The following is a 68,511-nucleotide window of genomic DNA, read 5'->3' on the forward strand; positions in this document are numbered from 1 at the left end:
GTTTTATTTATGCAGGAATTTGTAGATTTATATATACATTTATTTATTTGCATATTTATTTATTTATATATTTTATTTATGCAGGAATTTGTAGATTTATATATACATTTATTTATTTGCATATTTATTTATTTATATATTTTATTTATGCAGGAATTTGTAGATTTATATATACATTCATTTATTTGCGTATTTATTGTTTTATTTATGCAGGAATTTGTAGATTTATATATACATTTATTTATTTGCGTATTTATTTATTCATTGTTTTATTTATGAAGGAATTTGTAGATTTATATAAACATTTATTTATTTGCGTATTTATTCATTTATATATTTTATTTATGCAGGAATTTGTGGATTTATATATACATTTATTTATTTATTTGGGTATTTATTTATTCATTCATTCATTTTCTTTTCGGCTTAGTCCCTTTATTAATCCAAGGTCGCCACAGCGGAATGAACCGTTAACTCATCCAGCACATGTTTTACGCAGCAGATGCCCTTCCAGCCGCAACCAATCTCTGGGAAAGTATTTATTTATTTATTGTTTTATTTATGCAGGAATTTCTAGATTTAAATAAACATTTATTTATTCATTTATTTGTGTATTTATTTATTTATATATTTTATTTATTCAGAAATTTGTAGATTTATATATACATTTATTTATTTATTTGCATATTTATTTATTTATATATTTTATTTATGCAGGAATTTGTGTATTAATTCATTCATTTATTTATTTATTTGCATATTTACTTATTTATTGTTTTTGCAGGTATCGTCCTCCATATAAGCCCCGTGTTGAGTTCTGTTCTTATATTTCAAAGCAGTACAAAATATGTTTAAAAAATCCCCCACATTTTGCTTTTAAATTCATAAAATAAAAATATATTTTTTGAAATTTTAGATATAGATTTTATGTGATTTTGGTATACTATTTTTGTTCTTGTCCAAAGTGAGCTAATTCATTCATTCATTCATTCATTTTCTTTTCTGCTAAGTCCCTTAATTAATCAGGGGTCGCCATAGTGGAATGAACCGCCAACTTATCCAGCATATGTTTTACGCAGCGTATGACCTTCCAGCTGCAACCCAGTACTGGGAAACATCCATACACACTCATTCACACACATAAACTACGGCCAAGCTTACCCAATTCACCTATACCGCATGTCTTTGGACTTGTGGGGGAACCATAGTGAACTAATAATTAAATAATGAATTATTTTATTATTTTAGCCTAGCTTTACCTCCACAACATGTGAACTAATAGCACAAAAAACAATTGAATTCTGCTTTTCAATACATACATACATACATACATACATACATACATACATACATACATACATACATACATACATACATACATACATACATACATACATACATACACGCCCATGTAAATGCAAATAGGTTGGAATCAATGACTGTAAAGGTTGAAATCTATGGTTGAAGAATTCATAGAAAGAATTCTATGAACTCCATTTCCCATACGCCCTTGCGACATAGGGTTGTGGAGGCACACAGTTAAACGCGTTCACTTCATGATTTAGAAAAATAGATTATTTTTTATGTGTGTTATAAAACACGTCGTATTTGTCAATGAATGAAGGAATACGTTCATTTCTTTTTAATATTGTCGGTCAAAGGTCACGCTGTCCCGTCAGACTCGCGCCAATTCTGTAGTTCCGGTTGAAGCGCGCTGCACACACACGTTCAGGTTCGTCCAACTTGTTGTTTTTGTTTACACACTTTTGCGATTAAGCACATTGTTCTAGAATGTATTTGTGTACATTTTAAGTTAGCTTATAAGAGTTAAACTGCATGCACTCTCCACTTATTGGTCGTACTTTATTTGTATTATTTGTGTATAACGTTAAATTATCTCTGAATAATCAGATTATATACTGTTAACAGTCATCTATGCTGTTCTGTTCGACGCATTTCAGATTGCGTTTTAAATGAGCGATATCATTTATTGTGGGGTTTAAATGCTTAGAGAGTTTTCTTTGTCAAACACTACGTTATTTCACTCAGTATAACGTGAGTATTTATAGAAGTTCAAGAAAATAAATAAAGTAAATGCGAAACGTAACGAGATGTCCGCGGGGTCTTAAAAAGTATTTAAAGTTGATGAATCATTTTAGAGAAATTTAAGGCCCTTAAAAGTCTTAAATGCTATTTTCCAAGATATTTAATTTTATATATTGATTACGCAATGTATGAATGTAAACATTAAAGTTTAAAGGCTAAAGTTTGCCTGAATTAAGTCTGCGAATATCAGAAAGCTGTGCAGTTTATGCAATCAATGAAATCCTACAGGTTTGCTGCTTTGTTTACTGCAGTAACTGAGGCATCACCATTATTTCCTAGAGGTAAAGTTGGTTTTATATTCGCACATTCGTTCATTTAGAAATCCCTATATTGTTTACCATGTTACTTTGAATATTCGATCGGAATTAACATTCAAGTATGACTTAAAAACAACATCAACACTGTCTAATTGACTGTGAACAATGCTGTACTTTGATAGTCATTTGCTGCTAATATGATTTCCCTATTTAGAATTTGCTAAAATACTTTTCTGTAGTTATATTATTAAGGAGAATGTCTGAATATCCGAATATAAAACCAACTTTACCTCTATCATTATTTCTGCAGTTCAGGCGCCAACCTGCTGAATTAGCTAGATTTCATAGATTTTTATTAATTATATGAATATTGTTTTAGTTTTGGATTAGTTTCCTATATTATTATTTAGTAAATAACCTGTAAGTTAAAATCTCGGCAGTGTTTCCAGTTGAAAAGTGGTTCTAAGGTCTTAAAATGTATGGAAAGAGTCTTAAAGGTTATTGAGTTTCACTCTGTTTCCTGTATATACTCTGCATAAGTTTAACGAATGGTTAGCTTTAAGTATATTTTAGCGCTTTTTTCATACTTTATATAAATTTTTTATTATTGATTTTCTTTCTTTCCTTTAAATATTATTTATATAGTACTCTATAAATACAACAAAGGTAATTAAAGTGCTTTACATCATGAGCATTCATTTAATTCTTTCGGCTTAGTCCCTTTATTAATCAAGGGTCGCCACAGCGGAATGAACCGCTAACTTATCCAGCATATGTTTTACACTGCGGATGCCCTTCCAGCTGCAACCCTGTACTGGAAACCACCCACACACTCATACACTACGGCCAATTTAGTTTATTCAATTCACCTATAGCGCATGTCTTTGGACTGTGGGGGAAACCGGAGCACCCGGTGGAATCCCACGCCAACGTGGGGAGAACATGCAAACTCCACACAGAAATGGCAACTGATCCAGCCAGGACTCAAACCAGCGACCTTCTTGCTGTGAGACGACAGTGCTAACCACTGAGCCACAGTGTCACGCCAAGATGAGCATAAAAACATACAACACATGCTAAGAATAAATGTTAGTATAGAGTTAAAAGTAATGCAAACCCAAATGAGGAATTTGTTTTCGTGACAGAGCCTCTACAGTGCAACAGAATGACAGAGACGGGACAAAAAACTTAACAAATGAAGAGTTTAGATGCAAAAACCTCTAAATGCCGTCTGAAATTTTCCAAAATGAGCATTTTTTTAAGGCTCCTGTGTGTAGGTTCAGTATTATCTTTTTTATGGCAAAGAATTACGTCCTTTTCCTGGTCTTTAAAGTGAAATATATTAACATAAACAAAGTAGGCTAAGAAAAATGTTCATTTTTGATGGAAATTTCAGATGGCACTTAAAGGTTTTTCCATCTGAACTCTTCAAATATATTTTAAAAATACAAGTATACAAATATACAAACTGACAGATGTATGTACAGATATATTACCATATACAATGTTATACGTGCAGCTGTTATGTGGAAATTGTCATGGAAAATATGTTGTTAAATAAGTGTATATGTGTAAAAAAAAAAAATAGTGATGTTTTTTTCACAATTACTATCATAAAGTGTTCATGAGATGGATTGCCTGAGGAAAGAAGCTTTTTCTGTCTTCTGAAAAAAAAAAAATATATATATATATATACATACTGATCAAATATATATTAATATCCACTGTATTTTCAGTGATGGATCTGAGTGATTTTGAGGCGGATAACTCTGTCAGCTGCCGCTTGTCATCGTCTATCCCAGACGTGTGTAAGACTGAGGACTGCTGCCTGGGCATTGATGAGGCGGGCAGGGGACCCGTATTAGGTGAGAATCATCTTCACTGGAACAAAAGGTCATATTTGATTGAAACTGGAGTGTACATTAAATATGCTACTATATTCCAGGACCCATGGTGTACGGCATATGCTTCTGCCCTGTATCCCGAAAAGAAGACCTGAAGAATTTAAAAGTGGCAGGTTAGTTTGAACTATTCATCGCATGTTTTGTTACAGGGCGGCATAGTGGCTCAGTGGTTAGCACTGTCGCCTCACAGCAAGAAGGTCGCTGGTTCCAGTCCTGGCTGGGCCAGTTGGCATTTCTGTGTGGAGTTTGCATGTTCTCCCCCTGTTTTCTCCCCGTATTCCCCCACAATCCAAAGACGTGTGCTATAGGTGAATTGGGTAAACAAAATTGGCCTTAGTGTATCAGTGTGTGTGAATAAGTGTGTATGGGTGTTTCCTAGTACTGGGTTGCAGCTGGAAGGGCATCCGCTGTGTGAAACATATGCCGGAATAGTTGGCGGTTCATTCCGCTGTGAAGACCCCTGCTGAATAAAGGGACTAAGCCAAAGGAAAATGAATGAATGAACGTTTTGTTACAGAGCATCCTAATGAGGAGTTCAGATTGTGTGTGAAGCTTCAGTATATTTGTTGTATGTTTAGACTCAAAGACGCTGACGGAGGCAGAGCGAGAGAACCTGTTTGCGAAGCTCGATGAGGCCAAAAGTTTCGTAGGCTGGGCCCTTCAGATCCTCTCGCCCAACACGATTTCCACCAGCATGCTGCAAAGGTACCAGCATGCTAGATTTCAGTTCATACACACACAAAGCCCTGATTGTGATGTTATTTCAGACCAAATCAGCCCAAAACAAACTAATTTCTTGTATCCAAAACTGCTTGTTGAAACAAAGTTTCCAGTAAACTTTTGCCTTGGTTGGTAAAAACCTTGAAACCACCATTGGTCTTCAAACTATTATTAGTAAACAGGGTTTTCAGTCCACTTGAAATCAAAATTTACTTTATTTTGCTACCTCACATTGTTGTCCATATGAACCGGAAGCTGCGATTGTTTTTTTTCCCCCATATTATGACGCAGTTCCTAGTGAAACAGAGTATTAAATGAGATGACAGTGGGTGTGGCTTGTTTTTTTCTATTGCGAGCTGATTGATGTAGTAAAGTAGGCATTTCATTCATTTCAAAAATTAAATGACGCAGGGAAAGGATTGACCACATGAAGAAAGGGAGGTGTTGAAAGGTATGGAAAGCCCAGACAGCAGCTAAAATCTCTCAGTAGTTATTCAGCAACAATTATCAGTGTAAATTAATATTCGCTGCTTCAGTCCAACATCTACATTAGCAGGATGATGAAGATGAAACAAGGTTGGACATTTCAACAAGACAGTGATCCAAAACACAGCCAAGGAAACTCTCAAATGCTTTCAGAGAAAGAAAGTCAAGCCGTGGAATGGCCCAGCCAATCACCTGACCTGAATCCAATAGAAAATACAAAATAAAGCTCAGATTTGATAGACGAGACCCACAGAACATCAAGATTTTGACACTCTGTTGAAGTCTGTGAAAAACTCAAACCTAAGCAATGCATGTGACCTCATTCTCCATATGAGAAGCGTCACCATCATTAAAAAAGCCTTTTATATAAAGTATTAAATACATTTCAATAGTTCAGCACTTTCTCTTTGTGTCATTCTATTGTTATTACACACAACCTAAAAATATTAGTCCCAGCAAAAAACATGACGCGTTCAATACTTATTTTTCGCGCTGTATAGAATAAAAAAAAACTTTGCTGTGAGTATATCTGACATCAAGGTTTTTAGTCAGAAGAATAATTTCAACCTGTTATTATTATTTTTTTCAGAGCAAAATACAATCTGAATGCTCTGTCACACGATGCAGCGATTGGCCTGGTGCAGTTTGCTCTGGATTCTGGCGTACAGCTCAAAGAGGTGATTGAGACAAAGCAAACCTGCATGATAAATGGCAGAATTGGTGATCGACCCATAATAACGAGTCTCTGTTTTTTCCTCTCAGGTGTTTGTGGACACTGTGGGACCAGCAGAGAAGTATCAGGACAAGCTGTCGCAGCGGTTCCCCGGGGTGGAGGTCACAGTCCGTCCCAAAGCTGATTCCCTATTCCCAATCGTCAGTGCTGCCAGCATCTGTGCCAAGGTAATCTGCCGGAGAAAAGGGGAATGTTAGTTATTAGGGAAAAAATATCTCAAAGACAACAACAGACAACCTATGCACTGATACACTCAACCGTGTAGTGTAGAGTTTATTGTCGTCACAAATGACTGAAATCTGTTTTCTTTCTAGGTGGCCAGAGACCATGCTGTCAAATCCTGGAGGTTTGCTGAAGATTTGGGTGACGTGGACACAGATTATGGCTCTGGGTATCCTAATGGTCTGTAGATGCTATATCATTCCTTCCGTTTGCAAAACAAATATACATTTTTCAATTAGTGGTTCATTAATAATCAGTTTGTCTAAAAACAAACTGCTGATATAAAAACGCTGAGACTGGAAAAGACCTTTCTGCTACTAAAACAGTCATATGATGATTTCTACATTCTGAAATAACTTTCTATTTGAATATATTTGACATTTTTATCCAGAATTTTCAGCATTCAAATATGACGATTTTCCTTTTGAGAAAAACATATACTTCTACAAAGTCATATTTTTTAATGCTATCAGACAAAAAAGAAATCAACATAAATATAACCCTTAAAAAATGGTAGCTTGTTGCATCTCTAAGGCTGGTGTGCTGGGTTGCATTCACTACGTAAAACATTTTCTGAAATAGTTGGCGGTTCATTCCGCTGTGGTGACGTCTGAAATAAAGACTAAGCCAAAGCAAAATGAATGAACGTTTTGTAGCAAGTCTTAAGATACTGTATTATATATGTATCATTTATTGACGATGCGGTCTTTTTTTATTGTTATAAACCTCTTTACAATAGAAAAGTGTTATTTATAAAATGTTTAAATGTTTTTTTTTTTTCATGAAATGGCAAGGGCAGTGGTTCTCAACTGGTTTGGCCATGGGACCCAAATTTTTACATGGTCATCAAGCCGTGACCCAAATTTTCAGGAACTATAACATAATTTTAGGAATTATTATAATTAATTTGTATTTATTTGTTAACATACACAAGTAGTGACAGATAAATCATAAGAAAATCACCAAGACTTATAGATGAACAGTATTTTACTGCTATCATTTAATGTTATAAAATGTATGCACTTTTGTGATGCCCTCAGCTCTTGGAGTTGCCTCTGAAAATAGTCCACAGGTTTGTCCTTGCAACTGGGATGTTTGGTTTCTAAATGTAATTTAGAAGGTGTTATGCTCTCTACATGCCTTACTATACATGACACACTGAGGTTTTCAGCCTTTTTTGTCGTCAATATATGTAAATCCATACTTTACATATTCAGGGTCGTACTTGTGCTTCTACATGTTTGTTGCTATAATTAAATGAATCTTCACATGTCAAATGGTACGGTTGTCACACGCTCATTTCAAAATAAAAGTCTAGTATAAGCAAAATAAGTTTAAAAATTTACTTTTGTTGGTTTTTTGACCACACACTCCGCGGCCCACTGAAAATGTTGTGGGTCGCGACCCACCAGTTGAGAAGCACTGAGCTAGGGAAACTGATACAGCAATAAACTGAAAACTGTCTCTCTCTCTCTCTCTCTCTCTTCGAATTAGTGTTGTAATACACTCACCGGCCACTTTATTAGGTACACCTTACTAGTACTGGGTTGGACCCCTTTTTGCCCTCAGAACTGCCTTAATCCTTCATGGCATAGATTCCACATAGGTACTGGAAATGTTCCTCAGAGATTTTGGTCCATATTGACATGATAGCATCACCCAGTTGCTGCAGATTTGTCGGCTGCACATCTATAATGCCAATCTCTCGTTCCTCCACATACCCAAGGTGCTCTATTGGATTGAGTTCTGGTGACTGTGGAGGCCATTTAAGTACAGTGAACTTATTGTCATGTTCAAAAAAACAGTCTGAGTCTGAGATGATTTGGCTTTATGACATGGCGTGTTATCCTGCTTGAAGTAGCCATCAGAAGATGGGTACACTGGTCATAAAGGGATGGACATGGTCAGCAACAATACTCAGGTAGGCTGTGGCATTGATACGATGCTCAATTTGTACGAATGGGCCCAAAGTGTGCCAAGAAAACATCCCCCACACCATTACACCACCACCAGCAGCCTGAACAATTGATACAAGGCAGGATGGATCCATGCTTTCGTGTTGTTGATGCCAAATTCTGACCCTACCATCCGAATGTCGCAGCAGAAATAGAGACTCATCAGACCAGGCAACGTTTTTCCAACCTTCTATTCTCCAGTTTTGGTAAGCCTGTGCGCATTCTGATGCTCGGTCTGAACTGCAGCAGATCATCTTGACCATGTCTACATGCCCAAATGCTTTGAGTTGCTGCCATGTGATTGGCTGATTAGAAATTTGCGTTAATAAGCAGTTAGACAAGTGTACCTAATAAAGTGGCCGGTGAGTGTAGTTGAGCTGCAAATAAAATGAATGAACGAAGAAACAAATTAACAAATGAATGAATAAATAAACGAATGAATAAGGTATTGTTTTTTATGTTTAGACCCCAAAACCAAGAGCTGGCTGCTGAAGTATCTGGACCCAGTGTTTGGTTATCCTCAGTTTGTGCGCTTCAGCTGGAGCACCGCGCAGACGCTGCTGGACAGTAAAGCTGTTACCGTTCACTGGTGAGTCTGACAGCAGAGGGCGCTGCAGTCACACACACAGGTTTTTAGCCCACATAGTATGTAATATGATGCTATACAAACAATAATATTACGTTTATTTCTGCTCCAACATTATGGTAATTGTGGGTTTCTGTTTTGGTAATATTAAATGTGTTTGTCTGTGTGTAGGGATGATGATGAAGAGGATGGAGAAAAAGCTGCAGCTCGCCAGAACAACGCCTCTATGTTGTCCTATTTTAGTCGCAATAAACCCTCTGAGCTCACACACACACGAGACGCACACCGCTTCTTCACTGAGCGCAAACTGCAGAGCATAAACACACTCTGAACACGAATACACTCCATCAGGGGGAGAAATACACAAGTCAGACTCATCCAACACTGCAGATGATGAACTGTGCATGACGATGTATTTTATTTTCATATTATTTGATGCCATTCAATAATTTTTTGGATGTAAAGTAAATAAAGGTGTGTTATTTTCATGTGGTTGGTCTTTTTGAAAGTGTCTCATCTTTTTTTATGGGAGGAAGAACAGGATTTGATAGTGTCTCGTTCTGAATATTAGTCATTTATTATTTTATTAATTATCTTATTTTGTACTTATGTCTGTCTGACTGAAAGCTGCAGTGCAACCATCTATAACACATTTATCTTAATGTATTTGTACATACATTATAGCCATATAAGCGTATTAGTATTTTAGAGCTTAAAAAAATATCAGATTATGGACAGATGGGGTAAATAAAATATGACAGTTTGACTAGAAAATAAGTTTGAGGCTAACGTTGGAACAATTCTTATTTATTTGCTTGTCACATTATAGTATAGAAGAGGGTTTTTTGCCTTTCTGAAATTTTCAGACGTAATTAGGAAGTTACAGTTTTGTAAATCTGGTCAACTGTTTATGCATCGTCAATAAAACTTCATATATATATATATATATATATATATATATATATATATATATATATATATATATATATATATATATATATATATATATATACACACACACAATATATTTAATTGTACAATATACAGTTAAGAATTTGCTTAAGTAGATTCAATCCAATCCAATACACTGCACTTCTGTGGTTTTACAGTTATTTGTAATCTGTTTTCTTTCTAGGTGGTCAGAGACCATGCTGTCAAATCCTGGAAGTTTGCTGAAGGTTTGGGTGACGTGGACACAGATTATAGCTAATGGTCTGTAGATGCCTCATGATTTCTTCCATTTGCAAAACTAATATATATATTTATCAATTAGTGGTAAATCCATAATCATTTTGCCTAAAAACAAACTGCTGATATTGAGATGCTGAGAATACCTTTCTGCTAGTTACACCATCATATGATGATTTAATATTTTCTGGAAGAAGTCAATTAAGGTTACATTTATTTAACCAGTTAGAGCGGACATAATCTGAAATAAAACTTTCTATTTGAATATATTTAACAAATATTCGATTCAGATTTTTCAGCATCATTACTCCTGTCTTTGGTGTCAGATGATTCTTCAGAAATCATTCAAATATGATGATTTTCTTTTTGGCACTTTTGCAATGCCATTTTTTTATGTTATCAGACCAAAAAAATCCTCCGGAGAGTCGTTCAAATAAATATTTTTAAATGTGAATCCTTTAAATATTGTCTTTTTTTTATTTTTTATTAAAAGCAAGTCTTAAAGTACTGTATTATATATGTATTATTGTTGTTGATGTCTTTATTGTTATAAACATATTTATAATAGAAAAGTGTTGTTTATGAAATGTTTAAGTCAGTTTTTTTAACATGTAATTAAGAAGTTACATTTTTTGTAAATGTGGTAAACTGTTTATACATCGTCAATAAAACTGGCAATAATCGATAAAAACTGGGATAAATCAATGTGAGGGGGCTGTTATAATTACTGTTGCCAACTAATTTTCAGAGGAAGTTAGTTGCTAAAGGCAGATTTTTTTTTTTATTACGCAAATTCAGACAAAACAAAAAATATACATATATATTTATATCCAAGACCATTATAATAAATAAAAAAACACATAAATAATACTTAAAAAAACATTTAAGAAACAGAAATAAATGCAATTAATTATAACATAGTAATGAAAACAATAGGACACAGTCACCGATTACAGTGGAGGATCAGTCCCAGAAAAAAAATCCTCCATGAAATCAAACATCAAGTTGTTCTTTTTGTTATTAATGTGCATTAGAGACTTTTCCAAAGTTTCCATTTCTATTAAAAATAAATAGCATTTTGGTATACACTTCCCAAACTTCTATTTATGAATACAATTATTATTGCTAAAGGCGGATGTTTCCCAGTGATGGGTTGCAGCTGGAAGGGCATCCGCTGCATAAAGTTGGCGGTTCATTCCACAGTGGTGACCCCAGGTTAATAAAGGGACTAAGCCGAAAAGAAAAAGAATGAATGAATGAAGTTGTCCATAGTGTATGAGTGTGTATGGATGTTTCCCAGTGATAGGTTGCAGCTTGAAGGGCATCCAATGTGTAAAACATTCCGCTGTGTACCCCAGAATAATAATGGGATTTTAGAGATTTTAGGCTTTCTCTCTGTCCATTTACACTTGTGTATATGAAACTTGCCTAATAATATCAAAAGATTCAACATAAGCAGGAGATTCGTATCTATATCTTTTTATCTACGTGAAATATGGCATCTCTTCAGTATATTAACTCTATGACCACTAAATAGACATTCAACATCAATCCAGAAACATTGAACATACAATCAAAAAACAAATGCAGAACGGTCTCAACATCCATTTCACAAAATGCTAAAGGTGGAATAATTTGCTCCTAACAGATGCTATGACGTCTGCGTTATAGCGTCATTACATAATCACAACTCAAAACTGCGTCTTTATGTAATATACAAAATAATTCTCGCAAATTGACAGGCCATCTCAGCGAAAACATTAGTAATATCCGTGCTGAAAAAAACAGCTTAAACCAAACTGGTTGGCTGGTTTCAGCTGATCGACCAGCCTGGTTTTAGAGGGGTTTTGGCCATTTCCAGGCTGGTTTCCAGCCAATTCCAGCATGGTCTTAGCTGATCAGGCTCACCAGCTAAAACCCCCTTGACCACCTAGCTAGGCTGGGCCGCAGCCAAAACCAGCTATGTCCAGCTTAAACCAGGTTGGTCAAGCTGGTTTTAACTGGTATTAGCTGGTCATTTTCCAACCTGACCAGCTAAAACCAGCCTGGAAATGGCCAAAACCCCTCTACAACCAGCCAACCAGCTTAGGCTGGTTTAAACCCATTGACTGCCTGCTCTACCAAATGGTTGACTGTTTTCAATAATGACAGTTTTTAATAATGGCTTAAACACACAGCATTGTTGGTTTACAAAAAAATCAAACATAATCCTGGTACACTTCTACAATTGATTTTGGTTTTATTGTAAAAAAAACAAAACAAGAAAACAAGTTTAACGAGAATCTGAAATATTTTATGGCACACTTCAAAAAATAAAGATTCAGTATTCAAATTGTTTTTATTTTGATCTTGTTTTTTTAAATAAATTGGTCTTACATTTCATATATTTCATAGTATACGTATTAATTCCGGTTATCTTACCATAAACCGACACATCAGATGTTGATTATTTCAGAAATTATGTGATGTGTTAAAAAATACATTCAGTGTGTTAACTAGTGACATTAGGAGTTAAGAAGTGCAATCCAATTGTTATTTTTTTTCTTGGTGATGCAGTTAAAGGGTTAAGCTGTTTTTTTCAGTAGGAATATTGAATATAGCATTGTATTGGTAGTTCAATCAGCGGTCACCACAGCGGAATGAACCGGCAATTTATCCAACATATGTTTTTGTCTACTGCAACCCAGTAGGCTACTGGGAAATGTATTGGTAGTTAATGCTACCTAAATGAACAACAGTTATACACGCTACAACAAGGTAACTTCAGTAAATGAACAGTCAAACGGTCAATCACGAATATTGATAAATTTAGTGTTAGGTGCTTTTTGAAAACAAAAATGTTGCTAGGGTAGTATGAAAAGTTGCTAAACCTAGCAACAAAAAGTCCTGGTAACACTATTACTATCACTCCGCGACAACAGGTGGCGCAACAAGCGAAAACCGATTCACAACAATAAAGGAAACGGAGAAGAAGCGCAGCGCCAGTTTCCGCTTAAATCCAGCAGTGTGGTGAGTCCGTTCATTTACTTTTATTGTTTTTTTAGTATATAATAATTCGTTTTTACGTTTATGATTGTGTACAGCTGCACGTAGTGTCATTCTGGGCTTCTCGGAAGACTTAGCGGGAGACACTGCGAGTGTTTTGTGTTTGCAGTTGCTCACTGACTCGATCTCTTATGTGTTTCAGTGACATTTTACCTCAGTTTATTAATCATGGACATCCGGCCGAATCACACCATCTACATCAACAATGTTAATGATAAGATCAAGAAAGAAGGTAAAGTCTTTCGTTTGTACTGTAATTTGTCTGTGAGTGGAACAGCTTTAACATATATTTGTTTTTATTTCTCTTGCTCATTGAAGTGTGTTTTAGTTTGTTAGTAAAGGACTTTTAACAGTAATAATTGCTCCACATCAGTTTTAAATGTAAAATTGGGGTAAAGATGCTTTTATATATGCACGTTCGGAGTATCTCCTTAATATAAATCCCCAAAAAATACTGCAATTTCTTAATGAGGAAATGTATTAATAGCCAATGAACTATCAAAGTGCATCATTGATCACAGTCAGCTAAATGGTGCTAATGTTGTTTTAATCATTTCTACAGAGCTGAAGAGGTCACTGTACGCCTTATTCTCGCAGTTCGGCCAGATTATGGACATCGTGGCTTTGAAGACCATGAGGATGAGGGGTCAGGCGTTTGTGATCTTCAAGGAGCTTTCAGCAGCCACCAATGCCCTCAGACAGCTTCAGGGATTCCCTTTCTACAATAAACCCATGGTCAGTGCCACAGCTACTGTTTTTCTCAAGGAACTACACCTGATATATGATTCTCATTCAGAAAATAAAGCGATTTCAGTCCTGTGTTTGACTTTAAAGGTATAGTTCACCCAAAAAAAGGAAATTCTGTCATTGTTTACTCATCCTTTGCTCGTTTGAAACCTTTATGTGTTTCATTCTGTTGTACTGTAAAGAAGATATTGTGAAGAAAGCTGGAAACCTGTAACCATTGACTTCCATAGTAGCAAAAACAAATGCTAAGGAATTCAGTGGTTACTGGTTTTTAACATTCTTCAAAATATCTTTTGTACTCAACACCAGAAAGAAACGCATTAAAGTTTCAAACAAGTGAAGGACGAGTAAATGATGGCAGAATTTCCGCTTTTTTGGGTGAACTTTAACTTTTTGTGATATTATTAGATTTTTAAGAAGTTGATCTACAGCGTTTATTGTCACTCGTGTCCCATATATTAATCCCCATACATAATTTTACCTTTTAATCATTACAGATGATGCATTAAAAACAAAAGCTATTTGTTTCCACTGTAAGAGGAAAGCGAATTGAGATGTTTATCAAATCTAAAATTGTATTATACAAGTACATGTGCGCAAGTCATAAGGAGTCTAATATTATGATGCTGGATTGTACATTTTAATAATGTTTATACATTACATAAAAAAACAGATACCTCAAACATATTTGTACATATGTAAACATTATTACAATTACTAATTATGTTTGATGTATCCTTTTCTGAAAATTTAATATATAAACTAAATTAAAATTATAACAGTTACTAAATGACAGATACACATAATTACAACGTGCTTTAATGACTCCTCCATCTTGTTTGTTATAGTATTTCCTATAAATGAAAAATATATATATATTTTTTAATCCTGTATGTAGTTGCTTAAATCTACCGCCTCGATGGCTGGCAAATATTTAAGTTCAGGGGAAACCTTGCTCCTCGACATTAATAAATTGCACAAATGAGCTACTACCCCATATTATATCAGTATATATATATATTAACCCTTTGATAGCTTTTGGGACTGATTTCTTAGTGTTTAAAGCAGAGATGCCCAAACTAGGGCCTGTGGGCCAAAGTTGACCCATTGTAACCTTTGATTAGGCCCGCTAACCAATCAGAGAAGATATGCTCAAATGATGGGTTTGGTTTGGGCGAATCCCTCTAACAGTGATCGTCATTTCTAATTTAACATAACCTTTTGTTTGTTTAATTGCTGAGCTACAAAAAAAAAACTGAAATGAAATGTTTTCGTTAAACTTAAATTCATCAGATTTATTTATTTATTTCTTTATAAATGGTCATGAAACCCTAAAACCCCCCCTTTTTTTCTTTTTTCTTTTTTTTCTTTTAAGATGTTGACATATAAATGTGTGGCAAACTGTTAAAACCACTATTAGGACACATATTTCACTATTGAGTCAAAATGTTTTCTTTTTGTGAGTAACCCAAAAAACCATTGAACTCCAATGTGTTATAAATGAGATTGTTTAAGGTTTTATTGTAAGTTATTGTTATTATTATTGTTACAATAAATAAATAAATAAATAAATAAATATAAGTAAATTATTGATTTGCTCAAATTTTTTTTTTCGATATATTTTAAAAATATTATTAAATTGTGAAGTTACTACAGCAACTTAAGTGTAATAAAGTTTGGTATATTCCAAAACAACACTTCCTGCCTTCCATCTCATGCGTCACTAGAATCCCATGATCACAAAAAACAACTGAAAGAGAGCGATCCCATAAATAATTTAATGATGTGATTAATTTTTATATGTGAATGAACTGTTCCTCTCCTGTCAAGTTCATCAGACGTTTACATGCTACTTTATAAATATTAGAGGCGCTTTACACGTTTATGCGCTTCATGTTCCTGCAGCGAATACAGTATGCAAAGACAGACTCCGACTTGGTCTCTAAGATGAGAGGCACGTATGGAGATAAAGAGAAGAAGAAAGAGAAGAAAAAGAAAGCTCAGGAACAGGCAGCCAACGCCAACAAGAAGCCGGCGGTGAGTGGAGATGCATCATGTTTGCTGAGGAATTGTAACGAATTACAGGCTAATTTGTATGTGAAATGTTTTAATTAAAGCAAAAGCAGGTCAACTGAGCCAATTTAGCTTCAATATGTTCATTTTTTTTCTGCAGGGAACTGTAAACACACAACCTCCTCCACCTGCCACAGTCCAGGTATGTTATGCCATTTACACACTTATTTTGTGATCGTTTTGTTTTCACTGCTTCTGAAAACGCATTTCATTTATATGCATGAGAATGTAAGCCGGTTTTCTGTTGTTGTTTTTTTAGATCCCGGATAACCCTCCAAATTATATTCTGTTCCTGAATAATCTTCCTGAAGAAACCAACGAGATGATGCTCTCCATGTTATTCAACCAGTAAGTTTTAAATATGGTTTATACTATGTATTTTGGTTTCACTTTAAATGAATGGTCCTCAACAATTAGTGAAGTAACTATTAGTAATAGATTTATTATGGTATTTATTCAACTTTTTAAAAAAATATGGAGGAACTAAAGTAAAATTTTTGTTAGTTTGTTAACTTGCTGTGCATGAACTAATGTTAACAAGCACAACTTGGAATTTTAATATTGCAGTAGTAAATGAACTATGCTTAATAAATGCTTTACATGATTATTCATACTTCATGTTAACAAATACATTAATCAATGGACCATTATTCTAAACCAGGGGTGGGCAAACTCAGTCCTGGAGGGCCGGTGTCCTGCACAGTTTAGCTCCAACCCTGATCAAACACACCTGCTTATAGATAATTAGTGATCTTGGAGACACTGATTAGCATGTTCAGGTGTGTTTGATTGACTAGAGTTTAAGCTAAATTATGCAGGACACCGGCCCTCCAGGACTAAGTTTGCCCACCCCTGTTCTAAAGTGTTGTCTGTATTTTTACTGTGTATATAGATGTGATTTGCAATATTAAATATACGTTTTAGTGTTGGTTCAGTGTGGAAAACTTTAAATACTCACTGAAGTTTTCCTTATTATATTTAAAATAGCAAGCATATGTCTCCTTTTATTGGTACAAATAATGTTGGTGAAAATTAAATGACATGTGTATAAAATGGTTTCATTATCCTTGTATATTAAAGAATAAATAATTTATTCTAAATGTTATTAGCTTTAAATGACGAGACATGAATAAAACCTAGTAATTTGAAGGATAGTGGAAAAAATAAAAGGTTTAAAATGACAATAAATGTGTATTTTGCTCTTAATTTGTAGTCAAATCATTTTTGCTCAGTGTGGCTGACAAGATTTTTTTATGTATAAATACTGTTACACTTATTGACATTTTTACTGAGTGTCTGCTGTAAATCAGGGTAAAAATGTGATCATCATTATTATTATTATTATTATTACTATGGAATTATCTATTAATGATGCAAAAAGGTAACACTTTTGAATGATGGTCCATTAGTTAATGTATTTAACTAAACATGAATAATTTTAAGTGTTTATTAATTGTAGTTCAACATAACTACTGCATTATTAAAATGTGCTTGATAACATTAGTTGATACACAGTGAGTTAACATGAACTAATGTTATTTAACTTAAATAGCATTAACTAATTCCTCCAGGTGCTTCGGTTTCCCCCACAGTCCAAAGACATGCTGTATAAGTGAATTGGATTAACTAAATTGGCCTTAGTATGAGTGTGTATGGGTGTTTCCAGTACTGGGTTTTGGTTGAAAGGGCATCCGCTGTGTAAAACGTATGCCGAAATAGTTGGTGGTTCATTCCGCTGTGGCGACCTCTGATTAATAAGGGACTAAGCTGAAGGAAAATGAATGAATAATTCATTAACTAATGGACCACTATTATATAAGTGTTACCCAAAAAAACAAACTAACCACTCATGTTTTCGGTTTACTCATTGGATTAATTTTATTTTTTAGGTTTCCTGGCTTTAAAGAAGTGCGTTTGGTGCCTGGAAAACACGATATTTCGTTTGTGGAGTTTGAAAGCGAAGCTCAAGCAGGAGTGGCAAAAGATGCACTTCAGGGGTTCAGAATCACAGCCACGTGTGCCATGAAGATCACCTACGCCAAAAAGTGACCTGGCAAACATTTTAATGGACTGTAACTGAGGATTATTACTAATGATCTTCGACTTTTGATTTGTTTTTGACTTTTACATTAGTTGTTCAACTATTATTTCTTTTTTTTCTTTTTTATATGGATCTTATCTGGTCTCTGAGGATATTTTGACATTCCAGGACATGGAAAAATTCTTAATTTTGTACTGTGGACTGAAAAGGTTAGCTTATAAAATAAATGTCACCTCGCCCTCCCATATAATCGACGTCTTATTTTCTACTTTGTCTAAGAGGAACAGTTACATATTAGTAGTTGACTAGATCTATCTATCTATATATATCTATCTATATATATCTATCTATATATATCTATCTATATATATCTATCTATATCTGTATATATATATATATATATATATATATATATATATATATATATATATATATATATATATATATATATATATATATATATATATATATATATATATATCTGTATGTATATATATATATATATATATATATATATATATATATATATATATATATATATATATATATATATATATATATATATATATATATATATATATATATATATATATATATATATATATATATATAAATCAAAGAAACCTTGACTTTCGTTTCTTTGCCTACTTTTAAAATTTGGATTGGGTGGGTAATAGTACACCACTGGTTCAGTCCACTGAAATTTGTTCCTTTATGTTGCCCCAACACAAATTGATTGTGTGGAACCCAGCATTGTTTACAGTGTATGATTTACCAACAATCAGACAATAACTTATGATGAAATAGTTGGTTTGGCACAGGATATTGAGACCTCCATAAGCGTCAGCCCTCTTACCTGTAAATTTTGTTCTGGGTGCAATTCCTTTATAAACTCGGGCACAAGTTGACATTTCCATCAATAACTGCAGCTCATTGCGTTGACTTTATAAAACAACACTGCAGTAGACATCCTTACACTGCGAACATGTTTTTGTTGTCTATTTTAATTGTGTTTTATTGTGAGGAGACTAAGTAGATTAAATTAGTCATGTTGGTATTTAGTTGGAGATGGGTTTTGTCATTCAGACAGCTGTGGATCTGACCACTGAGGTCACTGACATTTTTCAGACATGCTGTTTTTAAAAATGTCATAAGAGATTTGCATAATAACAAACAATTTAGTCAACAGCACATAATGGCCCCTTCATAATGGTGTCATTTAGTAATAAATAAATATATAGAGTGGCACAAAAACTCCATTATAAGCTTTTTGATACGAGGGAGGAATGCAAAGGACAAATATCTCCCTTGGGATTGATTTAAACAGGATAATTTAATTGGGAAATTTGAAGAGTAAAGATGAGCAGATCTTTCTCCTATGGGAATGTGCAGTGAAGATGTTTTATTCTCTAAAAGTATGTGGTAGTGTGCAGTAAACATGAGCCAGGCTAAAACTGGGTTTGCGTAAGATGAGTAAGCCTGCACAGGAGCAACACTAGGAGAAAGCTAAGCTGAAGAATGACTGATTATGTAGAATCACTGAACATGTAAAGCACTGACTATATATGTTAAAAACTCATACATATGAAGCTATAACTGTGAAAGGCATTCAGGAGAGTGAGTAACATATCAAGTTAATGTACCATCATGACAATGTATATAAACACCTAAAAGAAGTTGCGTCTATAAAGTGACATCTCTGGTGTGAAAACAGTTGCTTATGTAGACCCTAGTTAGTCAACACAATCTCACGGCAATTCGTAACTTTTTGACTTCGTGGCTAATTCGTATGAAAGCTGTGGTCACACTTGGCTTTTCCTCCCATAGACTTCCAGTCATACGCACGTGAATGCGTCAGAACGGAAACGCAGGGTCATGCGTCGAGTTTCGCAGGTTGCTGCGGTGCAAAGTTCAAGCTTGGTGAACTCTGACCTGCGAAATCGCATCATTTGACTGCATGAGACCCATCGAGGAACAAAACACGACCCCTCTGGACAGAAAATTAAAACATGGAGCAAACGCTTGCTTTTTTAAATGTCTAATGATCTTGTTTAAGCCCGCCCCTTTTCGCAGCGCCGCACGACAGAATTTCGCACACACAAAGCCTGGTGTGACCGTAGCTGAAATCGTAAGATAAAATTCGTACGATTTAGTACGATTTGCTCATCCCCCAATGACGGTTGGGTTTAGGGGTGGGGTTAGGTGCCACGCCTCCTTTTTAAAATCGTACAATTTCGTACGAATGAACTAGTACAAATTGGTACGAATTAGCCACTTAACTGACAAAACGTAAAATACTTACGTTTTCTCGTGAGATCAGGCTGAGTTAGTAGGGCTGAGAGCCAAGAATAACAGGACCACCCAATTATATACTTAAAAGTTAACTTGTCCAAGGATGGTTAGAAGTTAAAACAAAACACCTAAAGCTGCACTTTCTCAGCTTTATTGTGTTGAATAAAGTCTATTTTCTGGTATCCAAATCTTCCAGTTTAATTATTATTATTAGCCACTTTCACACAGTGATACAGGTAAATATACGTACAATTACTGGAACGACTTTACCAGTATATTCATAAAAAAGGTGTTCACACAGGCAAGGACGTTCTGGAATTTTTCCGGAAAAGACCATTCACATATCCATTCCAAAATACCTGACATCCTTAACCGGAAATAACCTATAAATGTCAGCGCTTCTATTTCCAAACAAAGAAGGGGCCCGGCGATTTCACTATTATTTAAAGCTTTATCATTTCTGCAGCTGCTTTGTGAGACATCCAAAGGCTGAAATGCGAACCGCAGCTAAATGTTTACACATATGACTACATTACAAATTCTGTGGATGGATAAGTATTGTGAACAACTTGTATGAAAACATATGTAGGTGTTCATAATATGTGTGTGTGCTGGCGATCACCGGCTGCTTCACTTGTACACACGTGTCAAGCAACTGAAGCAGAGCTTGAAGGTAAACAAACAACGGTTTATCTTTTTATCGATAATTATTTACACAGTTGGCAATAAGAAAGAACATAGAAATGATATCTGACTATTATCTAGCAGCTAAATGTCTGGAAAAATATTTTCATAAACAGCGCAGATGTGAATGCGTCTGAATGTTCTAATTGGCAGTGGCGGATTTAGGCATGACCAATATGGGTGAAGGCTAGGTCCACACGGAATCTGTGCACGTAGAATTCTACAGATTTTTAGCCCATTTTTAATTGTGTTTATTTACTTGAGTAAATGTGTGTAAATAAATATTTATTCAGTTTTTTTTAATAATTTCAGTAATATTATTGACTAATATGATAATGTTCATCTGATTGATGTACAATGCAGTTTGTACAGTAATTTCTGTCTTTTAGTAGATATTATATGAGAGACTTGCTTTGTTTACCAAATAAAGTGAGTCTAATTTGATTTGCATTTTAAACATTAAATAAAAGTTAAAAAGATATTATCTTTTATTTCACATATTAAGGTTTTTGTTATGATACTCCCAAAATAATTCCACAGAAATCTGCAGATTTTTACCAAAATTCTCAGCAGAAATAGCAAAAAATGTCCCCAGATTCCGTCTGGCCCTAGCGATCGCCCCGGGCGGCATCTTGCAGGGGGCGGCAAGGAGAGGGCTGCAAAAAAAAAAAAAAATCATCTGTGCCCCAGTAAGCTTTGAGATATACAATTTACTTTATGCAAATGTATTAATTTAGATTGTTAATCCCAGAATAAAGACTTTAGTGGCAATTCACATTTGGTGTCTTTTTGCATGCGCAAGTTTGTTATTCTCTATGTGCAACCGAAAGAACGCTGATGACAGCAAACCGACACATAAAGGAGGGATAGAGTCAGGGAGGTAAGACTTAATAACATTAATTCTCGGCCTCGAGTCGGTCTTAGATGAACAGATAATTCTATAAAAAAACTTATTTTTTTTGTATTCTATAAAATTGTCAAATATTTATAATAAATAAATATTTCTTGTGCTCTTAGCAAATCACTTCAGTTTTGTCTTTACGGTAATAACCGGAAAGGTCTGTATGTGTGAAAGGGGCTATTGATTAATTAAAAGGCCAGCAACATTAGCCCATTTCACACATACAGACCTTTCCGGAAAATTACCGTTAATTTTCCAGGAAAGAGAAGTTGTAACATTACTGTTAATTTTCCAGGAAAGAGAAGTTGTAACATTACCGTTAATTTTCCAGGAAAGAGAAGTTGTAACATTACCGTTAATTTTCCAGGAAAGAGAAGTTGTAACATTACCGTTAATTTTCTGGAAAGGTCTGTATGTGTGAACAGGCCCTTTTTGAAAATACTGGTAAATTCGTTTCGGCAATTGTGCAGAAAGAGAAGTTGTAAGATTACCGGTAATTTGCCAGAGTGCTGCGCTGTGTGAACACAGAAGGAAGATTGCCGGAAAGAGCACGTTCACGTCTAGAACGACATACTTTACATAGACGTCTACTTTACATACCTGCCAACACTCCCGTTTTTCCCTGGAGTCTCTCATTTTTCAGACACATGTCCCGTCACCCTCCCATTTTGTTATTTCTCCCGGAAAACTCATGTAATTTCACCCCTACCCCCCCGGTGCTCAGCTTTTTGGTACAATCTATAACACCTAATCTATAACAACTGAAAAGTCTGTGATCTCTCAAACCCCCCACTCTCTTCAGCTCTTCAGTCCGCGATCTCAAACATTGATGAGTACAAATTTTCCGGATATTTACCGGAATCACAGTGTGTTAGGGGCTTATGATAAGTCACAACTGTTGCGTCACCTCTCATGAAGCAGCCAATTACAGGGAAGACATATAGATATAAAATGTATTAGATGGATCCAGGACAATGTCTAATAATGCTAAGATTGCTCAGCCAGTAGATTGTGATGTCACTTAGCAAAGAAACGATATGTATATGTGTAGCAATTGTCAAAAGTTTGCATTTTCAGGCCTCTAGAATGCCTGTGTAAATGAAAATATGCATTTAGATCAGCCTGGTTGCAACCTAATGCTACTGTAAGATCTGATTTCACTACATGTAAAAGTGTATGTGACAGATAAAGGCTTCATCATCATCATCATCATTTTTGGGTGAACTGTCTCTTTATGGGCGATGCGGTGGCGCACTGGGTAGCACAATCGCCTCACAGCAAAAGGGTTACTGGTTCGAGCCTCGGCTGGGTCAGTTGGCATTTCTGTGTGGAGTTTGTATGTTCTCCCTGTGTTGGTGTGGGTTTCCTCCGAGTGCTCCAGTTTCCCCTACAAGTCCAAAGACATGCGGTGTAGGTGAATTGGGTAAGCTAAAATTGTTCGGAGTGTATGTGTGTGAATGAGTGTGTATGGATGTCTCCCACTGATAGTTGCAGCTAGAAGGGCATTCGCTGCGTAAAAAAAAATATGCTGGATAAGTTGGCGGTTCATTCCACTGTGGAGACCCCATATTAATAAAGGGACTAACCCGAAAAGAAAATGAATGAATGAATGAATGTCCCTTTATGGATATTTTTATGTGATATTGGCCAAAATGCGCATAAAAATAGCTGGATGGAAACATAGCTAGTGAGACGACATCACCTAGCGTCATCCCCATTTACTCTCTAAATGAGCAGACCGCTGATCTGTCGTCGTCATGACAGCCTAATCATCGTTTTTTACGCCGCTCTGATCAGGGTCACACAGCAGGTTTCCTCACACAATCTGTGAAGTAACTCAAGCGTGCTGGACATTCACACGCTGTGTTCGAGAAGGAAAGACTTGTGAAGCGTCTGCCGTCAGATGAGTTCACTGGCGTAGTCTCTGACGCAGTCTAATAGGTGTACACAGCTGTCCACCATTAAAGCTGCACTATTTTTTCACTTCCAGTTATAATGAGCTTTGATTATAATGAGAACTTTCTAATTTTGTCATCTTGTTGTCTCTGATTGAGATCTTTTGGTGCTGCTTTAAAGGAACACTTCACTTTTTTAGTTTAAGAAAAAGGCTCATTTTACAACTCCCCTAGAGTTTAACAGTTGAGTACTACCATTTTTAAATATATATAGCTGATCTCGAGGTCTGGCAGGAGCAGTTTTAGCTTAGCATACACCATTGAATCAGATTAGACCATTAGCATCTTGCTTGAAAATTAAAAAAATATTTATATTTTTTTAATAATTTTCCTACCAAAAGCTGCTGTTACCTATGATGAGAATGTTCTAATTTTGTCCTCTTGTTGTCTATGATTGTTATTTGGATGCTTTTATCTTTTCGTGCTGCTTTAAAGGAACACTTTACTTTTTTTTATTTTAAGAAATAGGCTCATTTTACAACTCCCCTAGAATTTACAGTTGGGTACTACCATTTGTTAATTCATTCAGCTGATCTCTGGGTCTGGCAGGAGCACATTTACAGTAGCTTAGTTTAGTATAGATCGTTGAATCAGATTTAACTGTTAGCATCTTGCTTAAAATTTAAAATAATAATAATAATAATAAAAAAATTATATATATATATATATATATATATATATATATATATATATATATATATATATATATAGTTTTGATAATTTTCCTACTTAAAGCTACTATTACTATTACTATTCTAATTTTGTCCTCTTTGATTGATATTTGGCTGCTTTTATCTTTTGGTGCTGCTTTAAAGGAATGCTGTACATTTTAAGAAATAGGCTTATTTTACAGCTCTCCTAGAGTTCAGCAGCTGAGTTTTACCATTTTTAATGCATTCTGCCAATCTCGAGGTTTGGCAGGAGCAGTTTTAGCTTAGCTTAGCATACATCATTGAATCAAATTAGACCATTAGCATCTTGCTTAACTATATATATATATATATATATATATATATATATATATATATATATATATATATATATATATATATATTATATATATATATATATATATTATATATATATATATATTATATATATATATATATATATATATATATATATATATATATATATATATATATTATTTTTCTTTACAATTTTCCTATATAAATCTGCTGTTACGTATGATTAGAATGTTCTAATTTTGTCCTCTTGTCTCTGATTAATATTTGGGTGCATTTATCTTTTGGTGCTGCTTTAAAGGAACACTCCACGTTTTTTTTTTAATATATATATATATATATATATATATATATATATATATATATATATATATATATATATATATATATATAGTTTTGATAATTTTCCTATTTAAAGCTGCTTTTACCTATGATAAGAATGTTTTAATTTTGTCCTCTTGTTGTCTCTGAGTTATATTTGATAAATTTTTTACTGTGGTGCTTCTTTAAAAGAACACTCCACTTTTTTATTTATCTTTTTTATATACAAATAGGCTCATTTTACAACTCCCCTAGAGTATAGCAGTTGAGTTTTACTCAGGCGACTGCTGGGTCTGAAGGGAGCACTTTTAGCTTAGCTTAGCAAAAATCATTGAATGGGATTAGACCATTAGCATCTTGCTTGAAATTAAAAAAAAAAAAAGTTTTTAAAAATTTTCTTTTTAAAGCTTGATGAAATGCTATAAAGAAGTGCTTGTAAATAGTCCCTAGCTAGGTAACTAAGTAACAGCGCTGCATAATATCATTGCTCCTGCTGCAGCCATGGTATGGCAGCAAAGTTCCTTATATAGTTCCTATCCATATTGGCCTAGAATGTAGCAACTTTACATTTTTTGTCAGTCTTAGTACACCACAAAAGAGTCAAACTTTCATTCATTTTCCTTCAGCTTAGACCCAAACGATAGGGTTTGCAACAGCGGATTGAACCGCCAACTATTCCATGATATGTTTTACACAGCGGATGCAACAGTGCTAACCACTGAGGAAAATTATTAACTTTTTTTTTTTATTTCTGGAGTGAGATGCTAATGGTCTTATCCAATTCAATGATGTATGCTAAGCTAAGCTAAGTGTGCTCCTGCTAGACACCCAGAGATCTGCTTAATGTATAATAAAAATGTTAAAACCCAACTGTTTAACTATGTAGGTGACATCTAGGCCTATTTCTAGAGAAAAAAAAGCAGAGTGTTGCTTTAACGGCTCACTTTTTTCCCAGGATGGTGTGCGTGTGTGAGTGATTTAGAGAAAGAGAGGGATATTTTTGTCCATGCAGCAATCTAAAGTCCCCGGCTATCGGTGCTGAAGCTGTAAATTTAGTGGCTATTCAGGAATGATCCTGTCAGGGAGTGAGGGATGGCGTGTGTGTCTGTGTGTGTGTGGAGGACAGCATGATGCTCTTTGATAGATTCTGTGGTCAACATGTGAATAAATCTTTAATACAACACCTGTTTCACTTTCTTCCGCAGGCTGTCACGATGGTCTGTCCACCTCTCAGTCGTCAGCAAGAAGAAGGAGCTCATTTTCAGTCCCATGAAATGTGTATGGGTCACCTCTCAATTCTAAAATAAAAGGAAGAAATCAAAAAATAAGAAAATGAAGTCATGGCGAATTACGTCATACACTTTGGAAGATTGTTTACTGGTGTCAAATTTTCATTTGGATTGTCTTTAAGTTTTCGTGGTAATTTTCTGCATAATTACTCAAGTTTTGCTATTCTGTATTCAGATTTTGGCTTCCACTGCAGTACTGAATGGGTTTATTTGACGGCCATGTTGTCAAAATATTTCCTGTTCAAATGGACCCACAATAAAAATTAAAAATGCTGTATTGAGCATGGTAGGATAATAGCTGACAAAATACAATTTCTTGTCTTTATTTTGAAACTGTACTACATCTGTTTTTGATGGGAGTCAATATATTAATTTATTTGTCCAATAAATTTACCTCATGACATCTTTTTTTTCCAGTATCGAGGTCAATTATGTTTGACGTTGAACTATATTGTTTCTCTCAAGGTTTTCTCAGTCATCCTTGATTGTACTGGAAAAATAATAATATCAAATGATGTTTAGATATGAAATATGAACTATACCAAACTAAATGTCATGAGCATCGTATTCATAATGACAATTTCCATTGAACTTAATGAGAAAATCTACAGTATTAAAAAAGTGCTTTAAAACAAAAACGTCCATTTAAATTCATATAAAATCACACATAAAAGCTATTTGCACTTTGAGTTATGAGTATATCATTCTGTAATTTATGTCAGGTCGTGAGAAAATGATGAATAATTTAAAATATTAGTTTATTTAAACATTTTAAGACACCATTGCAGGATTTAAAAGGGTAAAATGAACCCCTAAAATGGCACACGCTAAATGTTGCTGGTTTGAGAATGCAGTGGAAAGCCTATATGTTTATTTCACACACTTTCATATTTAAAAGGTTTAAGTTAATAATGCAAACAGCCACTCGAGGCCATAAATTAGTGATTTTAAAGAGCTTTCTTTGGTACAGCCTTCAGAACACCTGTGATATAAAAAAAACGCACATGAGTGGCTTATAAAACTTATAGTTTTTAGGTAACAGCATATTGAATGTTGATATGCAAGCTTTACTTACATATTATGAATAATCGAGGAGGAGAAAAACAAAACACCAACAAATCTTCGCATGAAAAAACGTGTCACTTTTCACTATCTTTTTGAATGGGGAAAAGTGTAACTGTCAATATGGTACATAAAGCCCCGCCTACTAGTACAGGAGCCAGTCATCGATCACTATATGGTGAAAACAGCCCGCCTTCTGGTACAGGAGCCAATCATCGATTGATATAGACTGACGATACTCCGGGGGAGGGGCTTGGACCAGACGTGAGTTACTGCAGATTTTGTGTAATTTGGACGTTTAGAAATAAAACTAAAGAGACAGATGTTGCTTAATTTTACTGATGATTCATAATATGAATCTCAATTGTAAGCTTGGCAAGCAGTTTTGGAGAATTTTGTGTTTCCGCATTTAAAACCCGAGACTTGTTTCAAAGATGGCTGCTGAGTGAAAGGACTTAAATGGACTTTGCCCAAACTTAACCGTTATTGTTGCCAAGCAACGTAGAGATCTGAGAGTTTATTGCCGTTTTATGAATTAATAGTTCAGTCACAATTTAAAATGTGCCAAAACTTATATTTTGATTATATGTTGCTAGTTCATGGTGATATTCTTCAGGTGAATAATTAATCAGCGCAAGTTAATCCACTGAAAACAAAATGTTTTGGTACTTGGATCAAATGTCTGACATTTAATTCTGCGTTTAGACGTCAGTTTGGCGGCTTCAACCACAATATTGCTAGCCATGCCCCTCATCATTAATTTTCTTTGAGGAAAAGCTCCGCCCCCTTCTCAATATTCAGTTTCAGTTGGAAGTACATCAACCATAGACATCAACATACTGAAATAAAAGTCTCAGCAACTTCCATTTTTTTTAACCTAAATGGATAGAATAGTTCAGAGAATTGGCAGGAAATAGGGTTGGTCAGTGGTGGAGCCAGAGGGGTGTCCGGGGTGGTACTGGACACCCCTGACATCTGATTGGCCACCCTGGGTGCCACCCCAAAATTGTATTTGCTGCTGTCAGTTCCTGATGCTGATTGACATCTCATTTGTCTAAAGAAGTTTTTGAATTTTGCCGGCAACACTCAAGCTATTTTTAAATCAGTGACAAACTGGATCAATTAAATATGAAAAAAAGGGCGAGATATCAGACTTGTTTATAAAGAAACACAAACAATGTGCTTTTTCTTTTCAAATCCAGGTCTGTTTAATGTCTGCTATGTGTAATTGCAGTATTTTTTGTTTGGTTTTTTCTTTATGCTAATGTTTTCCTAAATGAATGCAGTATTGTTTTTGTAAAGAATTTTTTAAATTTCCTTAATTTATTATTTATTATTTGAGTACTGTGTGTGTGTGTGCAGGGGCGTAGCAACCGGGGGGGAAGGGGGGATCCGTCCCTCTCACTTTTAGAGACAGACCATTTAGAAACAGGTGATTAATAATTATATGAACGTATGATCTCATACAGCCGTCCCCCCACTTTTAAAATGTCCACTACACCCCTGTGTGTGTGTGTGTGTGTGTGTGTGTGTGTGTGTGTGTGTGTGTGTGTGTGTGTGTGTGTGTGTGTGTGTGTGTGTGCGTGGGCGTGTGTGTGTGTGTGTGTGTGTGTACCCCCTAAAGTAGCAGTGGCCACCCCCTGCCACCCCATGTAAGAAATTGTAGCTCCGCCACTGGCGTTGGCAAAGGACCAAGCTGGGAATCAAACTCAGGTCACCGCAAGCACCACGGTGCAAGATGTCGACGCACTTAACCACTAGGCTGTTGGCACCGACATAACTTCCATTTTGCATGCACTTTAAAGTAGATACTGTCATTTATAATCATATAAAAATTATCTCTGACCTCTGCGATATTTATTATGATATAGTGTTATTTAAAGGTCCCGTGAAGTGCTTTGAAATGTGCATTTTTTAACGTAATCGCATCATGAAGAGAGGGCGGGACATCGCAGAGCTCCTCCCCTTTAAAAACCAACCAATAGTTAAATTTTTATCACAGCTCTGCAACTGAGTGGTTGAGATCAAGCGCATCAAATGAAAAGCAAACGAAAAGAAGGGGGCGGGGCATCTCAGATAGTGAGCATTTGATTGGCCAAGATTTAATGAAAAACTATGAGGTGACGAGAAATAAAACGTTGATCTATTTAGGCGGATGTGACAAACTGCAAGCGGTTTTAAACCTTCTAAACTCGAATTTTGTCACTGTTTTGTAGCTTATAGATATCCTTACACCTAACATACTGATACTAGCATCTAAAAACGTTATTTTAATTTCTCTGGACCTTTAAATAGTACTTGACTCGCAAAGGACAGCGCCAGCAGATACACAGTTTTGCCGCTAGAGGGCAGGAGGAGGCGCTGAGGATTAATTCATGAGCGGACAGAGCAGCAGCAGCAGAAAAACTAGACCTGATCTGAAGATGAAGATGTCTTTACTCGGAGACATAAACGAGCACAACTAGGGGAATAATGCTGTGAAGGTAGGATATACACGATTTATCTTTATTAATGTCACTGGAATGGGAATTTGTACAGTTTCTGCCTGAATGTTTGCTCTTTATTGATGTAAAAACGACTGACTTGACCTTATATGCTAATTTGTTGGACACCGCCTGGACTACAAAGAAATGTGTATAAAAAGTTTGAAACAGTTAATTGTGAGGCTGTTACTGAGTTTGTTTACATGTAAATGAACCATTTAACTGATCATAATTATAGTTTCAGGCAGAAACTATAAATATAGTTTCATGCAGTAAACGACATTAACGCTGCATTTATTCTATTGTTAATTATTAATATGCATCTGCTGGTCGTTCAGTGCTGTTTTGCTAATGATGGATACATTCAGCGTATATATAATCGAATTAAAGTGCCATTTCTACATAGGAATAAAAATACGAAATAGTACGAAAAATGCTAAAGAAGTGAGCGACAATTGACATCCATAGTACACTGTAAAGAATTATATGATCAATTAGCCCTGACAGCATATGTTTTAGGTCATTGTAACTTATTAATCTAACTTAATCATGTTCTATGCCTTTTACAGAATATATTTTCAACAAATTAGTAAATGTATAGGTCTGTTCAGCATTTTTAGGCTAGTCATACATTTAATGATTATTCTAAATAATATTTACTAATAAATGTACACCTTTATGAGTTTCTTTCTTCTGCCAAACACAAAATAAGATAATTTGAAGTATTTTGAAGACCATTGGCATCCATAGTAGGAAAAATACTAAGGAAGTCGGCAACTATTGACATCAAAAGGACACTGTAAGGAATTATATCATCAATTTCAATTAGCCTTGACAGCATATGTTTTTAGGTCATTGTAACTTATTAATCTAACTTAATCATGTTCTAACTAAATTTTATAAGGTACGCAAGGTGGTTTAGGTCAGATTAACATAATATAAGTTCAATGCACTCATAAGGTTAAAGTGATTGTAGGCATGGGCTGGTATAAGATTCAGACAGGATGATAACCTTGGATTAAAAAAAAATTATTACAGTTTCACAGTATTGTGATTACTGTTGTAAAATACATTCTTTTTAGATGTCTTTTTACAATTATAAATGTTTCTGACATCTTTACAATTTAAAACAGCTACTTAACAATTTAAAAACGGTATCTTTACAATTTAAAAACGGCATCTTTACAATTTAAAAACAGCATCTTTACAATTTAAAAACAGCATCTTTACAATTTTAAAACGGCATCTTTACAATTTAAAAACAGCATCTTTACAGTTTAAAAATGGCATCTTTACAATTTAAAAACGGCATCTTTACAATTTAAAAACAGCATCTTTACAATTTAAAAACGGCATCTTTACAATTTAAAAACAGCATCTTTACAATTTAAAAACAGCATCTTTACAATTTAAAAACGGCATCTGTACAATTTAAAACAGCATCTTTACAATTTAAAACGGCATCTTTATATTTTAAAACAGCATCTTTACAATTTAAAAACGGCATCTTTACAATTTAAAAACAGCATCTTTACAATTTAATATGGAACCTTGTTAATTTAAGACAGCATCTTTATATTTTAGAACGGCATCTTTACAATTTAAAACGGCATCTTTACAATTTAAAATGGCATCTTTACAGTTTAAAAACGGCATCTTTACAATTTAAAAACGGCATCTTTACAATTTAAAAACAGCATCTTTACAATTTAAAAACGGCATCTTTACAATTTAAAAACGGCATCTTTACAATTTAAAATGGCATCTTTACAATTTAAAAACGGCATCTTTACAATTTAAAAACGGCATCTTTACAATTTAAAAACAGCATCTTTACAATTTAAAAACAGCATCTTTACAATTTAAAAACGGCATCTTTACAATTTAAAAACGGCATCTTTACAATTTAAAAACGGCATCTTTACAATTTAAAATGGCATCTTTATAGTTTCAAAACGGCATCTTTACAATTTAAAATGGCATCTTTACAATTTAAAAACGGCATCTTTACAATTTAAAATGGCATCTTTACAATTTAAAAACGGCATCTTTACAATTTAAAATGGCATCTTTACAATTTAAAATGGCATCTTTACAATTTAAAAACGGCATCTTTACAATTTAAAAACGGCATCTTTACAATTTAAAAACAGCATCTTTACAATTTAAAAACGGCATCTTTACAATTTAAAATGGCATCTTTACAATTTAAAAACGGCATCTTTACAATTTAAAAACGGCATCTTTACAATTTAAAAACAGCATCTTTACAATTTAAAAACGGCATCTTTACAATTTAAAATGGCATCTTTACAATTTAAAAACGGCATCTTTACAATTTAAAAACGGCATCTTTACAATTTAAAAACAGCATCTTTACAATTTAAAAACGGCATCTTTACAATTTAAAAACGGCATCTTTACAATTTAAAATGGCATCTTTACAATTTAAAAACGGCATCTTTACAATTTAAAAACGGCATCTTTACAATTTAAAATGGCATCTTTACAATTTAAAAACGGCATCTTTACAATTTAAAAACGGCATCTTTACAATTTAAAAACGGCATCTTTACAATTTAAAAACAGCATCTTTACAATTTAAAAACGGCATCTTTACAATTTAAAAACGGCATCTTTACAATTTAAAAACGGCATCTTTACAATTTAAAAACGGCATCTTTACAATTTAAAAACGGCATCTTTACAATTTAAAAACGGCATCTTTACAATTTAAAATGGCATCTTTACAATTTAAAAACGGCATCTTTACAATTTAAAAACGGCATCTTTACAATTTAAAATGGTATCTTTACAGTTTAAAAACGGCATCTTTACAATTTAAAATAGCATTTTTAGAGATCTTTTCAGCTGGAGATACTGTTGTCCTAAAAAACTAAAACAAGAAAAAAAGTAAAAAGAAATCTTACATACCTTGGGAACGATGTAGCAGAACATTTAGGCGGTTTTAAAACCTTGACTTTCTGTCCCATGCCTATGATTCTGCTTACATATTTTAGGCAAGTATTTTTTTTTACAGTGTAGGAAAAAGACTATTGAATTCAACACTGACATTCTTCAAAATATCTTATTTTGTGTTTGACAGAAGAAAAAAAAACTCAGGTTTGAAACAAGTTGCTGAGTAAATGGTGATTTAATTTTTTATAACTCTGCATTTTACAGAATATATTTTCCACAAATTTGTACATAAATGGGTCTGTTCAGAATTTTTAGGCTAGTCATACATTTAATGATTTTTAAAATTTTACATATATATATATATATACATATACAGTCAAGCATAACTTCAAGATGAATTCAAAGCCCAGGGGTCTGATGAATAAGTTGAATCTTGGCTGTATATGATTACCAGTACACATGAGCAATTAGTAAAATGATTTGTATTACTCGGAGACTGATTCACCATATTTATCACACCATTCACATACACTGTAATAAGAGACGACAAAAGAACCAACTGGAAAAAGTAAACACACACATAAACAAATGGACGCACACACAAAGATAAAGACACACACTCAAATATGTAAATGAATAACATTGCGTTTGAAACAAAAGTAAGTTCAGCTAAGTTTTAAGTAAACATGCACCAGATTCTGCGTATTATCATAAATCCTTCTCTAATGGCCATCTGTGAGCTCTCCAAACTTAGAAACCTGAATCTGCCAGATAACTAGGCATGCTGTTGTCTCCCATCCACTCATTTCACTGGGTTATGAATATGTTTTCTTCCATTAAAATCACAGTTCACCCCTAAGGGAAGATTTTGTTGACATTTAATGACCACATATCATTTTAATCTGTTCCATGAAACACTAAAATGACATGTTAGGCAGAATGTGAGCGATTGCTGACTGTACAAATCTGAAAATAAAAGTTAATGATTTGTTGGCATTATTTCCACATTCATGAAAGCTTTCGATTACTCAAAAAACCTCCTTTAGATTTTAAAGGATGCGTGAAATAAAAATGCACAATGTTTATTTTGATCATTGTTAGTCTTAAAAATATCGTTAGTAATATTTATTTACCCAAAAATTAAAATTAAATCATCATTTAGTCTTCCTTGTGAGGTTTTAAACCTTTATGAGTTTCTTTCCTCTGTCGAACACAAAAGGAGATAATTTGAAGAATGCTGGTTTCTGCCACTACATGTCATGATTTTGCAGAGTTTGATGCAATCCTGAATTAACATTCATGTTGATCCAGGAATATCGTTTTTATTGGAAAATGTAATCCACACTCATTCCCTACCTCTAAACCCAACCATAACTGTAAATTATTCCCAAAATCAGAGGGGAATAAATAATAGTTGGAAAACACTCATGTAGAAGTGCATAAACCTAACCGTAACTTATCATAAACTGTATATCATACATATCCGTTAATTCTGATTGGCTGATTGGAATGTTGTTGCAGGATCAACATTACTGTTAATCCAAGAACATGTCCTACTTGGTGAAATCAGGTTGGCGGCTGGCACCCATTGACTTCAATAGTTGAAAAAAATATTATGGTAGTCAGTGGGTACCAGCATTCATCAAAATATCTTCCTTTGTGTTCAACAGAAGTAAGAATCTCAAATACTGTTGGTCTTGAACAAGTGAAGGTATTTTTAGGTGAACTATCCCTTTAATGTTAAAAATTAATAAGCGCAAATTAATACACTCAAAACATTTTTTGTTTTGGTCATCTTTTATCAAAACCTGACAATTTGTTTCCACTCTGGAATGGCAGTTCTTCTCAGATGACATCAGTTTGACTGATTGGGTGAAATATGCTCAGCCATGCATCTCCAACCATTAGTTTGAAAGTGAAAAAAATAAGAGGAGGAGTGCCAAAATAACCCTAAACCTATTATACACTCTCAGAAATAAAGGTACGCGAGCTGTCACTGGGGTGGTACCTTTTCAAAAGGTACAAATTTGTTCCTAAAAGGTCCATATTAATACGTCAAGGGTATATTAGTACCTAAAAAGTACAAAAGTGTTTCTCTTAATTTGTAGGTACTAATATATGCTTTTGAGGTACCAATATGGACCCTTCAAGTTTAAATGTGTACCTTTTGAAAAGGTACCACCCCAGTGACAGCTCTCGTGACTTTATTTCTGAGTGTGTATGAAGAGTTTTTGTCTTGTTTCAAATATCTCAAAATCTTTAAATCAAGAAGCGTTTTCTAGACAGCAATAAATATTGTCTTTTTTTCAGAAATAATGAGTCAAGTTAACAAACCCTAACCATAAGAATTTTTCCTTAAAACAAGCTAAATAATTTACCAATGGGGTAAGCAAAATATTTTTGTTTTCACTTTGAAATAAGATTCTGTTACTTATCACATTGGCAGATAATTTAGCTTGTTTTATGGAAAAACTCCCTTCATTTTTGACATATTACTTCTAAAAAACAAGCCAGGATTTTTTTGTTTGTCTAGAAAATGCTTCTTGATTTAGGAATTTTTAGAAATCTGGACTAGAAATGAGACAAAATCTCTAAGAAAAGCATCTTTTTGAAGTGCAAATTCCAGTTAATGCATGCTCTCGACATTTAAAAATGGTTCTTTGAGCCTTTACTTTCAAGAGTGTACAGTAGAGCTACACAATATATCCATCAGCATCGATATCGCAATGTGCACATCCGCAACACATTGCAAGATTTCGGTCTGAATTTTAGTTTTTTATAATTATTTTTGGGGGTTTTTCACCTTTAATTGATTGGACAGTAGAGAGCATAGACAGGAAAGCGTGGGGAGCAGAGACAGGGGAAGGATCGGCATACAACCTCGAGGCGGGAATTGAACTCTGGTCACCGTGAACACTGAAGTGCCATGTGTCGACGCACAAACCTCTATGTCATTGGCGCCAAAGTCTGAATTATAGTTGATCTGAAGCTACATTATTGTATTTATTAATTACTGTATTTATATGGAATGTTTACGATTTATGCAAAAAAAAATACTTAAAAGTTTTGTCTTGTCTCTTACTTGATCTAAGAATGTTTAGATATTTGGTGATCTAGAAACGAGACAACGTAAGAAAAGCATTTTTTGCGTTGTGATTATTATTATTTTTGTACCTGAATACTGTTAATCTCCCCAGAAAACCGTCAAATAGAGCTATTCAAACCATCTTTTGAAACTGGATTCATATCGCAATATTTATCGCAGAACAATAAAATATCGCAATATCAGATTTTGCCGACACGGTGGCTCAGTGGTTAGCACTGTCACCTCACAACAAGAAGGTCACTGGTTCGAGTCCCGGCTGGGCCAGTTGGCATTTCTGTGTGAAGTTTGCATCTTCTCCCCGTGTTGCCGTGGATTTCCTCCGGGTACTCCGGTTTCCCCCACAGTCCAAACACTTGCGCTAAAGGTGAATTGGATAAACTAAATTGGCCATAGTGTATGAGTGTGTGTGAACGCGTGAGTGTATGGGTGTTTCCCAGTACTGGGTTCCAGCTGGAAGGGCAGTGTGTAAAACATATGCTGGATAATTGGCGATTCATTCCGCTGTGGCGACCCCTGATAAATAACAGACTAAGCTGAAATAAATTGAATGAATGAATATCAGATTTTCCCAGTATCGTACAGTGAAAGTGTTGTGTGTTTTGCAGATTATATATTCAAGTATGGAAGACCCCGGTGCTTTGACGGATCAGTAAACACACAAGATGACTGAAAACAACACAAGCACCGAGACATGGACTCTTATTCACCCGTCCGGGAGTCCTCATGACCTCATCTATGACATGCCAGTGGATTACGAGGTCCCGGTGGACGAGATTCCCGACACGACTCAGGGACGAGCGTTTTTCGTAGCCACCATCGTCATTGCGATGGTCCTGGTTTGCATTATGCTGGTCTGTGGCGTTGGGAATTGCGTGTTTATCGCCTCGTTGGCACGTTACAAGAAATTGAGGAATCTGACCAATTTGCTCATCGCCAACTTGGCGATATCAGACTTTCTGGTGGCGACTGTGTGCTGCCCCTTTCTGGTGGATTATTACGTGGTCAAGCGGCTGTCGTGGGATCATGGGATCGTGCTTTGTGTTTCCATTAACTACCTGAGGACTGTGTCTCTCTACGTGTCCACCAATGCCCTGCTGGCCATCGCTGTGGACAGGTGAGTGCTTGTCTTAAATAATTCAATAGTAAATTGAATAATACATACACCAATGGGATTTTTGGTAAGATTTAGTTCTTAGAGTATCTTGTTCAGGCAAAAAATTTATATTTGCTGTCAGTTTACCCACATTCAGGTGCTGAATTTTTATATAAATGATATAAAAAATATACAGGCAAAGCAAAATATAGACCCATGGCTCCTGACGATACACTGAGGTTTATTCAAGCTGTCAGATTGCTGGTGGCTGATGACATTACATTAATCATCTTGAAATCAAATAATATTATTATTATTATAATTATTACAGTAACTAGCATTATTTTCTGTGGCTGCATTCATATTGGCAAGCATTATATAATCTTCATTTTGTTGCATTAGGATTAAAAAAGGTTCTTTATTAATTCTTAAAAGTTGCTTTAAGTCCTGTTTTTGTAATAAATAGAAAGCAAATAACATTTGTCTCCTCCCCTTTTTGGCTGATCTGAAAAATGGTCTGATCCAAGACTAAAAAAACATATCGTGATCCGAACCGTAAGATTTGTGATCAGTTACACCACTACAATTCTGAGTGTGCCTCACACAGGTGAGAGGGCCTGTTAAACCACCTGTAGAAAAAACACTCCAACACACCATATCAATAAAAAAACATTGTGCATTTCTGAGTGTGCTTCACACACGTGAGTGGGCTTGACAAACCACCTGCAGAATCACTCTTTTACACTTGCACTTAATTCTCAGAGCACTATCAGTTTCTTTGTATAAATGGCAGTTCTTGTGTGTATCGTCTCTTCCTGCTGAATCACTGAATGCCTCTAAAAGTCGCATTGGACAAAAGCGTCCGCTAAATGACAAACTGTAAACGAGATCTATAACGAGAACCCATAAGCATTAATTCATATTTATACCAACTAATTTTAAGGTGTTTAAATCAGGGATCACTCTAAGTTAAAGACTGCATATTATACAATGCTTTTCAGGTTTTTAAATTTGCACCATATTCATAGACGATTTTCAGTAAATAAATAAATATAGCCCATAACAAATCTCTACACTCCAAATCACATTGGCAACTTCCAATCTTAAGAGCAGGGAGATCTCAGAAAGACCTGGGGGCAGGATTAAAGGTGAGGTGCAGGACTCACCCAGAGCTCATGCTTTTCTGAAGCGCATTCGCACCTGTATGCGAGGAATTGCTCAGAGCTTGCATCACATTTGGCTACTTTCTGCGGTATATAGCAAATTAGCATGTCAATATTCGAACGGCCAGAGAGTATGTGCTGAATTTATCCTCCAGAAATAGGCAGCTCCTGTAAATCCAGGCCTTAGATGTGAGCCGTTGCGTCTGCTAGCACGTCAAAAAATTAGCATAGGACACATGGTACAGTGCATTTAACTACCTTATCGCCTCGAAACCCTGAAAAACCCAGGATAAACCAGTGTGAAGTTAGAACTGGTTATACAGCAGCAACTATATTGTACCGTCCCATACTCCCAGCATTCTAAGGCTTTAAAGGGGGCCTATTATGCAAAAATCACTTTTATAAGGGGTTTAAACAGAATTGTGTGGCAGCAGTTTGTGAAAATAGCCAGCTTCTAATCGTACAATTAAATTAATTCTGTTTTTCATAATCACACTTGATAAAAACAGTCTGCAGAAACACTTTGATTGACATTCATCCTTTGTACGTGTCCTCAAAGGGAGAAAGCCCCGCCCATTAGTGATGATCTATTTCTCCCTCATTAGCATATTAAGTTAGTCTTGTTTTTGAATCTGCTTGTTTTTGAATGCTGACATATAGGCATTTGTAGCTCCGCCCTCTTCTAAAAAGGGCACAATCTTATTTGAATTTAAAGCGACAGTCACCAATATGTCACCAAATAGGATCAAAGGCTAAAAGGGGCAGTTTCAAAGAGTTGTAAAACATTATTTGTGAGGTATTTAGAGCTGAAACTTCACACACACACACTCTAGGGACATCAGAGACTTATTTTACATCTTGTAAAAATGGGCATGAGAGGTCCATTTTAATGTATTAGTGCAGTTTGGTTCTTTTTTATCTTCTCTCAAATATTATTCATCAAAAAATGTGACCAACGTTTACTTTAATATTAAGTTCTAATAAGTATCCTTTCAAATTCCCACACACACTCAATTTAGTTTATTCAGTTCACCTACAGCGCATGTGTTTGGACTGTGAGGGGAAACCAGAGCACCCGGAGGAAACCCATGCCAACACGGCGAGAACATGCAAACTCCACACAGAAATGCCAACTAGCCCAGCTGGGACTCGAACCAGCGACCTTCTTGCTGTGAGGCATCAGTGCTAACCACTGAGCCACTGTGCCGCCTATTTTAGGATTTAAATATTGGCTAAGATAATAACATTATATTTTAACCAAACCGTATTTAATGTATAACATTTACAGTTGTGGATAATCTAAAAGTATATTAATGGCAACATTTGCCAAAAGACTTCTTATGTACTACTTATGTAATTGACTTTTTAACCCTCATAATGCATTCAAAATCAATTTGCATAAAAATTTTGCATTCATGGTTTATGTGAACCTTTGTATTAAAAAGAAAGCATAACTTAAATATTGTTCAATTAAAACCATGTTCTCATTAACGAGGACTGTGGAATGATATAAACAACCCAGGCTCATTCTAAAAACGTACTGCTAAATACTTTTATGGAGAGTACCAAATATGTCCCAGGAAGTACACTATTTTGCAGTTTTTGTTTTTGCGAATCCACCAGAGGTTGCTGTGTACGCTTTTTGAGATCTCAAATTTTTCTTGCAAGTTCCATTCGCGCCTGCTGTTTTCACGTAAATTCACCAAAGGCCGCTGTCGACTGACTGACTTACTGACTGACCAATCGACTGACCCACCCTTCTCCTTCCCTAAACCCAACCAATAGTGTTTTCAAAAGCACAGATTGACCCGCCCACCCACTTCCCTAAACCCAACCGACAGTTTTAAAAAGCAATCCAGAAAAAGAAAAGCCCTCACCTGATTTTTACCACATTTTTAGATTTTACCACATTCTCACCCTGTTATTTACTAGTTTATTTTATCTTTTGGCTTCTGTTTTTGTCTTACCCACTTTCTGGAACCATTCTTCGCCAGACTCAAAGCCCATTCTCGTGGTCAACTCCGCTCTGCGTCTCAAGTCCGCTGACAAACATGCCGAGCTAACTGGACAAACTGGTAACAGTGGGAAAGTCATCCACATGGAGATCAGCGGTCAGCTGGTTAGCGTGAAAAGGAACGGCATCATACTGCCACGTAGCGTTCATTTTAAAATGAAATGCAGCCATACCTACCTCTGGTTACATAATTTACGATCTCCAGAAACTTATATAGGGCTACGTTTTCAGAATGAGCCTATGTTGGATATAAAGATTTTAAATATTACCATGCTTTTGGTAACCTTTTTGTAATTTATAAAAATTATTTAAAATTATGCTGACCACACCATAAAAAGAAAAAAGAACGAAAAAAGGGGTTGAAATGCTCCCCTCCTAGTAAGCCTACTGGGTGCTGGAACTGTGCTTCCGTCTTTATCATACAATGTTTTTCATGATATAATCCAGACGTACTGACTCCTGTCAACTCCGACTTCTTATTCGTGACCCTGACAGGTAGTCCATGATATATATCAATAATAAATGTAATAAATATTTTGGTCTGCCCATGTATCACAGAAACCACATGTATTTTTGGGAAAAGTACACACTGTTCACTTCTGCTCGTCTGTGCAGATAACAGAAATTTCCTTTGGGAAGCACAGAATTTTGCAGGAACTTCGGGACATTGGACTCTTAAATAACATACAGAAAAATTTACAAGTTAAATTCATCCAGTAAAACATTTGGAGCCATAACACCAAAAACAAGACTTCCTGTGGGCAAAGTTAATCACGACAAAGTGTAAATGGGTTCAAATAGTGCTGTACCTTTTATTTAGAGAGCCAGAGATGGAAAATCCAGTTATTCTCCATGAATGTCAAAAGGTTATGAAATATCTCATTAAGAGCGGGCAGCAGTGAGCAGATCATGATGTCGGAGTGTGTTAATAGACCGCTGTGTGCCAGACTGATAATCCTGATTCATTTTCTATGTTTGGATTGTTCTGAGGATTTGAGCTTTGAACAGAGATCAAACTCTGAGATCTTTGTTAAATGCAGATCTGCACGAACACACCACATCCATTCCAAACGCTTTCACACCATCTCCTGATCCAGATTCAAACCCGGAGCCAGGTTAAACAGTATTTATTTATCATTGTTAGCATTAGTTAATGAAAATAGGGTCATTAAATAACATTATTACACAGATTTCTGAAATACCTGATTCTGATTGGTCAGTCACAATACATGGTATGTTATTCTCAGATAACAACAGGCTCATATAGGGGATTTGAATCGTCTTGACCATCAATGAATATATTCATTCTTTCATTCATTTTCTTAGGCTTAGTCCCTTATTTATCAGGGGTCACCACAGCGGAATGAACCGCCAACTTTTCCGGCATATGTTTTACACAGCTGATGTCTTTCCATCTGCAACCCAGTACTGGGAAACACCCATACACCCTCACATATACACACACATTCACACACTATGGACAATTTAGTTCATCCAATTCCCCTATAGCGCATGTCTTTGGACTGTGAGGGAAACTGAAGCACCCGGAAGAAACCCATGCCAACACCGGGAGAACATGCACACTCCACACAGAAACACCAACTGGCCCAGCCAAGACTCGAACCAGCGACCTTGTTAACATTAGTTAATGAAAACACAGTCATGAAATAACATTATTGCACAGCTTTCTGGAATACTTGATTCTGATTGGTCAGTCACAAAATTACATGGTATGTAATTTTCAGATAACCGGTAAAACTAATAACACACAGGCTCATCTGGGTACTTTAAATGATCTTGACCCTCAGTGAATATGTTCAACATATACTTTAAAATAATTAATGTACTTAGTTCTGTTGTTTAGTGTACACCTTGTCACACAGCAGATTAAGTGCACTGCTCAGTTTTTTTGTTGTAATAAGTCAGAAATGTCAAGGAGGCCGCCTACTGCATCATTACAGTATTGTTACCTCTCAGAACTGCCTTGAGTGTTTGCACTCCCAAATAGCATCTGACGCCTCTAAAAGCCAAAGGCAAAAGTAATTTATTATATAAGGGGAAAAAGCCCACAGTGGTTTCTCCTACTGAAGGACATTACATTTTTGTCTTCGAAATTATCTGCCAGTTTATCAGAAAGTGACGATTTTATTCTCTATAGCGGTGTTTCCATCCAAAAATGCGAATTAACTTGATAAGTCAAAGAGAACAAAATCGTCACTTCCTGATTAACTGGCGCCAAATATCAACAGTAAAAACGGAGTTTACTGCGGCAGGAGAAGCTGCGTGAATCTTTTCCTTATTTATTAAATGACTTGATGACAATGCCGACACGCAATGTATGTGTGATGGCATTTGAAGGCCTCAGCCGCAGAGCACAGACGTTCTTGACAGTTCTGGAGGTAATTAATATTATAATAACATTACTTAAATGGTTACAGCGTTTTAGAATGACCAAAGCAACATTTCAGATGTTTTACAGTGTGCTCAGCCTGCTGGTTTGTCCATTTACACACATTTTTATCATCACATGATTACTTGTAACAAAATCACATGACCTTTTTTAATGCGCATACTGGAGTTTGTTCGGTAAAAGTGTTTCCATCTTAGTTTATGCGCAGCTTTTCTTATTGGATAAAAAATTTATCCTACTCAGTTATGCGCGTGTGGTTTTTAAGTGCATTTTCAAGATTCATGCACATTTTGGCATTTCCATCAACTGATTTTTTTTGCGCATATCCAAAATGTGCATAAAAATAGGTGGATGGAAACATAGCTTGTGGCTTCTCTTACTGCTGCAAATTACGTTTTTTTTATATTTGGCACCAGTTTATCAGGAAGTGACGATTTTATTCTCTTTAGTTGCATCTCAAATCGCATACTTATGCACTATTCTACACCATTTTGTAGTATAAAGAGTGTAAGAAGTGCGTTCACACTGAAAACTAAGTGCACTTTAATTATGAAGTGTATAATGATAGACACTTCACGACCTCAACGACCGCAGGTTTGTTCACGTAGCGGAAAGGGCGGCGCTATCAGGCGCACATGTTGGATAACTTTATTTATTTTGGATGGTTCAAGCTAAATTCTCCTACGAGAGTGATTATAGCACCTCTTGATGGTGAATGCGGTTATACTCATGGCAGGTATTATTTAATAGTTTGGTCATTTATTTCACTGATTTGGCAACCGTCAAACGTCATCAGGAAAACAGTTTGAATTTCCACTTAGTAAAAAAACATTAGTGCTCCATTTGGGACGACACTACATACATTACTATACTGTTGAGTGTGTAAGTGCATAAGTACATAGTGCATGAGTGTATAGTGTGCCATTTGAGACGCAGCTTATGACTTTTATTCTCTGTGACTCACTGGAAGGAAACGGTGCTTTATTCGCAGATATTTGCTAATTTAATTCGCATCTCTGGAGAGAAACATAGCAAATAAAACAGGCTGGATTGGTTTCCCCTGTTGTTGTGGGCATGGTCTAAGTGTGCTCTGCTTCTATTACATCATAGAGTAGAACATCCTGAAACCTCTTGTTTTGGCAGACTGCCTTTGTTGTTGTTGTTGTTGTTGTTACTGTTTTTAGAGGAACAATCAAGTTTTGAGTTCTGAAACTTACAGGATGTTTAAGTAGCACTATAGGTGCATTTCTCTCAAGGTTTTTTTCTTCACTTTCGCCAATTATTAGTTTTTTTTCCCTCTCCGCTGTCGCCATAAGCTTGCATGGTTCGGTAACTATAGAGCTGCGCATCGTTGGATTTGCTCTTCAGTGTTTGGACTCTCAGTAGTGATTATTAAACCACACTGAACTGAGCTAAACTGAACTGAACTTAAACACTACAAACTGAACTACACTGTTCCTATTTACTATGACCTTTTATGTGAAGCTGCTTTGACACAATCTACATTGTATAAGCGCTATACAAATAAAGGTGAATTGAATTGAATTGATTCCCACTTATGCACTATTCTATGCCATTTTCATAGTATAAATAGTGTGTTCATACTGAAAACTCAAAAAATTAATAAGTGAACTTTAAATATGATGCACTTATGTATTCAACTGTTAAAGTGAAGTGTGGAATGATGGACACTTCACGCACTCAACTGCCGCTGCTTTGCTCACGTAGTGGATGGAGTGCAGGCTCTGATGTTGGATTACTTTATTTATTTTGGATTGTGAAAGCAAAATTCTCCTACGAGAGTGATTATAGCGTGAATATGGTGAATGCAGTTATGGCAGGTATTATTTGGTAGTTTGGTCGTTTATTTAATTAATTTGGCAACCGTCAAACGGCATCAGTGAAACGGTTTAAATTATTAAAAAACATTAGTGTTCCATTTGGGACGACGCTACATACATATACTATGCTGTTGCGTGTGTAAGTGCATAAGTACATAGTGCATAGTGTATATTGTGCCATTTGAGATGCAGCTTCTCATATATTCTCATATATAAAAATCAAGAAGATTTAGATTTCTCAGTTCATGACCCCTTTAAAATTACACTGCGACGTGATAAAAGCTATCTTTTTCATGTTAAAGGGAGTTTTTGTCCTGACCTTCTGCAACAGCGATGCATTAAATTTCTATTTTAAAAATGCTTTCAATTTCCGGGATGACGAATATTAGATTATGACAATAGTAAGAATATAGCAGCCTGATTGCTGATTATACCAATTTTAAACCAGTTTGATAAAACAGCTGAGAGTACAAAGAAACAACCTTGAGTTTTTGTAACAGATTGTTCTATTGCGTGTGTATATGCATCCGATTTGTCAGCACTACAGGTCTGAGATCAGCTCTTAATAGTTTGCGGGCAGTCTGACCAAGACACGACCTCGCATTGACGTAGCTATTTAGAGTGGTCTATCTTTGCTTTAACCAATCGGAAACGTTTACCTGAGTTGACACCGTTGCAGGTTTTGTGTTAAGAGTATAATCGCTGTGTTGTTGTTACTGTAAGTCAGTCAGAACCTCAGGTACTGATTATGTGCTTTATTCAATGTTAAAGGCTTCCAATGTGAGTTTAAATACCATTTTACATTGCATTTATTGCCATACTACTCAAAGCAGAAGCAGATAGTTAGGTCAGATCTGATCTTGAAAATACAATAACTAGCAGACACTTTGAAAATGAAAGTCTGAGCAGTGACCATCCAACAACATCAGTCACCTAGTTAACTATTAATAATGTTAAAGTGGTTTAATATGTATTATTAGATTTAAAGCCTTTACCATTCCATTGTGAGTGCAGTGGCTGGTATTTAAATGTTTCTGCCATGTTGCGTCGTTTTTGGTGCAGACAGCCTAATTGCTTGTCGCTAGAATTTTGTCGCATGGTTGTTAGGACACAGAGTTCTATCCTGTGATAATCGTCACTTTCTTTACTCAACAGGTACATGGCTATCGTTCACCCGCTGAGGCCCCGTATGAAGTATCAGACAGCATACTGGCTTATATTTGGGGTCTGGATAATCCCGGTTCTCATCGCCGTACCGTCCGCATACTTTGCCACAGTGCACGAGTACCCGCATAGCACGCTCCACCACGACAAGAAGATCTTCTGCGCCCAGATCTGGTCTGCAGATCAGCAGCTCATGTACCGCTCCTACTTCCTCTTCATCTTCATCGTGGAGTTCCTGGGGCCCGTGGCCACCATGTCAGTCTGTTACGCCCGGATTTCAAAGGAGCTTTGGTTTAAGAATGTTCCCGGATTTCCAACTGAGCAACTTCGGAAGCGTCTACGACGGCGGCGCAGAACAGTCGTGGCACTAATCGCGGTTTTGGCGGCGTACGTGCTGTGCTGGGCGCCGTATTACAGTTTCACATTGCTACGTGATTTTTACCCGGCGCTGATCACGCGAGGGCGGAATTCTCTGGTCGTTTTTTACATCATCGAATGCATCGCTATGAGCAACGGTGTCATTAATACTCTCTGTTTTGTGAGCGTTAGGAATAATGCAGTGAAGTGGCTCAGAGCGGTTAAATTCACTAAGTGGCGCTCGCTGACGAGGGTTATTGTTGGAAAGATAGCCGAAGACGACATTAGGACTTCCTCGTTGAGAGTGACCGAGGATGTGGAATGTACACGAATCAAATAAAAAATCATCATCTTTCATGAGGACCAAAAAATATTGACTTTGGAAGGATCAGTGAATTTATTAATATGAGTTTTGAGATGTAAAATGGCTGATCGCAAGAATTTTCAGATCGATCAGAACATTACTGAAGATCACTGATGTGTTTCAGCCAACAGCTGTGGTGTTTTGGTTTAGCGTCTTTTTGATTTTGAGGCTTGATTTAGCCACAAATTTCTCTCTGTGTTTCAATATGGAATGATTTTTGGTGACAAATCTTATTTTGACCCATATTTTGGGAAAATGTTTTAAAAATTGTAAAAAAAAAAATCAACAATACACTTTGGACAAATTGACTACCCTTTCGTTATGTTCGGGGCTGTTTTTGCTCCATTGACTTCCAATACAATGCCATTTTTTGATTGCAAAGCTGACACATCATATAATCATGCATTCTTGAATGTTGCTGGTTTTCCCTGTTGGGAAGAGGTAAAACTTTTCATTTTAACTGTTGAACAGCAGTTGCAGTGCAAAGCTTAGTTTCTGCCTTCTATATTGAGTATAGTGTGTGAGTGTGTGTGTGTGTGAGAGAAAGAGAGAGATGTCCATAGAACACCATCTAAGGCAGGGATGGGCAAACTCGATCCTGGAGGGCCGGTGTCCCTGCATAGTTTTGCACCAACCCTATACTATACCACTGAAAACGTACATCACATGACCACACACACTCTGGCATTCGCTGCAGCGTATGCGCGCGTCTGAGCTCCTGGCAATCAGTGGGTGCTTTGAGCACAGCTTCCCAAGTAAGAGCAGCAGATGTCGGACAGTTCATCAAGATATACAGCTGGATCTTGTCTCACTTGTTAAAGTAATATTTAATTAATCTTTTCTCTATCTAACTACTGGTTCGTCTTTTGAATCTATTATTTGTTCTCAGGTAACGAGTTTTGAGCGCAAAGATAAGTTAATGTAATAACTAATGTAACCACGTATGCTGAATCTGCACATTTGACTGATTGCTTCCCTTTATTTCCTATAATGTATGAACTTATTGTATGTTATAATTTTATAATGAGTATTACTGATTATTTAAAACTGATATTCAGCAAAAGAGAGGGTATGTTTCCTATTTTTCAATGAAAATGAAAGGAGGCAGTTATGTTATAGGCTCCATTTTGTTATAAATATGAAAACAGTGAAGATGATGATCACATAAATGTGTAGCTACATGACACCTTAACATTTTTGGTGTCTGTTAAGTTGTTAATATCAAAATGAAATAGGCAGTTCCTCATATCATGTTTTCATTTTATTGTTAAGAAGCAACATAGCCAGGGTGATGTGAATGATGTTCTTAAGTACACTGTTCCCTTGAAAGTACACTGATATGAAAAACAAACTCCCGAGGACAGATCTGCTAAATGTTCACCAGATGCATCCTCGGGAGTTTTTTTTTCATATCAAACTTGCAAAGTCTGAACTTAAAGGGCACCTTTGGTGAAAAATCTACTTTTTAAGCTGTTTGGACAGAAAAATGTGTAAGTATAGTATTGGGGTGAAATAAGCATACCCAGTCCTAATTTAAGTTTCAAATTTAACAACATAAAAACGGTGGACCAATTGGAGCTGTTTTCAGATCGACCGCAACTTTACGTAGGAGTGCGGTCCCCCCGCCCACCAATATTGATTGACAGGCGTGCATCACCATATTCCGGTAGTCACGTGTATAATCATATCATCAAGAGAGGACGAGCGCAAAGCAGCCGGGAATAAAAGGTCCGTTCAGTTCGCTAGTCATCAATCATTATCAAATGTGATCAAGTGTGAGTTTCACATGTTTAAAATGTTTTAAAACGTGTGTAATGAATTACAGCAATTCACTTCAGATTCACTTAATCAGCACAGCCGCGTGTCAGAACAATTATAAAGGAAGCGCTTCAATCCCGGTTTGTGGACGTTAAATCAGGTTTATTTTGTACATTAATATAAGAGATATCCATACAGCAGTGAATATTACCAGTATCATGACACATTGCTGACAGGCACGTGGGAACGGTGGGCGGGGAGGACTAGCCTTAAAGGGCCAGTACAAAAAAATAGCAAAACCTTTTTTCCAGCTATAATATAGACACTTCAAACAGCTATAATAAATAATCTGATAGGTGTTTTGAGCTGAAACTTTACAGACACATTCTGGGGACACAAAAGACTTATATTAAATATGAAAAAAGGGGTAGCCTATGTGCCCTTTAAGAAAAGGATGCAAGACTGAACTTTGGGTACTTAATATTTAGAAAAGCCCCAATCAGATCACTGTCTGCAGCCATGGCTCTGTTTTCAGATGTCTCAGTTTTCCTCCATCCACACTGGCATGGAGCAGCAGCACTTTAGAACTGAAACGGCCTCTTCAGCGTTTTCAAAGCGCTCTGTTTTCGGGGCTTGAAAACTCTGGGTTATTGTGGACAAAAAGCATAACCTTAGCAAAACGTATGCGTTTTAAAACTAAAACATAATAGTGTAAACAGGGCCTAAAGGGTTAATGCTGCCAGCTGATGATAACCAGGAATATTTATAAATTCCCAATATGGAAAACCAGATACAATCAAGAACACATGATTATATGCTGTCATGGCTTTGCAATCCAAAAATGCCATTATAATGGAAGTCAATGGGGCAAAAACAGCCCCAAACATAACGAAAGGGTAGGCAATTTGAACTGCACAAGGAATAAAAAAGGAGAGAGACTGAGCTGGCTTATGAGTAACATGAAAGCAAGTGAGAATCATATATTTATAATAAATCCAATGTAGTGATGATTTCCCAGCTGAACAAGAAAAGCACTTCTTCAAAGACTCTTTTTTTTACACCTGACATCAACATGTTTTTTCTTTAAACAGTGTTGAATTGCTGGAGGCGGCCAGGATTTTACCCAACAGATTTTAGCAAAAGTGCCAGATGAATAGTCTAGTTATAAATTCTCTTTCAGACCAATGCTAAAAACAACAAATGCTAATGTTTAAACGTGCCTCTACCTGCATTTTCCCCAAAAATGTACCTATGGCATACATTTCACTGGTGTTTCCAGCTAAAATAGACACTAGTTAATTTTTATTCACACACATCATGATTACAGGGGCAGATGATCAATTAATGAAGGAGGATTCTGATACTGATCACTTTTTTATATCTATTACTATAGCCAATAATCTATTTATAGGCTGCAAATACAAGTCTTGATATTCATTTTTCTGAGCCTAAATACAAAACTAGATCTTTCTCATTATCAAAGTGTAATTCTGAACTGCTCTTTTTTGCTGTAAACATTCACATGACATGTTATCTAAACGTCAGTAATCAAAACTGTTGTGACAAAACACTTCTGAAGTAGTTCAACTAGCAGAAATAATCCGTAATTGATTGGCTGATCATTCATTTTCCTATAGGGCCGATAACACTAACATTCAAAACAAACATTTGTTGGCTAATACCCATATTTTCGTAATGTATCGTGCACCAACATGCATCATTGTAAATAAATACATATGAGTTCATTCGCTTCTTGTGTAAACTTGCTCTTTAGCTGCACTGGTAGAGCACAGTTGTTTTTTATTTGTTTTTTTTAGTTTTTACGTGTACCCTGGAGTCCACGTATTCAATGCGAGACATGAATTTCATCATCCTGTTGAAACATACTGTTGTTTGTACTATAAATCCCCCTCTAAAATAAAAAATAAAGAAATGTAACGATGAATATATTATATGCAACTCGCTCATTCACTTTGGATTGTTTTTGCAATACTTAGTTTGTCCACAAGGTGTCAACACTAAATCGTTTAACAGTCAAAAACTAAAGAAAACTAGAAGTACAACAATGGCAAAAAACAGTAGATGCTTTGAAGAGAGCTTGTGTTGCATAATTTAAAATGCTTTCAATTCGATTCCAGTTTATTTGTATACGATCGAATGGAGCACACTCACGCATCCTATAGTTATGTGATGCATTGCGTGTAGGCTTTACTAAAAAGATAGGTCTTTAATCTAGTTTTGAACTGAGTGTGTCTGAGCCTGAGACATTATCAGGAAGGCTATTCCAGAGCCTAGGAGCCATAAATGAGAAGGCTTGACCTCCTTTAGTTGACTTTGCTATTCTGAGTACTTCCAGAAGCCCTGAGTCTTGATATCTTAAAGAGCGAGTTGGATTGTAGCGAGACAGAAGGTTGGTTAGATAAACAGGAGCTAGATTATTTAAAGCGTTATAAGTAAGAAGCATTATTTTATAATCAATACAGAACCTAACGGACAAGGATGTATTTTTTTAGTTCTCATGATTTAAGGCAAACATGTTTGTGCATACTATCTTATGCAGTATTGACGTTATTCTGCAATGCTGAAGTGCTCTCGTTTTTGCTTTTGATTTAGTTGCCTATGGGAGCAATGACTAGGAATAATAAATGAATATCAAACTACTTGCTCTACAATATACAGAAAAAGTACTTTTAAAATAATTAGAAAATAGCAGTTTGCAACATAGAGCAGCATAACCTCAAAATCAATTGTATTGAATGAGACCGGAAGTCTCGAGCCAAAGAGATTCCAATGGCTGTACATGGAGAATAAGGTTATTACTCTGAAAGGCTGTGCATTTTAATCTATGCATAAAAAAATTAAGTATACTTTGAGCTTGATGTAGATCACTCAGGTATGAGTACCATGAAACATCCTTAAGTCGTGAGAATTATTAGCATTGTAAAAAAGGTATGGTTGCTTCAACAAATACTATTATATCTCATTTGCCTTTGTTTAAGCTGTCAGTTTTAACATATGTGGTGTCTCATTTATTAAATAGTGCCAACAACGGTTATTTTTAAGCTTTACCCAACAAACAATAATAAAGCATTGCTAGATTTACTAGATAAAACATTTTGTGATTGTAGTGTGACTCACTAAACGTTTCACTTAAAGGTGCAGTATGTACGTTTGACACCCAGTGTTTGGACTAAGTAATGCACTTCTGATTCTAAACACATGCAAGAGCAGGTTGCCAGATTGATGATGTACATTTAATAATGTTAAAGAGGCTTAATATGTATTAATTAGATTGTAAACCTTACCATTTCGTTGGAGTGCAGTGAGTGCACTATTCTGTGCTTCTGAATGGCTGTATTTTAATTTCTGTGCTGCATCTGGTGCTAAAAGCCAAATTATCATTGCAAATCTCATCACATAGCGTGTTGTTAAGACATGTAATGATTGTGTTCATAATATTTGTATTATTTGCTAATTAGTAACCACCTAATGTAGAAGTCTGAATCTGCGTCTCATTTCGGAGTCTGTTACTGTCCACCAGAGGGTGCATTTTCGATCACGGATGCAGACTTTGAGAGCATTCCTGACCGAATGAATAAGATATGCGGTTTTCCACCAAGGCAACCCGGGCTGCTGAAATATAATTGGCTAAACTGGCAGTCGGTGGGTTAAAGGGACCAAAACAAAGACAGACGTTCCACTCACATTTTCAAAGTAGAATATCTAACTTCAGCATTGTTTTTCAGATAAACTCGAATGTTCACTTAACATGTTTCTGAAATATCTGCAAACAATCTCAATCTCAAAAACATGCTTTTATTGAAGCACATGTTCTGTTAGTTGCTTTTGATTACCCAAAAACATTCAAAATGAGGCCAAAATATCCTGTTTTCCCCAAACGTAATCTCCATGAAAGCAGATTTCCAAATATGTGTCCACACACGTATAACAACATAATTAGAGGCAATGGATTTATTTATGTCCTGATCAGCGACATACAACAGTATATTTGGGTTCATTGAATTATTTTTCATTTCCCAAATGCTGTAATGGAAGGCAGTCACATCTGGAGCTTGGAATAACATTAAAAGCTAAAACGTATCTGTAATAACATCTGCCCACCGGGTTTTCTCTAGATCATCTTAAATGGTTTTGACTGGGAAATCAAGTTAGCAATTTGTTCCTTTTCCTAGTTTACAATTCATATCCTCACAGCTTTTGGGTACAAGATGCACTTGTGTTTTATATTGAAAATAAGTTTCTGTTTCCATACACACGCCATCCCCCCTGTTTTGACCAAGTTCTGGACTTTCCAAGTTGGTTTAATACATCGAACAAATACAGAAACATGAGCAGGCGCCTTGGGAGATATAAAAGGGAATGAATCGCATTATAACAAGTCAAGCACAGCAAAAAAAAGAAGAATAAAACTTTATTAGAAGAACCAGAAGTCCCCTTGCACATCATTAACAAGGAATTATCAGTGTGTGTGACTCAATCTGAAAAACACATTCGCTTTGTTTCCAGTCAGCTCCCTGCATAGGCAGCGTTAAAATCCCTGTGTAATTTCAATGGACACTTCTTCTTTTTTTGCAGTTGTTTAAGGTAAAATATTAATCTGTGAACATCATGACCTTTTTATGTGTTCTGATAATCTTTAATCGAAATAAAGATCACTCCACGTGTCACTCATGAAATCCACCAATGCACTGTAAAAGTTAGACAATGTATGTTTTTAAGTTACTTCAAGTTAATTTAGAAGGTTAATCAGGTATCAACTTAATTTTTTAAGTTAAACTAATTTTAAGCTGATTTATGTAAGTTAACATGAGTTGAAAAGTTAAATTGGTTCAACTTAAAAATTTAAGTGAGCAACCTATTTTTTTACAGTGCAGCAAATCAATCCAATCAATTCCCTCTCGACAAAATCAAGCAGTTTACACAAAATAACAATATTAAATACATTTATTATAAATCATGATGAATAAGGTAAGAAAATGTTGAGTCTTAATATAAACTGACTAATAATTTAAACAAGTTACACTATAAAAATACACAACATTTGAAGCTACAAACAAAACAAGTCTGGTCAGATCTTCAAACTTATCAGGACACGCTCAAAAACACTGTAGTATTTACTGTAAATTACTATAATGTGTATAAAATACATATTTAATAATTAACTTTAACTGTTAAAAGCAATTAGTTACCAGTTCATTTAAGTTATTAGTAACTTATAAGCAGTGGTGGAAAGAGTATTGAAAAACCATACTTAAAGAGCCCATATTATACATGAAATAGGGTCATATTTAGGTTGTAAGGGTCTCCAACAACAGTCTAATATGCATGCAAGGTCAAAAAACACTTTGATGGTCTTATAATCTGCATTTATTTTTACCTAATTATCCCAACGACTCCCATATGAATCGTTCAGCGATTCATTTGTTCCCAACCCCTCCTCAGCGCGAAACTAATCTGCGCTGATTGGACCGATGACAGCCTGCTGCGATTGGTCGACAGTGACAGGCTTCAGCACGAGACAGAGTGAAATGCCCAGCTGGTAATCAACTATATAAAAATAGTCACAGTGCACACGCGCTTCATAGTGTAAAGCTTTTTTCACACACACACACACACACACACACACACACACACGCACACACACACACACACACACACACACACAACCCTCCTCAAAAGAACTGGGGAGATCGACGCGAGTCTCCTAGCCTCTCCCTCTCCCTCTCTCTCTCTCTCTCTCTCTCTCTCTCTCTCACACACACACACAACGCTCCTCAGAAGAACTAGGGAAAGCGACGCGAGTCTCTCTCTCTCTCTCTCTCTCTCTCTCACACACACACACACACAACGCTCCTCAGAAAAACTAGGGAAAGCGACACGAGTCTCTCTCTCTCTCTCTCTCTCTCTCTCTCTCACACACACACACACACACACACAACGCTCCTCAGAAGAACTAGGGAAAGCGACGCGAGTCTCCTGTCTCCTAGCCCCTAGGCGTCACAAACTCGACCTGTTCTTTTTCTCTCTCACACACACACACACACACACACACATAAACACATCACGTTCCTCCTCAGAACTAGGGAAATCGACACGAGTCTCCTGTCTCCTAGCTTACGATTGCCATAGCAACGACAAACGGCAGTGGAATGCGAGCTCACAAAAGCCTTTAACGTTAAATCCATAAACAAAGCGGCACGCGTCGCGTTTTTAACGTGGCTTACATGTGATAAGAGAATATAAAGAGTAACCGCGTGTACTGTACCAGGTTAACAAGTAACAAAACACAATAAATACATAATTTGCAAGTTAAACGAGGCAACAATTTTAATCGCACTTACTTACACTAGTGAATAAACCTCAACCACTGACTCTTCACAGTTCACAACTCATCTTTGGGTAGAGACTGTCAATATTATCCATCTGAGCACAGCGTGACTATATTCGACCGGCGGCGTCTGTGTGTGTGTGTCTAGTGTTTTTTCTGTGTTAGTGGGCGGGGCCGCAGGTTTCAAATCTCCCTGGTTTGCGCGCGTAACTACTGGCGAGGCTTGTGTTTCGTGGCTGCGTCATCGCGAAACACCTAATGACTCGTTATCAAGACGACTCGTTTGAAGCACTATGAGTCGACTCTTTTATAGATGAATCAATAGTTTTAAACACTGTACACTTACACATTTAAGCCTTAGCTGGATATTTCACTTCACTTAGAGCTGTGTTACACACTACATGGAAGGGCATTTTCAAAAACCCATAATATGGGCTCTTTAAGTTAAAGTACTATTACTTGCCTAAAAGGTACTGCAAGTAGAGTAAAAGTATCTGTTGTATATATTACTCAAAGTATGAGTAAAAAGTAGCCCTTTCAAAAGTACTCAAGAGTAGTGAGTATTACGCTTGGAAAATCTAATGCATTGAGATGTAATTTGTGGATGTGAGTAAACGTTACATTCTGTAGAGCATTTAAATGTGTTAAAAATCTGCGGATTTATGCAGAATTATTTTGGGAGTATCATAACTAAAACCCTATGAAATAAAAAGTAATACCTTTTTAACATTTATTCAATGTTTACAACGCAAATCCAATTAGATCCATTTTATTTGGTAAACAAAGCAAGTCTCTCATATATTATCTCATCTAAAAGAACGAAAATATTACTACACAAACTGTAGAGTAAATAAATCCTATAAATATTTTCACTTTAGTCAATATTACTGTAATTAATTAAAAAAACTGAATAAATATAAATGTACAAACATTTACACAAGTAAATAAACAGAATCAATGATGAGCTAAAGATCTGCAGAAATCTGCGTGCACAGATTCCGTGTGGGCCTAGTCATTGCCCAGCAGGCACACAACCTCGTAAGATGTTAATATTTGGTGAGATTTAGGTCAGATTTAGGTTAGCATCTAAGGACATTATTTTGATGTCCAATAACGTTGTCAAATTACGTTGATATTTGGTTGATTTTAGGTTGTGTTAGAAAGTGACCAAAATCCAAGGTCAAGTCAGCATCTTAAACCAACGTCATATTGACGTCAAACACTGACATTTATTCGTCAAGTATGGCAACCAAATCCAACATCCGATAGACGTCATATTGATAATGTCCACTGTCAAGCTGCAACATTATTAGATATTTGGTTGATTTTAGGTTGGGGCCTGACGGTGAATTCTGATGTCAACCCGATTTTCATTTCCAAACAAATGCAACGTCCCCACAACGTTGGGGTACAACATCAGTCTGTCGTCATGTTGATGTCTTGTGGCTGCTGGGTGTTTAAGGCCATTTCAGTCATCAATAAACATCCGTCATCTTCTCATCAGTGACATGCATCTAAACAGCCTCTGGGTCAATGCGTGTAAAGATTTTGGTCATCTTTTTGGACACTTTTAGTGCTTACAAACAGTTTGCTGCAATTATAAATCGCCCATGTCCTGAGGTAGTTCATTATGATGCGATTTACCTTCTGTGTGCGATTTGATTGGACAGGAATCACATGAATAATTTCTCCAATCCCTATAGATAGGAAAAAATAAAGTGGTGACTGCAGGTTGAAGGAACGTAGTGTAGTAAAAGTCCCAATACAGCACTAAAAATGTACTCAAAGTACACATTTTTAAATACTAAGTAAATTAAAATTCCTGAGAAAAACTACTCGATTACAGTAGTTTGAGTGTTTGTAATTTGTTACTTTACACCACTGCTAATAAAGTAACTAATAACCTTAACTTTTCCGAAATTGATTGTAATTCAATAATGTGCACCTTTTGTAAAGCAGCTTTGAAACAATCGATAACGTGAAAAGCGCTATACAAATGAGCTTGAATTGAAATGTTCTGTATCTGATGATGATGAAAAAGACAAAGCAGCTTCAAACTTTAAGACATTACTTTCTCAAACCAACACCAAAGATTGTAATCAAATTTGACTTAAGCTAACTTGTTCAAAATTGACTGTTTTGCCATTCAGTCAATGCAGTACTATACACGAGTAGCACTGCTACAGAAACAGGAAGCTGACTGTTTTAAAAAGGAAGTTGTGCTTCATTCATGAAACATCAGCAGACCATTTTTTTTTACATTTTTAGTTTTATTTAGAAAAAAAAAGGACAGAAGGGAAAAAAAGAAGAAAAAACTAAATAAAGAACAAAGCAGTTGTCATAGAGGTTACAAAATCAAGTCACAATACATTTGAAGCACATTATCACATATTGTTTACAATGACATACTCTGTCCATGTTTGCCAAATCCTGCCAATAAAGTCTTAGGTTAAAAGTGTATTTCCTTTACAGTTCCTATATCCATTGAGCCCTTGTTTTTCTGCTACTTACCAAAAATATTTAAGTTAAGTATTTGTTTAAATAGTTGGAACAATAGCAGAACAATTTTCATTTATAAAACCATTTTAAAACCCAAGTTACATAATTACGTCTCTATTTAAATGATAATTTATGCCAGAATAAAGTTATGAATGCGTTAAATGCACGTTTGTTCTGCTCGCATATTAATTTAGAAATTATATTACATATAACTTTATAAGAATGTTGTTTTAAAAATGTCTCTCTCAACATTAGAATGTTCATCAAGTAGCCTACAATGAGGTATATGCACAAGCACTTTTAATTTTCAGTAAGCCAGCTCAAACGCTTCCGGTGAACTATCATGCCATTACAAAAACACTGTGTTTAAGATCTGGTTTCTTTAAAATCAAGATCTTCAATGCCTGATTGAGATACGATATAAAGTAGGTCTCAGACCAAGCAAGAAACACTGAATGAAATTCTATTGGTCCTCTCCATATCTTTAAAATATGAAAATTTATTTCACCGCAATAGTTTCAATGGAGTTTTTGTGTTCGCCTGTGGCTCCTGACTACACTTGCTTTCATCTAGTTTTAGACTTGAACAACTTAATTAATGCTTAACTCTATTTCATTGATTATACTTTAAATATATTACAACATTGAAGCTGTAAAGGAAACCTTGTGAAATTAAAAATACATCCCATTAAACTTTCGTTGGAAGTTTATTTGTGTCTGTAAAAAATAAAATCACCATTTCTTCAGCACACTGTACTTTTTCTGTCATATATAGACTAAGAATTGTGAATAACTATTGATCTACATAAAAATCTATGTTATGTCAACAATATTCGCTAAAATCTTGTCTACATGTTTAACTGAGTTTTCTGGACAAACATTTTTGTGTTGAACAGGAACATTGATATTTAAATCATTTGCATATGACGATCGAAAACTAAGTTTGTTTACCTGTAGCTTGTAAGAGGGTTGACACAGTGACGCAGTTGGTAGCACAGTCGCCTCACAGCAAGAAGGTTGCTGGTTCGAGACCCGGCTGGGTCAGTCGGCATCCCTGTGTTCACATGTGTTTCCTCCGGGTGCTCCGGTTTCGCCCACAGTCCAAACACATGCGGTACAGATGTCTGAATGTGAATGGGTGTTTCCCAGTAATGGGTTGCAGTTGAAAGGGCATCCGCTGTGTAAAACATACTGTATACTGAATAAGTTGGCAGTTCATTCCGTCAGGGCGATCCCTGATGAATAAAGGGACTAAGCCAAAGGAAAATAAATGAAGTAATAAGTTTGTGTTAGTCATTTTTAAGTAAAATGATTAAAAACAGGATGATATGCTAACTAGTACTAATTACTTAATTTGCACATTTGAAAAAAATCATTCAGTGAACAGAAATGAATTGACTCAATAGCAATAACTGTTGCTTCAGTTGATGTGGCAAGAATATCTATGTTAGTACAATACAATAATGAACATTGCATGAATAAACAATATTATGTTAGCCAATTAGCGAAGTTTTGTTCCCTCTTCGCTGTTGCCACTGGCTTGCATGGTTCGGGATCTGTAGAGCTGCGCATCGTTGGATTTGCTCTTCAGTGTTTGAGAGTTTGGACTCTCAGTAGTGATTATTAAACCACACTGAACTGAGCTAAACTGAACTGAACTTAAACACTACAAACTGAACTACACTGTTCCTATTTACTATGACCTTTTATGTGAAGCTGCTTTGACACAATCTACATTGTAAAAACGCTATACAAATAAAGGTGAATTGAATTGAGTTGTTAGCTGAACAAAATATTGTTACTGTGAAAAACTAAAAAACAACTCAAAGTTCTTACTGCATCAAGTTGCCTTGTTTTTTATGTTTTCTCAACAATTTATTTTTTACAGTGTAGCTGTGTTAACATAACCATTAACATAACATTTCAAGAACTTTGCAAATGCTAAAGTCTTAAATGCTTATTAATGCTTAAATTTAAATCTATTTAACTGATTATACTTTAAATACATTACACAAGCTGTAAAAAAAACTTGTGAAATTAAAAATAGTAACATTAACCTTTCACCGGAAGTTTAATGATGGCTGAAAAACACTGTTAACATATAACCCATTAACATAATGATCAAGACATTATATATAATACATATGAATGTTTATCAAGTACAAATAATAGTCTGAAGACATTAAAGAGCATAAGACCTCCTAACAATGTTACAAGAACGTTAACAATGTTATAATATCACATAATGTGATGTATCACATTGATAACGTGTTGTACTCAAAGTTAAAGCACGTTATGGGAGCGTTTACTCTTAGCTGGGGTGTCGTGGAGCAATTATACATCTGTGAAGTGTGAAATCTTACAACACACGTTTCATAAAGCACAAAACACATCTGACAGTGATGCACAATCCGTTAACAGGCACGCGTGATTGACTTTAAACCAGTCAAGCAGAAACCGCGGCGCTTCATCATTTACCCGCGCTTATGAGAAAAACAGCCGCGTTCTTCCCGCGGTTTGGCGATTCCCGCGCGGAGGCCCGACGTCAGCTCAAAGAGATAACCTCCTAAATCTCCTAAACACTCAATGCTAGAAACAGACCCGCAACGTCTCCATTTACCTCGATTATATATTTATAAACGGGCAACATTTCAGGACAGCTGGAACCATTCAATACCAGCAGAAAAAAAGGTCAGTGCTGCTTTAATTCAGCGTGGATAAATTAAACTGATCGAAAGTGACTATAAAAGAAACAGAATCCTGAACAAATGTTTCGTGGTCATCAAATCAACTACACTGTAAAAATATTCATAAATTAGCAGTTTTCTGTATTTTGTGATTCATATTATTATTTTTTACTTGTTTTCATGATTTTGAGTTGCATTATGGGATCTTGAACATTCCTCCAACAACTTTTAACCTTGAAAAGTTTGGATAAGTGACTTTTATTGACATTTTTAATAGTTTCAAGCAGGGGCGTAGCAACCAGGGGGGACGGGCGGATACGTCCCCCTCACTTTTAGAGACCGACCATTTAAAAACAGGTTATTAATAATTATATGAACGTATGATCTCATACAGCCGTCCCCCCCACTTTAAAATGTCCGCTACGCCCCTGCTTTCAAGCATGGGTGCCCAAACTTATTCATATGAAGGGCCAAAAACCAAATATCATTGAGAGCCATAAGCCAAAGGTAACTATATCAAACTATGTTACCTTAGGGTGGCATGGTGACTCAGTGGTTAGCACTGTCGCCTCACAGCCAGAGGGTTGCTGATTCGAGGTTGGCATTTCTGTGTAGAGTTTGCATGTTCTCCCCGGGTTTCCTCCGGGTGCTCCGGTTTCCCCCACAGTCCAATGACATGCGTTATAGGTGAATTGAATAAGCTAAATTGGACGTAGTGTGTGTGTGTAAATTCGAGAGTGTATGGGTGTTTCCCTGTACTGGTTGCGGCTGGAAGTGCATCCTCTGCGTAAAACATGTGCCGGGATAGTTGGTGGTTCGTTCGCTGTGGCGACCCCTGATAAATAAGGCAATAAGCCAAGGAAAACTAAATGATAAATATTCCACATATATTCCCACACAAGTTGCCATGGTTAATTCATTATTTATTTCATAGTATTTCAAAATAAATAGAAAACATTACTTTAAATTGTATTATCTAATGCAGTATAACTTTAAAATGATAAACTTAATGCAATAAAAACATAAACAATCACAGTAGAGTTCAATGCTGAATACACTGGTCAAGCAGAATATGCCTTTGACTTGATTGCTCACCAAATTCTCAGCATTGTCAGTATGTAATTTAAACAAAATCTGATTAATTTGGACCATTTAATTGAAACATTTAATTTTAGTTAGCCTTTAACAATAAAACAAACAAACAAACAAACAAAAAGGTTGCATTAAATTTGAATTGACAATCTCTAAATCATCCCCATGATTCTCTCTCATTTTGGCGGGCCAAATCAAACATTACCATGGAACCAACTTTGGCCCGCACGCCGTAGTTTGGGCATCTCTGGTTTAAAGTGATATAGGCCTATTGTTTGGGTTGGTGTTGTATATTATGGTACAAAAACCTTGTAATAAACTGCCAGTACATTTTCTGTTATTTTGCAGACTTATTTCTCTCTATATAATTATTTATTAGGGGAGAGTGGGGACAGTTGCAACACAGTTTGCATTTCCTTCTGTTTCTCAGAGACAGTTGTTATGTGGAAACCCAAATTTTTCTATATAATAAACCCACGATTGGACACCCACCCACATTGCTATAATATATGTACATATGGTAATATATAAAGAATTTAAACTTGAACAGACAAAGTCAAACATTGCAACTGACCCTAAGCAGGGAGAAGGTTGCAACAACCCACAGTGACAGTTCCCTAACAATTTAGTTTAATAGACGTCTAATAGACATCTAAACAGCTTGGCTAAAACATAGCTAAACTTGAGCTGTCAGTGAAAATCTGATAGACATATAAGAATTGCTCAAAACTAGACTAGTCGAAAAATAGGCAGATTAGACAGACTTTATATGTGCAGTCATTCATTTCTGTTTATTTGATGACTAGTGTAGATTTAGCCCATTCTTAGACGTCTTTTAGATTTTCACTGACAGGCCAAATTTAGCCTAGTTTTAGCCAAGACGACGATGTTTAGACATCTTTGTAATGTGAACTTTGTAATGACATTGTGTGTGACTCGTTGCAAATCCACAAAAATGCATCAAATACTGATTGTTAAAGTTCTTACTGTAGTATTTCTCACACACATTACGTGAGATCTGAATCCTGAGGCAGCCGAGGGCGGCGATTGCTGACAGGCACATGGGAACGGTGGGCGGGGAGGACTAGCCTTAAAGGGCCAGTACTAAAAAACAGCAAAACCTTTTTTCCAGCTATAATATAGACACTTCAAACAGCTATAATAAATAATCTGATGGGTGTTTTGAGCTGAAACTTTACAGACACATTCTGGGGACACAAAAGACTTATATTAAATATGAAAAAAGGGGTAACCTTTGTGCCCTTTAAAATGTTCAATGTACAATGTAAAACATTTATAAAACATCATGTTGGATTTTATTAATTTATTTTATTTTTGTAAACAGACTAAATGTAGATTGGTTAACTTGTTAAATGTGTTCAATTTGCCATACAGACTAGTAAAACAACAAGCAACAACCAATTATCAGGCCTAAAAAACTGAATAAAAACTTATTTTCTACCAAAATCTAGACTGAATCTTTACTTCTTTGAACTTTGAAATGAATTAATTAATCAACAATTCATTTTTTTACAATTAAATTACATTGAAATGGTCAAATTAAAATTGTACATTGTTAATGTGGCAAGCTTTTGCAGCATGTAAAAGTTGCCTTAATTCAATTAAGTAATCATAACTTTGTCACATCAGTACTATTTACTAATGTGTAAAAGTAATTCTTAATTATACTGAGTCACATTTATTTAGGTCAAATAAGTCATCTCAACTTTATATTAAGTATTATTTACTAATGTAGTAAAGGTAATTCTTGTTTCTCAGGTGGAATTCCAGCATTATCAATGTTCAATAAGTATATAAAATACCACAACCATGTGAAAAAATAATGTTAGAGCTTCTAACGTTAGCAATTACCTGAAAACCACACAAGGAAATGGCAACTTTATGAAACGACACACAAAACACATGCTTTTTTTTTGTATTAACCATTTTAATATACATGCATAAAACATTAATATCTCACCTGTGTGTCCACAAATTGAAAATGTTCCCTTCTTTTCTCCGTTTGCATTAGGCCCATACAGAATCAGCAGATTTCCGCAGTATTTTGGCCATCATGAGTCTGTTTATTTACTTGTGTAAATGTGTGTAAATTTATATTATTCCGTTTTTAAATTAATTTCAGTAATAATATTTACTAATATGAAATGCTGATATAATTTATTTACAAAACAGTTTGGTTAAGTAATATTATCTTTTAGCAGATCATATTACATGATAGACTTGCTTTGTTTACCAATAACTGGAGCTAATGGATTTGCATTAACATTGAATTTAAAAAAGTTAATAGCTATTATTTTTTATTTCATATATTAAGTTTTAAAGTTACGATATTCCCAAAATAATTCCACATAAATCCTCAAATTTTTTTTACGAATTTCTCTGCAGAAATAGCAAAAAATGTCTGGCTTTATTTGCACTGTGAAATCGCCAGTTTAAATCCCATTCAAATGGCGCCACGCGATGTGAACGCACCTTCCGTCTGCGCATGTGCAGATCTTATTCCACCTGCTGACCAACGTGCGGTACTGCATGGCTCCAACCTTTAGTCAAACTTACTTGATGAACTTCAGTAGTTTCACCTACAGTTCACCTAGCACAGTCAAATCAAGTCAAGTCTACAAAAATTGTTAAAAGTTTACAAGCATTTTAAGTAGATTGAGTGATGACTTTTTACTGTGTAGGGAGATATAATAGCTTTAACGCTTGATAGCTATACCAATTGAAAGCAAAGAAAACAGTGAGTTAGACTGTATGAGATTTTTTTATTTAACCTAAAAAACGGGTTTTATACTGAAGGAATGGTCACATATGGCTGATTTCTTTCTGATTGAAGAAGGGTCTAACTGAGAATATGTTGTGTGAATATCATCACTCTAGCTCAGAGGTCAGGAACCTTTTTCAGCAGCCATTTCTGAATTTTTTTTGCAAATGTATTTTTGTAAAGACCCTTTGGATGTTATTATATATCAAAATGCCTTTTTTTAAAATGCATTTGCTACTGTATTACTAAAAATTACAAAAAATTATTATAAGATTACTACTAATACTATATTATATTTGTACTAATATATTACTATAAATAATACAGGTTTAAACAAAACCTTAATTTATGTCCATGCACAACTCAACATCACATGTTGATCCATGTATGAAGAAAGAACTATTTATAGTATTTTTCACCATTACCACTCATGAATGTTGTTTGAATTTAAAGGGCACCTATGGTAAAAATCTACTTTTCAAGCTGTTTGGACAGACATATGTGCATGTATGGTGTATAGACCGTCATACTGGGGTGATTTAACAACATAAAAAACGGTGGACCAATTGGAGCGGTTTTCAGATCGACCGCAACTTTACGTAGGAGAGCGGTCCCCCCGCCCACCAATATTGATTGACAGGCGCGTCATCATATCCTCAGTTTGTTGATTCATGTCTGCCATTTTCAGCGTGAGTCGAAGCAATATCACTAAAGGAACACGCTAGCTCTATTTTTAGATGCAAGGCTCATTGGGCTCAACACAAGATCAATATTCTCCACATTATCAATCTAATCGGAATTATTGGTTGTATCTTTAGGTAGGTTTGCAAACATGTGAACTTCTCATTGAGTCTACCTTATACTTCAGTCGTTTGCATTTCTCACGATCCCAGAAGCTCCCTGTGATCTTAACTAGCATGCGTTTTAGAATTCTAAACAAAGGTTTCTATCAGGGTACACTCAAGTCGACGGCTGAGCGCCGCGGACTGCTGCAGAAACCTATGTTTAGAATTCAAAAATGCGTGGCGCGATGATTCGGGACACTTCATGTTTCTGGTGCACCACAGAGAGTGTCTGGTGCGCCGTGTCGCGGCTTCGAGCGGCGCATCTGGTGCCTCAGTCAAAGATAATTCAGTGTGCGTGGTTATTAGTGTCAGTGTACAAGCTCGGCACTTGAAACTAGCACACAGTTGGCTGTAAAACTGTACAAAGACACAAATGATTTTGTACTCTCTGCTTGGTCTGTGTCCGAGTCGTACATGTACGACTGAATGGTGATCCTCTCACTCAAGCTCCTCGCAGTCTGCCTGTCAGGCTCTGTAGCAAACGCAAAGCGGGTGAGCTCATGGCCCCGCCCCCTTGTTACGTTGGCAGGAAGCCGAAACTAATTTACATGTGAAGCAACACACCCATAAATCAGCGAACTGTGGACACGCCCCCAACATGACACTTTTTAACACATTATAATAAAAAAATCTGAATTGTGTTTTAAACTGAACCTAAACTGGCACACTCAGAAGAACCATAATATTAATATTAAATCATAAAAAAGAGGTCAACTATGTGCCCTTTAAGTTACCATAGAAATTTAAGTTGTTTGCCCTTTATTGGTGTTGCAATTCAAGTTTATTCATGTTGCCACAAACGCACATTGGTTGAAATGTCCTTTTATTGTTAACTGAGTTCTTATTCATTGTGCTGTATAAAATTACAATTTAAAAGGGGATTGTAATAGTATTTTCGATAGGAAACACATTTTTAGTAATGGTTCTAGTTTTTTAAACAGTAAAATAATATTGAAGGAAGACAGCTGGAGAGCCACATATTTTTGGTCAAAGAGCCGCATGTGGCTCGAGAGCCATAGGTTCCCTACCGCTAAATAGAGGAATAAGTCTTGCTGCAACTGCCCCATGTTGCAACCGTCCCCACTCTCCCCTATATCATTTCAAACTACCAAAATGTCAATAAAAGTCACTTTGTTGAACTGTAGAGTTGAATTTTCAACATCAAAAGTCGACAGAGATGAGATTAAGGTCCCATAATGCAATTCACAATCATATATATAAACGGAAAACGCTTATAAAAATACATAAATTAATTAGCAGATATTTTTCACAGTGGATAATCGTTTCTGCGACACAGAAGAACCGAAGACCACTTTTAGGATATCACTGAAATAATTACCTACATTTTACTGTGTATTTACATAGAAAGCAGCTGTTTTGCATATCTGAAAAACAATTTATAATGCTTTACTGAGTATTTATATCAAATCAATGCAGCTTTTGTAAGCTCATAATCTTTTAAACTACTGTAAACAACACAAATAAGCTGGCTGAATGTTTATTTTACTGCTATCATAAAAATATTTATTTCTGGCCCCATATCTCCATCTGAATAGGGTTTCAAGATGGCCCGTTTCAAGTTTCAGATGTTATTTAATTCTGTGAACAGTCAGCTACACACTTCGTCCAGAGCTGCATCCAAGATAAACCTTGGACTCAGAAAAAGCCCCTTCAGCCAAGCTTTTCTTTTTCTAGCCACTTAAAACACACAATTATGCACCTATTGGCTAAAACAGCAGATCTCAGCTGCTTCTGCTTCAAAACACTGAATCCACATCAGAGCACAAGTATAGCCTGGGATGAAAATGATTTATTACAAACACAAACCAGACATAAATATTAAAATATGAGCTATAAAACCCTTAACATTAACATAAAATGAGCTGTAGGCCCAAAATATATATAAATAATAACTACAAATTGCATGCAAGACATTGTTTCCTTTTTAAAAAAACATATGCACTTTTAACTTGCTATCCTATGGATATGCAAGGTTATTTATTCTTTTATTCTTTTTATTTTAGTAATTAATTATAAGCTACATAGCTGTCCTAGGTCTGCTATGTGCATGATTGTGTTTGATTTAATTGAAATTCAGTACACTAAAAAATTGTTGGGTCAAATACGGACAAACCCAACAGATGGGTTAATCAATCATTTAAATTTAAAATTAATAATTCATGCAACTCTGGATTTGTCCATATTTGACCCAATGCTTTTTTAATACAACCTAGCATTTTTTGTGTATTGATTTACAATAATTGCATGACAGTATTTATTATTAATTTGACTAATTTGCTAAATCACGGCTATCTTTTTATTTTATTATTTATTTTATTAAATAATTGTTTATAATTAGTTATTTATTTGAGTTTTGTTTAACCCTGATTGGCATTTTACAATAATAATTTAATTAACAAAAATTAAATAAATAAATTAATTAAATTCTTTTATATTTTAATTAGAAATTTACCATTTGACTAATTAGTTTATTTTTATTGCATATTTGTTATTATAAATATTTACATTTACAATAAATATATAAATAATATAATTAATATAATAAATAAATAAATATTAATATAAATATTCATATTAATATTATTATTATTATAATTCATTATAAATAAATAAAACTGTAAAAAATAGTGTACTTGCATATTCGCATATATTATTAATTTTCTTATTATTGTAATTTCATATTAAGCATTTGACTAATGCACTAGATCAGTTCATGGATTTTTTGATTTTATTATTTATATATTTTATCTAATACGTTTTTATTATTTATTTATTTTTAATTAGTTTTTTTTGTATACTTTCAGTTAAGTGTAAAAGAAATAAGTAAATAAAAAATGTGCTGTACTTGCATGATCATATTTATTATAAATTGTATTAATATTTAAATTTGATATTAACCATTTGAGTAAATTGTTAGATCATTTCATGACATTTATCACTTATTTTTATAATATATTTAGTTATTTATTGGTGGCGCAGTGGGAGCCACAATCACCTCACAGCAAGAAGGTCGCTGGTTCGAGCCCCGGCTGGGTCAGTTGGCATTTTTGTGCGAAGTTTGCATGTTTTCCCCATATTGGCGTGGGTTTCCTTCGGGTGCTCCGGTTTTCTCCACAAGTCCAAAAGACATGTGGTATAGGTGAATTGGATAGGCTTAATTGTCTGTAGTGTAAGTGTGTGAATAAGTGTGTATGGATGTTTCCCAGTGATGGGTTGCAGCTGGAAGGGCATCTGCTGCGTAAAACATATGCTGGATAAGTTGTTGGTTCATTCCGCTGTGGCGACCCCAGATTAATAAAGCAACTAAGCAGAAAAGAAAATGAATGAATTTACCATTTGACAAATTTTTCTAGATCAGTTTATGACTCTTTTGTTTTGTTGTATTCTTTATTTTATTAAAATAATTTTTATTATAAGTTTATTGGTATGGTTTCAGCTAACTGTAAAACAATAGGTAGATTAAAAAATGACTTGCATGATTGTATCTATTATTAATTTTATTATTATTTTAATTTCTTATTTACCATTTGACAAATTTGCTAGATCCGTTAATGACTATTTTTAGTTTGTTTTATTATTTATGTTATTAAATAATTGTTTATTAATTATTTTTTATTTAGTTCAGTTTTAGTTAAAGAGCCCATATTATACATGAAATAGGGTCATATTTAGGTTGTAAGGGTCTCCAACAACAGTCTAATATGCATGCAAGGTCATAAAACACTTTGATGGTCTTATAATCTGCATTTATTTTTACCTAATTATCCCAACGACTCCCATATGAATCGTTCAGCGATTCATTTGTTCCCAACCCCCCTCCTCAGCGCGAAGCTAATCTGCGCTGATTGGACCGATGACAGCCTGCTGCGATTGGTCGACAGTGACAGGCTTCAGCACGAGACAGAGTGAAATGCCCAGCTGGTAATCAACTATATAAAAGTAGTCACAGTGCACACGCGCTTCATAGTGTAAGGCTTTTTTCACACACACACACACACACACAACCCTCCTCAGAAGAACTGGGGAGATCGAC

At 35.4% G+C, this 68,511-nt stretch overlaps 3 protein-coding genes across 3 annotated transcripts; all 3 read left to right on the forward strand.

The window, feature by feature from the left end:
* The first annotated feature begins 1,628 nt into the window (after positions 1 to 1,628).
* On the forward strand, positions 1,629 to 9,457 carry rnaseh2a (ribonuclease H2, subunit A). The gene is made up of 9 exons (XM_056465214.1): positions 1,629 to 1,732; positions 4,100 to 4,228; positions 4,309 to 4,380; positions 4,846 to 4,972; positions 6,063 to 6,150; positions 6,236 to 6,373; positions 6,521 to 6,608; positions 8,849 to 8,972; positions 9,141 to 9,457. The coding sequence occupies exons 2-9, from the start codon at positions 4,102 to 4,104 to the stop codon at positions 9,298 to 9,300; spliced, it is 924 nt and encodes a 307-aa protein (XP_056321189.1). The 5' UTR covers positions 1,629 to 1,732; positions 4,100 to 4,101; the 3' UTR covers positions 9,301 to 9,457.
* Positions 9,458 to 13,113: 3,656 nt separating this feature from the next.
* snrpb2 (small nuclear ribonucleoprotein polypeptide B2) lies at positions 13,114 to 18,313 on the forward strand. Its single transcript, XM_056465319.1, has 7 exons — positions 13,114 to 13,166; positions 13,345 to 13,434; positions 13,765 to 13,937; positions 15,855 to 15,986; positions 16,123 to 16,164; positions 16,282 to 16,370; positions 17,912 to 18,313. The coding sequence occupies exons 2-7, from the start codon at positions 13,371 to 13,373 to the stop codon at positions 18,069 to 18,071; spliced, it is 660 nt and encodes a 219-aa protein (XP_056321294.1). The 5' UTR covers positions 13,114 to 13,166; positions 13,345 to 13,370; the 3' UTR covers positions 18,072 to 18,313.
* An 11,628-nt stretch (positions 18,314 to 29,941) lies between these two features.
* prokr1a (prokineticin receptor 1a) lies at positions 29,942 to 46,649 on the forward strand. The gene is made up of 3 exons (XM_056465429.1): positions 29,942 to 30,015; positions 36,646 to 37,154; positions 45,717 to 46,649. The coding sequence occupies exons 2-3, from the start codon at positions 36,703 to 36,705 to the stop codon at positions 46,420 to 46,422; spliced, it is 1,158 nt and encodes a 385-aa protein (XP_056321404.1). The 5' UTR covers positions 29,942 to 30,015; positions 36,646 to 36,702; the 3' UTR covers positions 46,423 to 46,649.
* Positions 46,650 to 68,511: the final 21,862 nt, after the last annotated feature.

Source organism: Danio aesculapii, chromosome 1, assembly GCF_903798145.1.
Source record: "Danio aesculapii chromosome 1, fDanAes4.1, whole genome shotgun sequence".
Taxonomy (NCBI): domain Eukaryota; kingdom Metazoa; phylum Chordata; class Actinopteri; order Cypriniformes; family Danionidae; genus Danio; species Danio aesculapii.

Coding starts and splice junctions, on each gene's coding strand:
- rnaseh2a (XM_056465214.1), top strand. CDS start 4,102: ATGGATCTGAGTGATTTTGAGGCGGATAACTCTGTCAGCTGCCGCTTG. Junction 4,973..6,062: donor TCCACCAGCATGCTGCAAAG/GTACCAGCATGC, acceptor TATTTTTTTCAG/AGCAAAATACAATCTGAATG. Junction 6,609..8,848: donor TGGCTCTGGGTATCCTAATG/GTCTGTAGATGC, acceptor TTTTATGTTTAG/ACCCCAAAACCAAGAGCTGG.
- snrpb2 (XM_056465319.1), top strand. CDS start 13,371: ATGGACATCCGGCCGAATCACACCATCTACATCAACAATGTTAATGAT. Junction 13,938..15,854: donor CTTTCTACAATAAACCCATG/GTCAGTGCCACA, acceptor ATGTTCCTGCAG/CGAATACAGTATGCAAAGAC. Junction 16,165..16,281: donor CTCCACCTGCCACAGTCCAG/GTATGTTATGCC, acceptor TTGTTTTTTTAG/ATCCCGGATAACCCTCCAAA.
- prokr1a (XM_056465429.1), top strand. CDS start 36,703: ATGACTGAAAACAACACAAGCACCGAGACATGGACTCTTATTCACCCG. Junction 37,155..45,716: donor CTGGCCATCGCTGTGGACAG/GTGAGTGCTTGT, acceptor TTTACTCAACAG/GTACATGGCTATCGTTCACC.